The sequence below is a fragment of the Leucoraja erinacea genome, chromosome 23 (assembly GCF_028641065.1).
Source record: "Leucoraja erinacea ecotype New England chromosome 23, Leri_hhj_1, whole genome shotgun sequence".
NCBI lineage: Eukaryota > Metazoa > Chordata > Chondrichthyes > Rajiformes > Rajidae > Leucoraja > Leucoraja erinaceus.
In genome coordinates, this window is record NC_073399.1 from 11708968 (window position 1) to 11781056 (window position 72089).

Below are 72089 nucleotides of genomic sequence, written 5' to 3' on the forward strand. Positions count from 1 at the left end.
ATGGATATTGATAGTTTTCATAAAGTACTAATACAATCATTATGGGAATGTATCAGTACCTAATCAGTGAACGTGTCAGCACTTAATGAATACACAAAATATGTGTGAAATATACATATTACACTAAACCCAATAATTTAAATAATTTTGCAAATTCTACATCTTTTGGCGAATTTCAAATTATTATGCCAAAACCCTTTCAAACGGTTATGCCCAAACTCTTTACTATTAACCATTTTTGTTCTTTGTAAACATCGTATACCTGTTTTTTTCTCTTCTTCTTATAAACTGCAAATTAACTCACCATTCTGTTAATTTTAATATGTCATAACTTGGATCTTTATCCCGGTGCATCTGAATCTGTTTGTAGAAATATGTTCTCACAGCCCTTAGGAATTGCTTCTAGGTCTTTTATGCTGATAAAACTTATGGCCGTATTGCTGTACAAAAAGTTGTGCTAAGAAGATTGAAACAATGACACAAAATGAATCCATCAAATAAGCAGATTATAGGTTGAAATCTACATTACTTTCACATTTGGGATTGAAGTCCTGCAACAAACTCACCTTGACGAGTTTTTCCTTGTTGTTTTTAAAACCAGGCCTGTCCAAAGGGCTTAATAAAGATGTGACGTACAATTGTTAAGTGCCTTTCTAAACTGATCATGACCACGGTGTCTATTATTTTATTTTCAAGTTGAGCAATAAAAAACTGCAATAAGCTTTAACAATATCACAAGCTTTAAAAATTTATATTGCCAATTGTTAGAGGAAGCATTTAGTATATTTTACAAATCATGTAAAAATTGGTATCACAATTAAAAGCTTTTAATGGTTACATATAACAGAATCAAACAAACAATTTCACTGACCAAGATACCGAAATATCACACAAAAATTGGGCATTCAGCTGATGAGGATGAAGTTTTCTTTAGGACGAGAAACAGTGTACAATTAAAAAGTACAGGAGGGAGATCTCTTTGTTATTACATAAAATTTGATTTCTTCGATCTGGTTTGTCTGTGCTAAACTACAAGTATGAATGGCAAAGATCGAAAACCTTACTCCAACAATTTATCCTCACAACTTAAAATCAATTGAATAAGTACAAAAAGAAAATTTATACATTAAGTATATACAGCTCTGATAAATAGACTAATACTGCTTAGTCATCTCTTTTTTCCGTAATTGTTCGCCAGTGCATTGAATAATGAAAATCAACAAGAAAAAGTAGAACATATATTAACAAAAAGCTTTAATTAAAAAATTAAGTCAAAATGTACTGTCTGATGGACAGATGATTCTTTTTGCACAATTCTTTCAGTTATAATATAACTGGTTTCATTCCTGGAATATCTTCATTTTCCAATTCGCATGTCACCACATATCTTGCTCCATCAGTTTGGACTGTTTGCACACCCTCGTTTTGCCGACACCTTGATTCTTTGCCCAACACCTAGTAAACTTTTCATTGGCAGATGAAACGCAGAGACTCTGGCTTTACCAACTTTCCATGATGAATGTTTTCCATAGCTTTCTACATATCGATTTCTCGAGCTGACATGGATTTTCAGTCATACCAGTCCTTTGAATACGGCTGATAGAATCATAGGCCCCTTCCAAAAAAAATGTTATATCAAGAGCCCCTTGATAAGAAATATAAAGCTTTGAGGAGGTAAAGTAGCGGCCCTGGACTCCACAAACAGACCAGCTGTGCAGAGGAATATTGAGAGATTTTGGAGTAAAAACTATATCCTCATTAGTTGAGGAACAGGCAACAAAAGAGCCTTCTAGCTTTCAGCACTTTGCTCCAGCACAAGCACATATCCAGCCCTAGAAAGCACTGTGGTTATTGATACTCGAAAATTGACCTCCTCAGGTCATATGGTCATTAGAAAGATAATTGAATCAAGTTGCAAAAAAATGCTGTCATCCTAATGCTTCTTAGTTGAGGATACTTTCTTCTTTCTCGCCGCTAGCATTTCATAGAAAGGGTCTCTGCTGATTGCTGCCCTACAAGTTAAATAAAGAGTTCAATATTTTAAACAAGACACCATAATACATTGAATATAAATGTAGCATCTAAAACTTAATTAAATCCCCTTGCTTAATCCTTCAACACCCGCATCCATTGTTGGTTTAAATTGTCATTATCTCTTTTTGTTAGACACTAATCAGCACTTCCATCAATTTGGATGTTGTAAGAAAAGGTACAGCAGAGCAAGGAAATGTAGCTACCAGGAAATGTAGCATTGACTTTCAGAAAATTCTTGACATGATCAATTGTGAGTGAGTGAAACACTTAAGTAAGTGGAAACATTTGCTTCGTGAAGCAATTGGATATTATTCAAAGGAGCTCTTGTGAAAACATGATAGCAACCTGCATCTTGGGACATGCTGCAAATGCAATTCACAAGATGTTAACTGCTCCTCATGAAAATCAATGTGCGCAATATTGTACTCTCATTACAGAATCTGGATGATCTTTCCAATGTTTAATCAAAAGGAAGTTTATATTGATTCTGTAGATAGGAAGTTTGGAACTGGTAGAAATTTAACCTCCATAGCATAACTGCATGGCTCATGGTCACCTCTTGGAATGTCACAGACCTCAGTTAGTAAAGTCTTTGAAAACCTATATCTGTAGATGCATGGCTCATGTGGAGTTCCAGGAACCATCTTGTCTCCAGGAGCAGGATCTTTGGAAATGGCATTTGCCCCATGGAGCCCTGTCCTAACTTGCAATTCAGTGTTCTTAAAATTATATGATTCCATTTAACCCAAAGCTTTATGTAGGAAGGAACTGCAGATGCTTGTTTAAACCGAAGAGAGACACAAAATGCTGGAGTAACTCAGTGCAACAGGCAGCATCTCTGGATAGATGGAGTGGGTGACATTTTGCGTTGACCCTTCTTCAATCAATCTGTTGTACACTCAGCTTTTGAACCAATGTCAGCAGGAATAGCCCTGTAAATTGTGGCTTATTTAAGATTGCACTGCATTTTGCTCCTTGCTTTTCTGTCACCCAGTTAAATGGCAGTTGTTTTCTGGAGCTTTGGGCTCACATGTCCGCTGGAAGAGACAGAAACAGGTATTGTGCAATGCACAAAATCATTACTTGTCTGCCTCTGGGAAGGCATCTGACACACTAAAGTGGATTGTCATGGGTAGTATTTAGCTGCCAGCTAAAATAATCAACTCTGTTGGAACTTATTTTAAACTCATTAGAAAGATCATCCGATTCTGAAATAGACTCATAGAGCATGGCAACAGGCCCTTTGGCCCAACTTGCACACGCTGACCAACATACCCCATCTAAACTAGTCCCACGTGCCTGCTTTTGGCCCATATCTCTCTAAACCTACCCTATCCATGCACCTGCTTAAATGTCTCTTGAACATTGTGATAGTATCTGTGATGGTGGATGAAGGTATGACTTGGTGCACATTGATGTAAGTGAGGAGCAATTGATATCACTGAATTAAAGAGCATTGTCAATTCCAGTTTCAGGCTACTGTACCTCTAATTCTTCAAGCCTAATATTTTGAAAAAATACTCATAGTGTCAATGGTGAATAATTATTTACTCACTTTATACTTTTTATCCATTCATCTTTCTCCTCTAGGGTTGGTGCAGATATCCTGTAAACTGTATGACTTCCTTCTACCACTCGTCCATCAGCCTCCGTCTTGCAAGCCTTAATAAACTGGTCTTTATTATCTGGAATGTAAAGCTCAAAGCAATTCTGAAATTTAAAGAAAAAGAATTGTAAATCCTTTCTTAAAAATGAGTGAACTAACAAATTTGCTGTTAAGGTTGTATTGTTGTATTATATTGGATGGAGATATCAACTGGGAGAAGCTATTTTGTGGGGAATTCTGGATTCTCCCTTTCCAAGGCTGCATCTAAAAAAATCCAGTTCTTAAAGTCGTGGTGAAAAGTTATTTAAAGACAGTTTCTTCCTTACAAAGCTTGTCACATCTCTCTTAAATTTCAGATCCTTCTAATATTTTACTCTGCTGCATACTGACAAATCACAAAATGCTTTGCAGGAATGACTAAACCAACATAAAAATCTGTTGAATTAAATCATATTAGAAGGAAATAGAGAAAGATCTTTTGAAAAGTTACAGAATTTCTCAAGTTCAAGTGAGTTTATTGTCTTGTGTCCCTGTATAGGACAATGAAATTCTTGCTTTGCTTCAGCACACAGAACATTGTAGGCATTTACTACAAAACAGATAAGTGTGTCCATATACCATAATAATGGGATATTTCTGATTAACTTACTGGCTTTTTTGAGTCTTCTACTTCTCGGATGCTGAGGTTTTCAAGGGGAATGATTCCTCTGGGTTCTTTGTCCTGCAAAAGTACCATTCTTTTAAGCCAAAATTCACAAATAATAATTTCCGTATATAGGATCTGTATAGTCTAAATGGGATCAGTAACAAAGCAATAAAAATAGAAAATATCAAGGAACCCATGTTGGGCTTGAGGGGTGTGGGTGTAAATCTGGGTTTAGCTTTACGCATCTCTTCCACACATTACTACATTTTCGTCATTTTGCACTCACATTGAAGGAACAACTTACTGCCTAAACTACTATTAATCAGTACTTTGGTGAATACCAATAGACATTTAAAAAGTTGTGTTATTTATTATCCATATTTGGACTTCAACATTGAATGCAGTTGCTTTGTACTTCAATTGCTCATTGACATTTGGGGGCAATTCAAAACTTTACATCTCTTATACTGGATGGCCCTTCGATAGTTAATGTTTGTACTGACATCAACCAAAACCTCATTTAACCATACAAACCAATGACCCAAATATTTTTCCTTTTAAGAAAAGCAGAACATAATTTATGATAAATGGTAAGTAGGTTGGCCCCCTTCGGTCAGGACTGACCATAGGTCTTCCTAGTTGTTGGCTGCTTACTCCAAACCTCGGCTAGAGCAGCATCGCTTGAGGCTGAAGAGACCAATGCGGGAGTGACAGTCTCTGTCACAAAGGTCACATTAAAGGTTCACAGTAAAGGATAAAACACAAAAGTTCACAGTAAAGGATAATTAGCATTCTGAAAACTTAACAGCCCTAACTTACCGTGGTGTATTCAAAGTAGTACAAGCAGTTGTCAGTCAGAATAAACCAACGTCGCTTCCACGTTTTCACTCTTCCACCTGTAGTTTGACAAATGTGTGTTTGACAGGAAGAAAATAAAGAGAAAACACAAAAGGTTCACAAGTATTTCATTAAGCCTGAGGCATAGCAGAGCCTTGCGATTGTGCCAGTCTCCATGAAATGTAGGCAGCATAATCATTTGTCCAGTCACAAAATTATCCATGCAATTTGGGCAATATTCCTCATTTTAAAAAAAAAGAATTTATGTGCCACAGGGCTAAGAATTTGAGTTTCGTATCAGCTGATCAAATAATAATATTGTGGAGGACTTGGAGAACAACACAAAACAAGGTGATGCTTGGCGATAGTAGCATAGAATAAGGTAACATGTTTTATACACATATACAACACCACATGCCACTGATAGGATGCACATCATACTGAACGTCAAGGCTTCTTCTACAATACTGCTATCAGGGTGAAGTGAATTTTATCTGCATAAGGAAGAGGCAAGGCATGGAATTATGAGCTCTTAGAATGGATTGCAGGATCGAAACATGATTAGTGAAAATTAAAAAAATGATGATTGCAGAGCACATCAAAGTGAGAGATCAGGTTTCACCTTAAAATTACTCAAGAGAAAAAAATATTTGTTTTATTGACTGTATTGCACAATCAAATTAGCTCAAAGATGCTTTAGTGTCCGGTGAACAAAGAATTAATTGCTTTACAAATTACACTGTTTTATGTAATAATTGACCTAATTCTAAATATTTGTCTATTTTTCTGTTTGAATATCACTAGCAAGTTATAAAATTGGAGTTGACTTTTTTAAAGATCAAATATATAAAAGGAAAATTAAAATACGGAAGAGAGGAAGCTATTTCATTATGCACAATATTGGGAATTAACACTAGCTTAATCCTATTCACACTCGCTGACATATAGGTTTAGTGCATGATAAGGGAATATAATATCTATAATGGTAATCTGTTGTATTTACTAGAGCAGGATAACTTGGAAGGGGTTGTCTTGCAACAGTACATATACGAAATAAGTTCAGAGTCAGAATAATAATTTAAAAAATGAGCTGTTTTTAAAACATCTGAAATTGCACGAGATCATCCAATTGGCCTTGATGCGAATATAACACAAATAAAGCAGCTTTAAGTGGATATCAAGATGATTTAGATGATTTCCAGCAAGGAACATTACAGTAAAACATATTGAACACACTTTGTTCCAGTAACATTCTGAAAGAAAGCCATTAAAGATTGAGAAATTAACAAAAGTAAATTCAACAGGATCCATTGATTAATAAGTGATTTAAGAAAAAATCAAGTATTCATTAAAACAATGCTAATTGGATTTGGGTGATTTTTAAAAAAATATGCATTTTATAAAGGACTAGACCAAAATCAACACTGCACAACAAAATGAACTGTATTCCCACTGGGTCATGGGATTAACCGGAATTGTTGCAACTCTTAAATGGAACAAATCATCTCTTGAAATAATTAATGGGGCATGAATGTCAGAAGTCCAGTAGGTCTCCAGAACAAAACCCTTTTTTTGCAGTTCAACAAAGGCTATTGGTCTATTAATATAAAAGCATGCAGAGCAGTTAGATGTTTAAAAAATGTTTATCAGAGCTTGCCTCTTGAATTGTTCAGAAATGAGATTCTTATATTTAAACCACTGCACAAAACCTGGTGACTAGCGCTACCACCTGGACAACTAGTTGAATAACAGAGAAACAACAAACTTATCAGATAGACACAAAAAGCTGGAGTAATTCAGTGGGATAGGCAGCATCGCTGGAGAGATGGAATGGGTGACGTTTCGGGTCAAGACCCTTCTTCAGACAGGTTACTGATAAGGGAAATGAGAGAATAGACGGTGATATGGAGAGATAAAGAACAATGAATGAAAGATATGCAAAAAAGTTAACGATGATAACGGAAACAGGCCATTGTAAGCTGTTTGTCGGGTGAAAATGAGACTTGGGTGGGGGAGGGATAGAGAGAGAGGGAATGCCAGGGCTACCTGAAGTGAGATAAATCAATATTCATACCACTGGGCTGTAAGTTGCCCAAGCAAAATATGAGATGCTGTTCCTCCAATTTGCATTTAGCCTCACTCTGACAATGGTGGAGACCGAGGACAGAAAGGTTTGTGTACGAATGGGAAGGAGAATGAAAGTGTCCAGCAACCGGGAGATCAGGTTGGTTCACGTGTGCTGAGCGAAGGTGTTTCTCGAAATGATCGCCTAGTCTGCGTTTGGTCTCGCCGATGTACAAGAGCCCACATCTTGAACAACGGATACATTAGATGAGGTTGGAGGAGGTGCAAGTGAACTCTGCCTAACCTGAAAAGACTCAGGGTCCCTGGACAGAGTCAAGGGAGGGGGTATCACGACAGGTTCTTCTGAAGTTGCAGAGGAAGGTACCTGGGGAGGGGGTGGTTTGGGTGGGAAGAGACGAGTTAACCAGGGAGATGCAAGTGGACCTCTGCCTCCCCTGGAAAGACTGTTTGGGTCCTTAGATGGAGTCAAGGGGGTGAAGGTAAAAGGACAGGTGTTGCATTTCCTGCGGTTGCAGGGGAAAGCACCCAGGGAGGGGGTGGTTTGGGTGGGAAGGGACGAGTTGACCAGGGAGTTTCAAAGGGAACGGTCTCTTCGGAAAGCAGAAAGGTGTGGAGTGGGAAGATGTGGCCAATAGTGGGATCCCATTGGAGGTGGCGAAAATGTCGGAGAATTATATGCTGTTTGCGATGGTTGATGGGGTGGAAGGTGAGGACAAGGGGGACTCTGTCCTTGTTTCGAATAGGGGGAGGGGGAGTAAGGGCGGAGCTGCAGGATATCGAGGAGACCCTAGTGAGAGCCTCATCTATAATGGAAGAGGGAAACCCTCCTTCCTTAAAGAATGAGGACATCTCCGATGCCCTGGTATGGAACACCTCATCCTGGGCGCAGATGCGGCGTAGACGCAGTAATTGGGAGTAGGGGATAGTCTTTACAGGAAGCAGGGTGGGAAGAAGTGTCGTCAAGATAGCTATGGAACTGCCATCACAATCGTGCACTGTGTACAAACTATCACAGTGTAGATCTTGTCTGATGTCCTACATAACGATTATTCATTTAGAATTAGGTCAGTTATATAAGACAGTGAACGGAAATTAAATAGCTAATCACAAATGGGGACGGTTGAGCCACTTCCTCATTCCTGACTAAAGTATGTCATTAGTTGAGGCCTGAAAATCATAGAAGATAGTGCAAAGGAGGACAAAAACATCATATAGTACATTTTTTTAATGTCAGAATTTTAGATTTACTTTAGTTAATATTGCAATGTTTTACACAACATGGTAACTGTGTTTTCAAGTATCAACATTTAACTTCCTTTTAAGTTTTAATTTCTAAGAAAGTGGGTAGCTACATTTTCTATTATCTCCTTTTGTAAATGTTTTTGTAAAAACATGTCTCTTTGCCTCTGTCACTGAAAGAACAGAATGCATTGCTGCTTACAAATAACCATCAAGTGTGCTTTCAGCCAGACTCTAGAAGGCCTGATGTAGACAGCCCATCTGTAGAATGGGAGCAGGCAGACTACAGTGTAAAACTGGGAACTTGAATTCCACAGCAGCACATGTTCATGCTCCAATTGAAAATTTAAAAAGCATTATTTAAAAAAAATCTACATCAATTGTCTGTGTCACTGCTATTACAAAAAAATCTCTTCCAATAAGATTTAGATAATAGACAATAGGTGCAGGAGCAGGCCATTTGTCCCTTTGCGCTAGCACCCCCATTTAATGTGATCATGGCTGATATTATTCTTTATTTTAAATGTCAGTGACTAGGTCTAATTCTGCAGTTAGAAAACACTGAAAAGTCAAGAATACTGCCAGAATTTAAAAACTAAAACTGTTGAAAGACCATTGGAAGAAAATTATTTATCTTCACCTTGATATTCCAGATATCGCATAGTGCCCCCGACATATTAATCAAGGTTATAAAAAAAAATCAAATCAAATATTACAGAATTATCAATTAATTTTAGTAACTAATGGTAGTCCATATCTCACACCACATTATTCAAATATTATTCTGTGGTTTTACATGAGGGAACATGTGGAATCTGTACATTTACTAACCAAGAGTGTTAAGTAGTTCTATTGAATATTTGTAAGACTATTAAATAGTAAATAAAATTAAAAGGGAATGGAAAAAAATATTTTAAATTTAATATATGTTATGCTATCTGCTAATGGCAGTGGCTGCTACCTGTATAAATGTTATAGAATTGAATGTAACACATCCATGGACGAAAGTTATCAGCTTTATGAAATGGAACTGCAGTTGAAGAAAATTGTAATTGTTAGCATGCCACAGTAGGAATCAGAAGCACAAGTCTGGTTTCTAGGCCAATTGACAGCCACATCCATTGCACAGTAGATCATTCAAGAAAGGTAAATTCATTAATAGTGTCACTAGAGTGGCCTAAGACTTGGATCATGAATTCCTATGGTAGAAATTACAATATTTTTTATTAACTATTAAAGAAAGTTATTGCAAATGATTTTTTAAAATCCAAAATTAGAACTATTTTGATCAAAAATCATATATTTTTACATTTGGAAATAATTACTGTCAAATCTGATGAAATGTAAACTATATCTGAATGTGCTTTATTTTTCAAACCTTGCAAGTTTAATTAAACTTAGTCAATTTGTATCGGTGCATGTACTTTTTAATTAAATGCAATATTTATGCAAACATTCATTATTGATGTTTATCAGTGACTGGGGAAAAACTAAAAGCGAGAAATGAACTGAATTGTCTTCATGAGGTCTTCTTCTGCACAATTAAAATAGTGCAATTAAATTCAAAATAACATCAAATTAAAATCCATCTGTAATTCTGCACTCTCAAATACAATTTAAATTATCTTGCTCCATTCACAGAATCATTCAGCATGAGGAGACTACTTAGTTCATCTGTCTGTGCCTGTTTTTCGTAAGTGCTAGGTAATTAGTCCCATTATTCTGCTGTTACCACAATTAAATCTTTGCTGCCTTGGGGTGTGGAGGGAGGGGAAGGAGGAGTGTGAAACATGGACTAATTGCCCTATCTATTGGCTAAGGTGATGATAGATTTTCTCTTTGACCTGCTGCAATCCTTTTGGTGAAGGCATTTCAGCAATGGTATTATGGATGGATTTTCAGGATATTAACCTTGTGACACTGAAACTATGACAATACATGCCCAACAGGATGATCGATGGCTCAGATTATGAAGATGTGATGATATTAACTACCTAAACATATCTAACGATTGAAATCATGGATTAATGAGCAGTTCTGAAGATATGAAACAGACGAGTTTTGGCAAGTTAATATACAAATAATTAAAAAAATTAAATCACCCACAGCTAACGATTGAATAAATTTTGAATGCATGTGAAAGAATATTTCTTCAAAGTAGCTTACAGGAAATTAAATTAATCTGTTGAAATTTCTACATCATGTTCATCATCCTTTCAAATGTAAATGCAACACGCATAATCTCACATATGACTTTATTAAAAATCTTTTGTTAAATTCCAAGAGTCAAGCTTGAGCGTTTAATCACACTTGCATGATGTCTCATTTACCTTCACCACAACATGCTCTGGATTTTCCACTTATGAAACACTTCTTTTAACCTCCAGAACACAGTATAGGATATGAAAATCAGTAGGACACTGCAAAAGCAACTGTCCCTGTAGGACGAAGGCCACAGATTGATCACCATAAAAGCAAAATAGCAGTACAGTGGAAACCGTTAAGTGCATAATGCTTCTACAAACTTTTGTTACCCTATCAATTTGCCACTAATAGGTTTGATTTACTAACCGAATAAGGTAGGAATACTTTAATAAATAAATATTACCTTAATATTAAATTTTAGATTAAAAAGTATGTACTGCATCATTATTTTGGAGATTCCACATTGAATTCAATTAGTATATGCATTTCGGCTTTATTAAGCTTATATTTACATTTATGCATTTAAGAGTGGTCCACTGAAATGCTACCTTAAGTTCACACGTAGCAAAGAGCTAACAAACACCCGCTAATGAAAGCAGCACACCTCTACCACCAGCTGTCATAGACAAAGACCAGCAGCAACCTTGGCACAATTAGCTACATGGCAGTGTGGTACATACCTCCTGTGTGTATAAGGAAAGAGAGCCAGTCATGTAACAACCAAACGGGAAGGAAAGAAAATTAAAAAGGAAAACAAAATTAATTTTAGAAATTAACCCTTTGAGTACTAGAATTGCAGAAGTGACTTGATAAACCGACTTTGCTTTAAAATGAGAAAATTATATACAATTTCTTTTGCTCTATTTTGAATTTTAACTGGAATATTCTGAACACCCATATTTATTCTAATAATATCTTTGCAAAGTTTCAAAATCATTTACTATTTCCTTTTTTTTAATTCTCCAAAGGCAACTTGACAATTCCAAATTTGCTATTTTGCACATTGAATCAAAAACAAACTTGGAAATGTATGAAACCCAATGTTGGAGAATCCATTTAAAATGTTTAATAAAATCCTTGAAGGGCCAAACTGTAAGATATCAACAGATTATCTTGCTAGTTATGGATACATTTCACACTATTAAACCCTGGATATCTCTTAATTTAGGCTGTTTTCCCTCAGAAGAAAAATTCCAAATCATCTTTTAGCTTTGTAGTATATTTAATTAATGAGATTTATTTCCTACTTTTTCCATAGTTGCCTGCTCTTCTTCATGGTGAATCTAAATCTAAATTAACTGTTTACCTTTTTGGAACTTCCAATGGCCAGAACATTCAATGAATCGCAAAGAGATATCAGGCATATGGCAGTTAGAAGTACAATGAACCAGTAAGAAAGTGGCCAACACATCCCATACAAATGGGTTCCTTTGATCCACACCGTTGAGAAATTAAAGTTACCCGTGGTGATAGCTTTCACTATTAAACACAACTTTTACTCAAGATTAGAAAAAAGTCTCTGTACAGATATTTATTTGAGGTTGAATCCATGCTATTAGCAGGGTAAGATAAAGTTCGAAGAGTACATTGATCGCCAGTTTTGAATAATGAATTCTTCAGCAATGTAACTTTATCAGATAACAAAGGCGAATGTAAAAAGAAACATAAATTTTATCATTTTCATTTTCTTTGGAGATGTCAGTTATTTAACAGTTTCTAATATAGTTAATTCATTAATAAATGTCAGATTACTGAGTCACAACTGTATTCTGAGGTGCTATTCCAACGTTTAATGCTCTGTCTGAAATAAATTATCTTACCAGTTGATATGATACAAACTGGATTGCTCAAAGGGTTAAAATTAATAAACAGAATTTTCAACATAGGTAAGCAAAAATGAAATTATTCAAATCTAATTATCAAAATTATAACAAAATATTTTGTATTTAAAATGAGGCTGAAACATTGAAATTGACTTAGATTTTGAGAAAGTCTGCACAAAAACCTTTACTTTACCCTTAGTTATGGGAATTAACCCGCACCAATAATGTCATGTTGTTGTATATCAATATACTTGCAATACCATTTAACTGTTTCATTTAGTGACAACCACAAAAGTCAAAATGTTACTGTTGTTTCTAGCACCAATGTTAAACAATACACTTAATTGTAGAATTGATCTCTCACTTAATCAATGAATTGTACTACACCAAGGTACAGACTCAACACTATTGATAAATCTCATCCCTCCTGCCTGCATTTGATCCATATCCCTGTAAATCTCTCCTATTCATGTACCTGTCCAAAGCGTTAGAAGGTGGATATCTGTTCCTGATAGGCCTGGCTAATTTTATGTGCATCGAGTAAAAGGATGCAACTGTGCAAAATGGATAATATTTTGCATCTATATTGATCTGCACCCACCCACAAATAATCCCAAGCCAGAGGTGAGGCAGAATTTGACATGCAGCAGTTTTCTCTGATCTTCTCTGTTCTTCATAAGGTCATAAATGATAGGAGCAGAATTAGGCTATTCGGCCATCAAGTCTTCTCCGCCATTCAATCATGGCTGATCTATCTCTCCTTCCTAACCCCATTCTCCTGCTTTCTCCCTATAACCATTGACAAAGTGATAACCCAATGCAAGTCAATTATTACTGGAAATGATCATTACATTTATGAACAATTCAATCCTGTCAGCACCCAAAAAGATTGTTATCACTTCAGGACAGTCATGTTGAAAATGTGGATAGACATAAAATGTTGGAGTAACTCAGCGGGACAGCAGTATCTCTGGAGAGAAGGAATGGGTGTCGTTTCAGGTTGAGACCCTTCTTCTGACTCAAGAAGGTCTGAAGAATGGTCTCGACCCGAATTGATCCTCGGTGTAAACAAGCATCCGCAGTTCCTTCCAACACGTATTGAAAATATTGTTCTTTTCAACAACTTTGTAAAAGGGCAAATATGAATTATAGTTTTTAATTAAATATTCAGATTTGGCTTTCTGAATCTCTCGATAAGTCCTGTGGAAATGCTGCCCCTGGATCCTCATTCACCAATGACACAAAGACTGAAATATCTACAGTACCCTTCATAACTTGTGAATATCCAAAAACAATTTACAGATAAAAACATTTTTTTTTACAGTCATTGGTGTAACATTGGAAATGTGGAAAACAATTGGCACACAGAAATAATCAGTTTATTTGAGGAAGGGATATATATTTGCCAGGACACTGGGGCAAATCCTTGTTGTTCCTCAAAATACTGCAGTCTCAATTATGTCCAACCTTACTGAGTAGCCTTAGTTTAATATTTCATTCACATTTTTAAAAATCACACTTCGAACAGCGAGGCATTTCCTTGATACAAGATGTGCTCAACTTTCTGTGTCTGAAATTTAAAGATTGAACTCGGGGACTACCAGCTGAACTACAACTTTCACCTTGCTTGGTATTCCAAGGGCTATTAATTAATTTTAAATAATATAAATACAGTTGTTATCATTTACTGTTGATTTAAGATTCAGACCATGTGCTCTGTTAATTTATCACATTGCATAATTTTAAATTGAGAACTTAAGAAACTTTAATTATCGTGTTATTTTATCATTTTAAATATGGAAATCAAATATCTAAGGTACAAAATCTTTCAATCTAAAGTACTACTAACTATATTATTTTATACAAAGTTATATTTCAAGGCTTCACAAATGTTAATCATAAAATATTTCCAGAACAACAATTTTTTGGCCACAAAAGTAATAGAAATTGATAAACATATTTCCTAGTTTATATCTGATCTTTGCTTTTTAATTTTGTACTGCTTACGTGCAGCAATTATTAGTCATGAAGAATTCTGCACTCCGCCTATATTTGAGCTTAAATTTCAGTTTCATGGATAACATATTGTTTTTCTGGTGGAGACCATTATTTTACATTTAAGCTTGGACCAATGATTAGTGGTAACCAATGACTGGAAGCAAGTATTCCACAGGTCAATCTTCATCTTTCCTTAATCAACGATATTCAATGTCCACGACACTTAGTAAATTTTAATTTTTCCATGGAATTGGTCATATGGATTTTCAATTTTCATCTGGAAATACAGATCGGATTCAAATGGAGGTACCAGAAGTTAATAGCTCAGGTATTCACCCACTATGTAATTCAGGCCAGTCTCTGAAGACCTATTTTATGAATTTCAATTGAAATTCCTATTTGCAGACAAGAAAAAAAAAATAATAAATAGTTAAAATTACACCATAAATCTATGGTGTGCAGGCACACAAGAATGATTATTATGTATTAAAATAGCTCTCAGGAGTATTGAACATTAATGACTTCAATTTATAGAACCCAGATGTTAGAGCTTTAATTTACATAGCTAGATCTAATCACTAATTCAAATCATGCATTTCTTTAAACCTAGGGGGGAGAAATTTACATCAGGGTGCTTGCACTAAACACACAGGAAAGTAATTGTTTTGTATTGTGTCATGCTTCTGAATTTAATGGGACTACATTTCAAAGACAGAACAGCACACAAAAGAACTACTATATTATATGTTTAAAGTAAGCAACAGGAATGGTTTCTCATGAGAGTAAACACTCCCACAATCAGAATAACCCATTTTAGTTCCAAACCAAAACTGCAGAAGTTATTCAAATTAGTTATGGGTAGAAGACCTATTCATAGCTGAATAGAAACTTACAATAATTGAAATTAATTACCAAAGGTGATATTAACCAATCATGCATGTGTTTGTGCTGCATGTGTCTGTGTATTATTGTGACAATCAGTAACCCATATTTATTTAATTAATGTCATTGTAAAATCAGAGTTCAGAGGAATGTTATACAAATACAACCACCAATAGTTTGCTGAACTCTGCATCATTTTTTAAATAAGGAATTAATAATAAAAGAATGCCATTCAATGGGAAGGAAAAATGGCATTTTCAAGCCCTCAATTAATTACATTTATGATCAAAAAGTGTGACTGTATTTTAATGAAGGCAACTTTCTTTGAAAACATTTATCTTGACAAACCTGTGGTTAAATAATTGATTATTGAGAAATTATAGTTGAATAATTAAATCATTTTTTCAATATGATCAACAAAAGTTTCAACAGTTTTGGTGATATTTGCAGCGCAGGATGTATTTGATTAGAAATGAGGTTAAGCAGCAATGGACATTTTAATGGAGGAAGAATAAAGCAGAGAAAAATGGTTTGTAATGAATGTCAAATCTCCTCCTAAGAATGAAGGGTAATTAGTAGTGTTCACTAAATTTCAAAACAAAATTAATCACGGGTTATAATGGTTGAAGCCCTAGACATCCAACTTCCAAAATCAGAAGCAATATAATTGGTTTCTTAGAATTTGTTAACTAAATGGACAAATCAATAACATGAATTTGACCTGAAATTCTTACTAATCAACCGCCAGTGGCATTGTGGAAAGTTAAGGCTGATTATATCTTGGAAGGATTAAGGTAAATACATACCATTTAAGCGCATATCATTCTCATTTTAAAGCTGTGCATTGTCATTTTACACAATATACTTTCATTTTGTTTATAGGTAAATGTTAATAAATGCAATATTTTTGAAGATGCAAATAAATCACAAAGGTATATTTTAGGACAATCACATTTGTATAGTCTTCATGACAAACAATATTTCAGCTGGTTATAGTAAACCCTTTGTTAACACAGGAAATCAAATGAGATAATTTAATCAAAAGTAAATTGACATCTGGTCAAAACCCGTTATCTTGAAGAAAATTTGATTTCTAATGCCAGTAGCATAACTGAGCTGCTGCACTACTTCCAAAATTCTTAGCGATCAATTTCACCATTTGTTACATACGTAGCATTATGATATTTTGGAAACTGGGATAGAAATTCTATGAAAGTATATCAAGGAATATTCCTAGAATTGCTTTCTTGATAGACCAAATGCTTGTTCAATGTATTTCTAACATAACAAACATGATTCATCTTTAGCCTGTTTAAAAATAGAAAAAATGTAAATTGTTACCTGCTTACATTACTAATTTTTTTAGCTGAAATAGGCTGAGATAATCAAATGTCAATCACCCTAACAATTAACTACCTTTATAATTGCAAAACTATATATATAACAGTTTATAATGTTTTTCTATACTTAAATCATGCTAACATTCACTATTCTTACTTGCTTTTACAATTTGAAGTTCTTAAAGAAGGATTATCTGTAATTTACCTTCTTAAAGCTGCTGTCACAAAATACTCCAACATCTTATAACATTGCAAAGATTATTAGTGAAAATAATCATGATTCCCAGAACTGGAGAGCTTCTAAAACTAAACTATGTTAACTGACCTAATTTAAGAAGCCAGCCTTCTCGATCTGGATTGAAGAACGTGTGGGTCAGGTCATTGCCATCATCTTCTGGAATTTTGAATGGTTCGTTCTTAATACTTTCGTAGAGATTCTGTTAACAAATGTCAAAATTGTTTATATTTCATTAGAAATTATAACAGGGTTAAAATATTACAGTACAATGTGTAATGCTGTGAATATTTACTCCAGCCACATTGAATGAGAATTTTTGATTTGAGTGCCATAATAGCTGACAAATTTATTTACTGGAGGTGAGTTTTGTGCACCTGGATGCTGCAAGTCTTAATTCATTAGGTGGGAAAAGTAACTCTCATCTCATGAACTGACAAGACCAGCTAAATTAGGGATTTTAAATCCTTATGTCTGAAGATGTTACAAAAGAGAATTAAAATTAAATGAACTGTGGAAAAAGGAGAAGAAATGAGCAACAGCCATGTAAAATATTCTTATTTTCACATAAGAGTTTTATTTATTTTTTTAATAATATTTTTATTAGAAGTAGACATATTATAAATTATAGTTACATATTATAGTAAAAAACCTTTTCATATACATCAGTTTACATTATTAACATTTTCAATTGTCGATTACTTCTGCTTCTAGTGTTTTTTTTATATAGAAAAAGAGAGAGAGAATAAAGAGATACAAATATCAAAAAAACAAAAAAGGTGGAATGGATTATTAATAATACGTCATTGGAGATAGGTTTGTAGATTATAGAGTATAACTTTTCATCTAATCCTGAGTTCAAGTTTCAGTTGGGTTTTCGTGCTGGGCCAATCTATCCCTTCAGATAATTAATGAATGGAGCCCATATTTTATCAAAAAGTTCTTGTTTGTCCATTAAGACAAGTCTAATTCTTTCTAGATATAGGGTGTCCGACATTTCCACAATCCACATTTTAATTGTGGGGGTTGTAGGGCCTTTCCAAAATTTTAATATTAATTTTTTCCCAGTTATTATACTGTAGTCGAGGAAATTTCTTTGGCTTGTTGTGAGTGTTAAACTGTGTTCTGATATTCCAAGTATTATTAATTTTGAGTTTGGATCCAGTTTGGTATTAATAACTTCTGAAATTATTTCAAAAATATCAGCACAGAAATGTTTAATTTTTATACAATTTGCAAACGTATGTGTTAAATTAGCCTCTAGATGTAGACATTTATCACAAAAAGAAAGATTTGTGGGAAGATTCTATTTAGTTTTATTTTAGAGTAGTGTAATCTATGTAAGACTTTAAATTGTATTAAAGCACATTTAACACATAAGAGTTTTAGAGGTTAAATTTTGAACTAATACAATAAAGCTCGTCCTTATTATTGTAATACTTTTCACTGTGTAATGAGAAATTTGAAACAAACAAAGCTCGTATTCTTCTGGGCCTATTCAAGGAATATGTGATATTTATGAAGCCATAGTGGCAACTAATTACCAGTTTCAAAATATGCACATATTACTCACAACTGCCCATTACACAAAATGCAGGTATAACTGTGATACTGACTCGTAATAGTTCTTCAGGCAAGTCACCACCGTCGTTTATTCCTCTGTTCATCAGAATAAACCTTTCCACGCTGGGCTTATCCTTTACATTTGGATTGTGTAGGCTGGTATTCAGCATAATAATCGCAAAAGATAAAACATAGCATGTATCTGCAAAGGAAACCAGACTACAGGTTTGTACATTAATACAATTTATTATAGTGCCTTCATTAGAAAAATACTTAAAGAGGTAAAATGTGAAATGAACAGAACTAAATAATGATAGTAAAATCTAAAGCATATGTCTCTTAAATCATATAAAGTCTCTTTGGGGTTGAATTGAATCATATAAAGTTCAAATGTAATTTGGGGCAAAATTTGAAAATTGAATTTCATTAAAATGGCAAAACAAAAACAAATGCTATTTTTGAATGAAGCATAACATATTTTGATGTTTGCCCCAAAAATTGACTTTGCAAAATCAAATTAGTTTAAACTGACATTAGATCTTGATTGAAGAGACAGAAAATAGGTTGCAAAACAAAAAATTAAAAAAATATTTTTCTGAACCAGAAGAAATACTCCAACAATGACAATACCGCTGACTTTTCGCCTGTGTGCCTTCCAGGTAACCCTCAGCAAAAATTGACTGCCCCTTTCCTATTATTTTTTCAAATTATCAAATTAAGTTAATAAAACGACATCGACATTCAGATCTTGATTCTGATTTTAAAGACATAAGGTGAAAATAAGCAAAAGCCAGCATGAGCATGCATCTTTCACAAAGAATTAACAACAAGATTTCTATAAATATGTAACATATTTTAGAATACAAAAAGATGTAACATTTATATAGTTATGTCTGTGGAAAGTTCTCCAAAGCTAAAAGAAATTCTGTTCATTTAAAATAATTTCGGTCATACTAAATAAGGTTTATATATCCAGCTCAGGGGGAACGTATTCAACTTATTTTATGCATATAGCATTAATTATATGTAATTATACAATCCATCAATGCATTTTTTCTCTCATGATGTATTCAATTTTCTAATTGTTCGATTAAGAGCATGTTAAGTTATTAAACAGAACATAAGCAAGCGTGTCACCTATTACTCCATCAACATGATTCTCTCTTGAATTCTGTTCAAAGTAGTGATAAAGTTCTACTGCTGCCAATCCTTGATGAGTAACACCATTTCATATATTACAGAACTAGGCCATTCAGCCCATAAAGATAGTGCTGGCTCGCAAAACAATCCTTTCCTTTACTAATTTTTCCTAAAACTTCTTCTCCAGTAATGCAATTCCCACCTGATTCTATTACTTACCCTCACACTAAGGGCAATTTAAAAAGACCAATTAATCAACTCAATGGAAATGGAAAGAAATTGGACCATAAGGCAAAAACATGTGGTCATAAGGGAAACGTGCATGCTCGACCCACACATAGCACCAGAGGTCAGATCAAAGACACACAAAAAGCTGGAGTAACAGTGTGTCGAGCATCATCTCTGGAGAAAAGGAATAGGTGACGTTTCGGGTGGAGACCCTTTTCAGATTCCTTTTTCAAAGATGCTGAAAGTTACTCCAGTTTTTTGTGTCTGCCAAAAGGTAAATTTCAGTTGACACAAGAAGTTCCAAGAGAGATGCATCTTTGACAAAGAATCAAAGGATAACAACAGGAACGGATTTACTGATTTTGGATGATCAGCCATGATCAAATTGAATGGCGGTTTCGAAGTGCCAAATGGCCTACACATATATTCTATGTTTCTATGAGTGGCTGGAGCTATGAAAAGCAACTCAATTCAGCTGTATCACTGTGTCAGTTCCACAGCCTCATGAAATTTCTCATTTCTCCCATACAAAGCTACACACTGTATTTTGAGTTTCCAATTAAGAAATTTTCTTTCAGAAATTTCCTTTGAAAATAGGAGGCAGATACGAGTACAGGTGTGTTTCAAGCAAGCATGTTTTAGGCATTAAAAAATTTAACCTTAAATGCAGCATTATCTGCTCAGTTCACATAAACTGGTACTGTTCTCTAACAGGATTATACGATTGACTTATTCAACAGCTTTAACTAGTAAAGCATGAGGTGTTACTTTCCACACAATGGAATCTCCAACTTCACGCAGAGATTGAATGGCTAGTTCATGAAATAAAATTTGTATTTCTACTAAAATATATTCATTTAATGTAGCTTGAAACCGATGAATGTTTATTTCGCATGTCCCAATGAAATCCAGGACATTCTGCTTCCATACTGAAAGAGCTAGAATGATGCATTCCTGAAGGATTAACTAAATCTGTTGATACTGGGTTGGTGCTCCACTCTCTTTCGTAATGCATTTTGCTCTACCGCAAACTACAACATTATCTACAATCATATGATTATGTAAAAACAAACTAGTAATGCTTCTTTCTGATACTGCGGTGAATCTATTAGAACATCAGTTTAATAGAACACACTAATACAATATTTTTTTGGCTAAAAATAGCCATTTTGCACAATGATAGTTTGGTTTCACCACACCCAACAGTACAGTAACAGGTAGTTAACATGCACATGGTTACATTGAATTTTGCACAATAACCTTTGACACACATTGATTACAGGCAGCAATCAACCGAGTTGTTAATTTTTTACAAAGCTATTCGGAGGCGTATAATATGCCATAAAGTCATGTAACACGCAGTTCAAATATACTTTGAGATTGATTTAAAACTTGCGTAAATGGATCAGTAGGGAGACAATAAGTTAATTTCCATCTCCAATAATCTTATAATCAGCCCATTGCCACTTCACAAGCAGCAGGCCACTGGTGATAAGCGAGTTAGTTTCAATTTATTTGTGAGGGTCGAGGTAAAGGCAAACACTGCTGGGCTGCCTAAATGCTAACTTAAATTTTCTGATATTTTGACTATTCATTCTTACCGCAAAGCCTGCACCAGATTTAAGTCTGTGAATTCATGAAGCTCCACAAATGCATGGAGAACCTTGAGATTGAATTCATCTCTGCAAAAGATCAGAAAGTAAACAAGATATCATGAGTGTTGCATCGATTTGTTAATTCATAAGTCACTTGGAATAAAGTACAACATAAACTAGCCCTTCAGCCTATCATGCTTGTGCTGTTTCCCTGAGGAGTTGACTAATTCCCTAATCGACCAGATGGCTAAAATCGCTCATCCCTGGAACACATTCCAAGACATTCAGATCCTAGGTGATCAGAATTAGAAGTAACACCACACTTCTAGCGTAACCAGTGGTTTATACAATTGCAGCACAACTTCCCGGCATTTGTATGCTATTCACCCATTTATGAATCCCAGAATCTTATTTCTTTACTAAGCACTTCCTCAATTTATCCTGCGACTTTCAAGGATTTATGTCCATTAACAACACAATTCCATGTTCCTGCATACTACTCATAGACTGACAGCACTTCTAATGGCTACCATCATTCTCTCTGATCAAGTACATCACTTCACATTTCTCTGTATTAAATTTTGATTGCCATTCATCTGTCTGCTGTACCAGCGAATGTCAACTCAAAAAAAGACACATAGTACTGGAGTAACTCAACAGGTCAGGCAGCGACTCTGGAGAACATGGATGGATTGTGGTGCCGGGGGTGTCGAGGTGAATAAAGCTGGAAGAGAGGGGCAGGTCAAAGCCTTTGATAGGTAGATAGTTGGGCAAAGGACAGAAATGAAAAGACAAAAAGTGTGAGAATGTACACAAAAATGCTGGAGAAACTCAGCGGGTGTAGCAGCATCTATGGAGCGAAGGAAAAATGCTTTGGGCCGAAACCCCCCCCCCATCAGTCTGAAGAAGGGTTTCGGCCCGAAACGTTGCCTATTTCCTTTGCTCCATAGATGCTGCTGCACCCGCTGAGTTTCTCCAGCATTTTTGTGTCTCTTCGATTTTCCAGCCTCTGCAGTTCCTTCTTAAACAAAGTGTGAGAATGTAGTGGCTTCACAATACACAATTCTTCTCACCTAAAAAAAACTCACCCCCCACCTTCTATAGGGGAGCACACTATCAGGCAAAATTCTGACCAAGATAGCGACAGCTGGTTTGTATGTGACCCAATCCTACTTTCAATTAAAATGGGATCTTTACGTCAGCTGTTTAGACTGTGCTGGAAAGTAAGCAATTACAGTATTACAGTGTAGGTTGACCAGGTTAATTCCCGGAATGGCGGGACTGACATATATTGAAAGAATTGGTCGACTGGGCTTGTATTCGCTGGAAATTAGAATGATGAGAGTGATTCTTCGAGGATTGGATAGGGTAGATGCAGGAAAAAAGTTTCCCGATGTTGGAGTCCAGAACCAGGGGTCATAGTTTAAGAATATGGGGTAGGCCATTTAGGACTAACATGAGGAAAAATGTTTTCACCCAGAGTTGTGAATCTGGGGAATTCTCTGCCACAGAAGGCAAAGGAGGCCAATTCATTGGATGTTTTCAAGAGAGGGTTAGATTTAGCTCTTAGGGCTAAGGGAATCAAGGGATATGGGGGAAAAAGCCAGAACGGGGTACTGATTTTGGTTGATCTGCCATGATCATATTGAACGGTGGTGCTGGCTCGAAGGGCCAAATGGAATACTCCTATTTTCTATGTTTCTATTAACCTCTGCAGCATTCCATACCTAAATAAATTAGCTCCGTACTTAACACATGGGCAAAGGTCGGCATTAAGCCAAAATATTAGACGAGTATTGGTATTTTATCGTCACGGACCCAAGTACAATGAAAGGTTTTTGTTTGCACGTTATCAAATTAAATCAGATATACTATACACGATTATAATCAAGCCATACACAAATACAACAGGTAAAGCAAAGAAAAAAGAGTGCAGAATGTAGTTTTACAGCATTGGATCATAACATTGCGTCCGTAATGAAGCTGGGTTGGCGGATTGTCTTATCCTATGGGAGATCTTTCAATAGTCTGATAACAGAGGGGAAGTTCCCGAGTCCGGTGATATGTGCTTTTAAAGCTTTTGTATCCGAGACAGCGTGAAGTGTGCAGATCAAGAGTCAAGAGTGTTTTGCCATATGTCCCGAAATAGAATAATGAAATTCTTACTTGCAGCAGCACAACAGATACGTAAACATAATACTCTATAAACATCATAATAAACAACAACAACAATTCAGTATATATTTAAAAAAAACAATAATAGTGCAAAGACAAAATCAATCCACCCCCAGTCTATGTAGTTTGAGCTTATTTGGTGGTTGTAGTGTTTGATAGCTTGATGGTTGTTGTGAAGAAGCTGCTCCTGAACCTGGACATTACAGTTTTCGGGCTTCTATACCTTCTTCCTGATGGCAGGAGTGAAATGAGAGTATGATGCTTGCTGCCTTTATGAGGCATCAACTTCTGTAGTCCCCTTCAATGCTGGGGAAATCAGTACCCTTAATGAAGTCAAAAGTGAAAAGTGCGGTCTGTGTGATGGACTCGGCTGCATCTGCAACTCCCTGCAATTTCTCTGTCTTGGGCAGAGCTTTTGCTAACCCAAGTTGATGCATCTCGATAAGATGCTTTCTAAGGTGCATTTAAGAAGTTGGTCAGAGTTGTTGGAGACATGCTGGATTTCTTTTGTCTTCTGAGGAAGTAGAGGCATTGGTGAACTTTTCTGGCTGTAGCTTCAATGTGAATTGGCCTGGTCAGATTGTTTTTTGATATTTATGCCTTGGAACTGGAAACCCTCGACCCCTTTGGCACCATTAATGCTGATTGGAACAAGTATTTCTCAAGGCTTCCAGATCAATAACTAGCTCTTTCATCTTGCTGACATTGAGGGAGAGGTTGTTGTCTTGACATCATATTACTTAGCTCTCAACCTCCTTCCCGTACCCTGCCTTATCATTGTTCGAGATCCCACCACTACAATGGAGTCATCTGCAAACTTGAACAGAATGTGGCCGCAAGGTCGTGAGTGTATAAGGAGTATAGTAAGGGGCTGAGAACCATCCTTCTGGGGCATGATGATGAGAATTTTGTTTTGTCACCAATTCTCAAGAGTCTCATAATATAAAATCTGAGATTGATTTTGCAGTAGATTATGAAAGCAGAAAATAGAGTAATATTCCATGGTTTACATTCAGTTTGAAGTGGAAGATTGTGCTGTCACAAAATAGGTGGTTCAAAATTAATAAACATATTACCTCTCTCCAAGATAATCCCCAATTGCAGTCTTGTTTAGTCCCTCTCCTTTATACAAAAACTGTGCGATATCCTCTTGAGTATTCTTTAATAGCTCATTTTCAATCAGGAATTGAATCCCCTGTAACAGAGAACACAGTTAAAATTCACTTGATGACATTATAAAACAATATTAGAGCATTTATTTTAACCTATCCCATTACCATGGTTACTGGAGAATACAGTCCAGTAGAGAAACATGAGGACGGAATGCTTTTGAAAGCAAATGTGCAGATGTGATGCAATTAAGAGATAAAGATTAAAACAATCTTAAAGACAGAACATTTTTGATTTAGATTTAAAATGTTTAACAAACACCATCTATCTGATAGAGTGTATAGGCTATCAATAATTTTGCTTCTAATTTTATTATTTTTATCTTTATCATTTGTTCAATAAACATGCAATGGAAGAATTCAGTGTGTATGTCTTATCCCTAAAGTGTTTTTTAATCTGTTCTTACAGTGCCCTCCATAATGTTTGGGACAAAGACCCATCATTTATTTATTTGCCTCTGTACTCCGCCATTTGAGGTTTGTAATAGAAAAAAAATCACATGTAGTTAAAGTGCACATTGTCAGATTTTAATATAGGCCATTTTTACACATTTTGGTTTCACCGTGTAGAAATTACAGCAGTATTTATACATAGTCTCCCCATTTCAGGGCACCATAATGTTTGGGACACAACAATGTCATGTAAATGAAAGTAGTCATGCTTAGTATTTTGTTGCATATCCTTTGCATGCAATGACTGCTTGAAGTCTGTGATTCATGGACATCACCAGTTGCTGGGTGTCATCTATGTTGATGCTCTGCCAGGCCTGTATTGCAGCTATCTTTAGCTTATGCTTATTTTGGGGCCTTCAGTGTTCTCTTCAGCATGTAAAAGGCATGCTCAATTGCGTTCAAATTGGGTGATTGTCTTGGCCACTCAAGAATTGACCATTTTTTAGCTGTGAAAACTCCCTTGTTGCTTTTGCAATATGTTTGGGATCATTGTTTTGCTGTAGAATGAACCGCCAGCCAATGAGTTTTGAGGCATTTGTTTGAACTTGAGCAGATAGGATGTGTCTATACACTTCAGAATTCATTATGCTGCTACCATCAGCAGTTGTATCATCAATGAAGATAAGTGAGCCAGTACCTTCAGCAGCCATACATGCCCAGGCCATAACACCCCCACCACCGTGTTTCACAGATGAGGTGGTATGCTTTGGATCTTGGGCAGTTCCTTCGCTCCTTCATATTTTGCTCTTGCCATCACTCTGATCTAAGTTAATCTACATCTCTTCTGTCCACAAGACCTTTTTTTCCAGAACTGTGGTTGCTCATTTAAGTACTATTTATGGGGCTAACCAGTGGTTTGCATCTTGCAGTGTAGCCTCTGTATTTCTGTTCATGAAGTCTTCTGCGGACAGTGGTCATTGACAAATCCACACCTGACTCCTGAAGAGTGTTTCTGATCTGTCGGACAGGTGTTTGGGGATTTTTCTTTATTATAGAGGGAATGCTTCCGTCATCAGCTGTGGAGGTCTTCCTTGGCCTGCCAGTCCCTTTGCGATTAGTAAGTTCACCAATGCTCTCTTTCTTCTTAATGATGTTCCAAAGTTGATTTTGGTAAGCCTAAGGTTTGGCTGATCTCTAACAGTTTTATTCTTGTTTCGCAGTCTCATAATGGCATCTTTGACTTCCATTGACACAACTTTGGTCCTCATGTTGATAAACAGCAATGAAAGTTTCCAAAGGTGATGGAAAGACTGGAGGAAATACTAGGGGCTGAATAAAGGGGCTGAAAAATACATGCATAAAGGAGGCAATTAAACACACCTGAGCAATTACAAACGCCTGTGAAGCCATGTGTCCCAAACATTATGGTGCCCTGAAATGGGGGGGGGGGGGGATATATATAAACACAGCTGTAATTTCTACATGGTGAAACCAAAATGTATAAAAATACCGTTTAATAAAATCAATCTGACAATGTGCACTTTAACCATATGTGATTTTTTTCTATTACAAATCTCAAATTGTGGAGTACAGAGGCAAATAAATAAATGATGGGTCTTTGTTCCAAACATTATGGAGGGCACTGTATGATGATCGAAAGATCAGAATGAAGAATAATGTTATAACTGCAATGAAAGGGTTTTGTAATCGCGGCGCTGTAATGGCAACGGCCCCTGCAGTCCCTCTGTCCTTTTTTTTGTCCCGTTCAATGTGTAGTTTGCTGTGGTTTTTATATTGTTTTTAACTGTGCATATGTGAGGGGCGGGGTGGGGGGGGGGGGGGACTTTTAAATCTCTTCCCTGCACGGGAGACCCGACCTTTTCCCTGTCGGGTCTCCGTTGACGTTGGGGCCTAGAACCATGGAGCCGGAACAACCTGGGGGGTCCAGTCGCGGGGCCTGCGGACTTACCATCATGGGGCAGGCCAGCCTCGGAGTGTGGGGAGCTGTGGTGGCACGCTGCTGCGGCCGGACTTCGGAGCTTCGGAGGCTCCACCTGCAGGCCTGTGGACGGTGACATCGGGAGCTCGCGGGTCCCTGGTGGGAGACCGCTTTCCGGAGCACCCGCGGCGGCAGCTTCTCCCGCCCAAGTTGCGGGGCTGACATCGCCCAGTGCGGCTTTAACGGCCACGGGACTTACCATCGCCCCCCGGGGGCGTTAACATCGGGGGAGGATGGAGAGCAGGGGAGAGACAAGACTTTGCCTTCCATCACAGTGAGGAGGAGATTCACTGTGATGGATGTCTGTATGAATTGAGTTTGGTTGTGTGTCTTGTGAAATTGTTTCTTTTTGTTGTATGGCTGCAGAAACCAAAGTTCCTAACAGAAAAATAAAGTTCATTGAATTGAATTGAATTGAATTCAGGTTAATTATGTGATTCTATGGGGAATGGTGTGCAATCACAAGTTTTATAAGGTGTTTATAACATTACTGCACCAATGTTAATGAGAGATTGTTTAAAAAAACATATCCAGTGTAAACTAAAGAGAAAGGTTGTTACAAAGAGAAACTCTGTTTCACACCCCAGAGATGCTGCCTGATGCGCTGAGCGTCTCCAGTTTGGTTCATTTTTATTTCATATCTTTTTTTAAAATCAAAAAGTTTATTTATCTATGAATATCATAAAATAAATGCAAGGTCATTTTTTAATTATATTCAGAGAAATAACAATTTTGCATAACTATAAACAATGCAATACAACAGTGCTCAATTGTTAACGTCAATAATTTGCAAATATCCTGGAAGGGAATGAAGGCAATTACTATAATTAAACTTTCTTTCATCATAGGAATCCTGCCTGTGTGCAGATTGGCTGGTCTCCAACAAATCTCAAATGAGCTTTTATAATGAGTCTCTCTTGATAAATGAGGATAATAAACCAAAATATAACTAAGCTTTTCATCGAGTTGTAGAGATACTTTACTGATCACGCAGCCTTATTACTGCAAATGCACGGAGTAAAATAATGATTATTCTTAATTTAATAGAATGATATTTCATTATTTTCCTCTCTCATTGTTGCCGTTCTCTAACCAAAAACGTAAGCTTCAGGTCTGTTCCCTTTAATCATAATTTTCAGCCATAAAAGAAACGATAAAGTGCTAAATGGATTGCAGCAATTTCTCAAATTTGGCATGTATTTAGACATAGCTTACGTCAATGTTAGTAAAGCAACTATTGTGAAGCAATTTTAAATGTTTATTAATACTGCTGAGGTGGGTAAACAAAGACTGTAAAGAAGAAAAAATAAAATGTGTGAAGTGCAACATTTCTCACCACTTCCAAGATCTAAAACTTGTTTTTTTTACTGCACACATAAATTGCACAACACATACATATAAAAACAGACTAGTATCATTAAATCTGAGGATTTATATACTTCCTAAACACTGTGCATGTATGGACAACAGAGTTAAGTAACTTAAATAACATGACGTGTTGAAGAATTAGATGCTGTCAATATTTTCACTAGAGATCAAAGTAACAAAAATATCAGCAGTTGTTTTCTGCTTGCATAAGGTACAAAATCACATTACCATTTTTCTGGAGATACTGATGAAAATATAAATGTAATCACACAATTCAATTTGGGACTCTTTTAATCGTTGAGTAATGTGATTCAATTGGCAATCCTAGTTCCTAGTTTTCAATCAAACTAAAATTGCCAGCAATTGGTGCAATTGCCCAAAAGTCCAATTAATGATCCAAAAAGATGGCATAAATAAGACCATACAGTACTACAGACTTCTTTGAAACTGTAATATATTTCACTAAGGAGCAAATATTTAACTTGAAAGATGGACTGTCACGTTGTACTTTAGAGACCATAGATGTGCACTGCTGGAGGAACTCAGCTTGTTAGGCAGTGTGGAGACAAAGGAACGAATGGCTGACATTTCATGTCAAGACCCTGCACCATAAATGTGCAACCTGGAAACACGAGGTGTGCATTCTTCTTCAGGTAAAATACGTTAATTTTTCTCACTTCTCTTCCATCGAAGCCTGTTTGTGTCTGCACCTCTTTCATAAATGTGAGTTACTATTGTTATTATTGATCCTATGGCTTTTTATCTGTTTGCTGCACCAGTATTTATTTGGTGACATTACATTCACCTATCAGTCTAGAAGAACATCAGCTCAACACTATAAAATGATTGTAGAGGACAATTAATACCATTTAACAGGAAAATCAAAAGTTGCTTATCCTTTTCCCTGTCCCTGTACCCAAAAAGGCAAGGATTACTTGTCTTAATGACTACAGGCCCGTCACACTGACCTCTGTATTCATGAAGACACTAGAAAGGCTGAAAAATATCACAAACTCCCTGCTGGACCCTCTGCAGTTTGCATACCGGGCCAATAGATCTGTGGATGACAACGTCAACCTGGGCCTGCAGTTCATCCTACAGCACCTGGACCACCAGGGGACCTATGCGAGGATCCTGTTTGTTGATTTTAGCTCTGCATTCAACACCATTGTGCCAGAGCTACTCCACTCCAAACTTTCCGAGTTGACTGTGCCTGACCCCCTGTCGGTGGATCACCAGCTTCTTGACAGACAGGAAGCAGCATATGAGGCTGGGAAAGCACATCTCGGACGCGCAAACACTCAGCATAGGAGCACCGCAAGGCTGCGTACTCTCTCCTCTCCTCTACTCTACTCTACACCAACGACTGCACCTCTGTCAAGCTTTTCAAGTTTGCGGATGACACAACCCTGATTGGACTGATCCAGCATGGGGAGGAATCTGCCTACTGACAGGAAGTGTCACAGCTGGCGTCCTGGTGCCGTCGCAACAACCTAGAGCTCAATGCTCTTAAGACAGTGGAATTGATTGAAGAGTGTAGGAGAGCTCCCCCTCCCCTCACCCCACTCACCATCAACAACACCACAGTCACATCTGTGGAGTCTTTTAAGTTCCTGGGAACCATCATCTCCAAGGACCTTAAGTAGGGGGCTACCATCGACTCCACAGTCAAAAAGGCACAACAGGGGATGTACTTCCTACGGCAGCTGAGAAAGCACAATCTGCCACAGGCAATGATGGTCCAATTCTACATGGCCATCGTAGAGTCTGTTCTCACCTTCTCCATCATTGGCCCGGTCAGCCACCAAACACGACACCTGGAGGCTGCAGCGAATCGTCCGATCGGCAGAGAAGGTTATTGGCTGCAACCTTCCCTCCATTGATGAACAACACCATTGTACACTGCAAGGGCCAGGAAGCGAGCGGGCAAGATCATCTCTGACCCCTCTCACCCTGGCCACAAACTCTTTGAATCACTTCCCTCTGGAAGGCGACTTCGGACTGTCAAAGCTGCCACAGCCAGACATAAAAACAGTTTTTATCCACGACTAGTTGCTCTACTCAACAGCCAAAAATGTACAGCCTGCCTTTGATCTGGTATTCTGTTGGTTCACATGCTTGATCAATGGTGTTTTATCATTAATGTTTTATTATTATTAATGTTCAGTGTTATCCGAGTCATTCGTAACTGTCACTGTATGTCATGTTGTTACTTGTGGGCGAAGCACCAATGCAAATTCTTTGTTTGTGAATACTTAGCCAATAAACCTACTTACTTACTTTTCCTAATTTAGAAAAGAATGTGAGCAGGATACAAATCTCTATCCCTTCCTTATATCAACCTATTTTCTTTTATTATGGATGCTGGTTTGCAAAAAAACCCATCAAGTGCTGGAGTAACTCAACAGGGTCAGCCAGCATCAGGTCTGAAGAAAGACCCCAGTCTGAAATGTCACCTATCCATGTTCTCCAGAGTTGCTGGCTGACCTGTTGAGTTACTCCAGCACCTTGTCCCTTATTTTTTGATACCCATGAATTGTAACTTTAAACATTTATTGCCATCTGAAAGATGGCTTTTTAACAACGTTGCTCTAATTGTTTGAATATCTTGCTTAAATTGTGAATTTACAGCGGTTTTTGAAACATTTACTAATTTCCAGCAAATCTGTACCACTCACCTTCAACTGATTAAGTGAGAACAATGGGGCAATTTACATGTTTGCTGAGATTAGCACCCTTGATGGGTTGAAATACGTTATCACATTTACTACTCCCTGACACTCATGCCTGAATTAAGGCCGAATGTTGTCCCACAGAAGAGGAAGATATCAGAATGCCTCCCTTGTACCTCAACCTCTCCCTTCAATCATCACTGAATTAACCCAATAGTTGTTGCGTTGATAGTTAATATATGAGGGCAGTATATCAGCCATACCCAGCAATAAAAATACTGGCTCAAAACATTGAAAATACAGAAACAATAAGATTTCTCACCTTCTTGGGATCCATATTGAATTTCTTCCGACCCATTGCCATTTGTTTATTCCGCTGCATATTTTTTCTGGAAAATAAATTAAAATCAAATGTTAATTGCAAAGTACAGTCATCAATGACTATTTATCTACAAGTATACTAAACATGACAACAACAAAATACTGGAAGACTCTGCACTCCCCCAATTCTGACATCCTGAGCCACCATAAATTTAATTGCTTCACCAGGGGCTATGGAGTGCACCATCTATAAAGGACATTGCACCCACTTGCCCAGGCTACTCCATTGACACTTCCCAAACACACAACTTCTACCACCAAGAATAATGACAGCAGGTGCACGGGATCAAGTGGTGCAAATTATGTATTGTGCATTGAGGCAGCCTTAGTGACGTTACATTATGTGGTTGGAAGCTTTTCTTGGCATCATTCAGGTTGCAAATTATTGGGTTCAGCCACAGGCAACCCCCAAGGAGAGGAACTGAATTACCGATAGTCTATGAAATTTGCACTCGGTTACCAACAGTAAAAGTGTTCTCATGCTATAAGAGATGAGGCTACATAGCTCAGAATGTACCTGCACCAGAAGGACTGCAGTGGATTAAGAACATAGCTTAGCACTATCTTTTCAGGGGCAGTTAGGGCAATACTGGCTAGGAAATAGGGAAATGCTGGCTTTTACAGGGACACCCAGAAAAACAATTGAAAGTAAAGTAATGTTGATTGTCACTTTGGTGGTTATGAGAGAATATGTTTAGAATAGAGGGATAACTATTCAATATATATTCTCTCACCACCACCAATGTACTGTTGCGGCAACATATACCACCAATAGACAACATTGCTGCAATTCACCAAGGCTTCTTCAAGACCTCCCCTCTTATCCACCACATTAACCATCCAAAATCACATGGTGAGCAAGTGTATGTGGTCACTGTCGTGAAAGGTTGTTCAAGAAAGTGGCTCATCGCCACAATTATGGATGGACATTGCCCAGATCTCAGATATCAGACGAGCGGCTGTTCCAGTAAATGCAAGATCCATAGCAGTGGAATTCCCCGACTCACCTATTTTCTCTTCTTTATGTCACTCCTTAAAACTAACCTTCTGACCTAGCTTACAGTCAACCGCCTGAATGTCTTATGTATTCAGTGCGATTGCTGATACTCCGATAATGTACCTGGACACATTTTAGCACACTACAGGCTTCAGAACCCGTGGGAACGCATCTCTTGCACCTGATCCCACTTCTTCTCCCCCCACCATTTCGCTGACCTTCGACACTTGCCTGCGTCAAAGGGTTTTGAACAGATTTGTATTATTTTCAGAGACTTTTCAAACCTACACAAATAGATTTCCTTTTAATTTAAAAATGAAAATGTAAATTTAAGTAAAAATAGATTAAACACCTGACTGGCATCTACCCTGTAAATTGTTTTTGATTTTGTTGCCATTTTACAGTGTAATGTCAAATTGCAAGACAATTTTAAATAAATGTTAATTGTGTTAGCAGGTAGTGCTTTGAGACCCTCCATCACACAGATAAGCAACGTGATTTACATAATATATTCTAAGTAGTAAGATATCCAAAAGCATTTCGCAGGAATGTTATCAAACATTATTAATCATTGATCCACGTAAATATTAGGACATGCACCCATTCATTTGGAGAGATTGGAAAGAAAGGGTGAGAGGTCCAGGCAGGGAGCTCTAGACCTTGACAGCTGAAGGTTTAATACTGGAATGATGAGAGTTAGGGAATTAGAGAGATCAAGGGTTTGTGGAGCAGGAGGTGGTTAGAATTAGAATAGGGCGAGTAAGAGGGTTTTTTTTAAATAGATGCAAATTTTAAAACTATTACTGTGCCTGAGCCAGTGGGCACAGGAATGATCGATGGAAATTGGGTAATTTGGGATTGCTCTGTGATGAAACTGGTAAAGCTGCTGCCTCACAGCTCCAAAGGCCCAGGTTCAATTCTAACCTTTGGTGTTGTAATTAGGATCTAAAGAGGGGTCACAATCCAAAACATCTCCCATCCACGTTCTCCGGAGTTACCTCCTAAACGGTCAGTTAGTCCAGCACTTTGTGTCTTTTTTTTGGTGTTGTGTGGTTTTGCTGGGTGTTCTGGTTTCCTCCTACATTCCAAAGATGTGCAGGTTTTAAATGAGCACTATATATGCCCTCTATTATGTAGACAAGGAATGGAATCTGAAGTGAGTTAATAAGAAAGTGGGAAAGACAGGTGACAGGAAAAAGTATTGGGAGAATAAAATTTCATTGTGAACTGTATAGACGATGGATTGAAATTGACTTCTATGGCATCAGAAAATATGATGTTATGAAATTCTGGATCTCAAGTTCACAGAAGCTACAATCTGGAACGCCAGCCAGGTAAACACTCAACAGTTGCATATAAACACATGTTGAACCCTTGTCAAAGACCGTTTCTGTTCTCATGAACATATTAAACATATTAACATATTAAAGTCCTAGAGAGGATCGTGCACAGGCAATTGATGGCCTTTTTGGAGGAACATGACGTTTTGGAGGTTTTCCAGTCCGGTTTTAAGTCCCGGCACAGCACAGAATCGGCCCTTTTGAGGGTTTTTAATGATATTTTTTTGGCTACTGATCAAGGTGACTGTGTTGTCCTCGTGCTTTTAGATTTGTCAGCTGCCTTTGACACAGTGGATCATGAAATTTTGATCTCCCGTTTGGAGCAGTGGGTGGGTATCAGGGGCATAGCACTGGAGTGGTTCAGGTCGTACTTGGCTGATCGAACTTTTTGTGTCAGCCTTGGGGACTCTGTATCCTCCTCTGCTCCTCTCTCGTGTGGGGTCCCACAGGGCTCAGTTCTTGGCCCTCTCCTCTTTTCACTCTATTTGCTCCCACTCGGTTCCATCCTTAGGAAGCACGGGATTTCATTCCACTTTTATGCTGATGACAGTCAGCTTTATGTGCCTCTGGGAAAGGGGGGTGTACACTCTGTCGGGCTCCTGCTTGAGTGTCTCAGTGACATAAAGGCCTGGATGTCACTGAACTTTTTAAAATTTAATGATGACAAGACAGAGGTAATGATCTTTGGTGGCACCTCTGGGCCCCCCCCCCCCCTGTTGATCTAGGCTCTTTGTCTGCATATCTCAAACCTAACATCACGAACCTGGGGATTAAATTTGACTGTCAGGTGAGGGCTGTTGTTAAATCTGGTTTTTTCCATCTGAGGCAGCTGGCAAAAATAAAGCCGATTTTGTCAAGGCAGCACTTTGAGACGGTAATCCATGCCTTTGTTACCACCCGGCTGGATTACTGCAATGCACTGTATCTGGGGGTTAGTCGGTCCTCCATCGCCCGTCTCCAGATGGTACAGAATGCAGCTGTTCGTCTCTTGACTGGCACACGAAAGCATGATCATGTTTCACACCTTTTGGCCTCTCCACTGGCTGCCTATTCAGTATAGGATTCGTTTTAAAATTCTTTTATTTACTTTTAAATCCCTAAGTGGTCTTGCCCCGTCCTACCTATCTGAGCTTCTTCACCCTTATTCGCCCTCCCGCTCAGGTCAGATGATCAGCTGCTCCTGATTGAGCCAAAGACTAAGCGGAAGCTCAGAGGGGACCGTGCCTTTGCTGTGTCGGCTCCGAGATTGCGGAATGAATTGCCTCTGCACGTTAAACAGGCCCCTTCTGTAGCTGTTTTTAAGTCACTCCTGAAGACATATCTATTCTCCATGGCCTTTGTAGACCAGTGAGGTGTTGAATTGTTTATTAACTTTATTTGCTTGGTTTTGCTGCGTTGTTCGTACTCGTGTTTTATGTTTTTTAATTTATTGTTTGGATTTTTTTGTATGTAATTTATGCGCCTCGTGTTAGTTGTATGTTCTGTTGTTCTGCCTGTTTTATGATGTCTTGCTTGTTTTCTTTTTTCTGTACAGCACTTTGGTCAGCTTTGGTTGTTTTTAAGGTGCTTAACAAGTAAAGTTATTATTAAAGTTATTATTAATCTTTTTGAATTATGGAAAACAAAACATATTTCAAACTACATTTTAAAATGAATAATATTCTATATTTGCAGATGTACTAATCTAGCTCAGGGCTATCGATACTTTTCACATCACTAGATTACTCAAAAAGAGAAAGGTGTGAGCAATGAAGAGGAATGCTGCCTCCTTTTTTTAAACGGACGCATCCACCCCGTGGTTGGACAGCAAGATGTGCATGTTAACAATTACCTGAATCCTACTGCCCAGATTCTTGCCTCCATATTGTCCCAAAACTCCTACCAGCAGATACACACTCATATATCCAATTGTCCTCTCACTCTCAGAGTTGGACAGAGAGATAACAAGACCTCAATGGCAAGGAAACTTCACTGTGGCCCAGAACATCCTGGTGGCCTTTCACAGCTTGATGATTTCAAAGGCCTTTCATTTTTTGTTAAATAGTTATAATGTTCAAAGACATCATCTTTTGATTATATGGGATATATTCACAATATCAAAACCAGCTTCTGATGTTCAGAAAGAGCTTACGGCTTGGGAACTAGAAATTCGTAAATATATCACACAAGACTGGGTGCATAAATCTTTCTGGATGATGTATTTACGACCGGGAAGAACGTCTTAATGACAATGTTCATCATGAATAACATCAAAGTAGATGGTTGACGCTCGAACTCTGAACCAGTGAAAGCTTTCAACACATTCCAAAAACTCCACACTGATATTGAAACTGCACAGCTTGTAATAACATAATTTGTTCCGACAGTTCAAATAAATAATTTTTTACACCAACACTGATCTTGTGCTCCAGACACAAGCCACCAGTGGAAACCAGCCAAACAGAAGTGAAGGAGATGCACTCTGCCGTGATTAATGTAATTAACTATTGAATCATTGTGATATGGTATAATAATGACAAAAAATGTATATACAAACCGAATCCAATCTCTCTTGCGACAGAAAAATAAATCCATTATCTGCATTTGTTGAGGAGATTTTAAATATTGTTTTGTAACTACACTTCTGGTGCAATGTGGAGAGTGAGATAGGTTGAACTAATTTTACGGATTAGGATTTGACATTGTGCATTTGCCTGGTTGGGTGTGGCCACGAGGAGCATTAATGGAAGTTCCCGGGGCAAGGAGAGGTGGGGGTTACTGAAGACACAAGTCGTCACTGTTTCTTTAAATGAATGCAGTCACACAATCCTTTTATGTTACAGTCATAGAGCCATAGAGCTTGAAAACAAGCCCTTCCATCAAATTTGCTCACGCCAACTGACTTGCCCCACTAATCCCACCAGCCTGCATTTGGCCCATATCCCTCCAAAGCTTTCTTATCCATGTACCTGTCCAAATGTTTCTTAAATGTTGTGAAAGTACCTGTCTCAACTACCACATCTGGCAGCCTGTTCCATATACCTACCACCCTCTGTGTAAAAAAACTGCCCTTCAGGTTTCTATTAAATATTTCTCTAATCCTCTCAGGATCTTACACATCTCTACAATATGACCTCTCATCCTCCTGCGATCAAAGGAATAAAGTCCTAGTCTGCTAACTTCCCCTATAATTCAGCCTCCAAGTCTTCATTAATCCTCTCTGCACACTTTCCAACTTAACCTCATTTTTCCTATAAAAGGGTGACCAGAACAATGCACATCAAAAATAAAATAATTCCTAGTTTTGTCAAAGGTGTAGATACTTCTCACATATACTTCAACTTTTCCAGAGGCTGTTCGGAACAAGCAATAGGCCAGGCAACAAGTTGTCACTGGGCCAATAAGGCACAGACAGAAGGAACTCAATTTATAAACTGGCAATGAAGCAGCTCAAGTTGGTGAGTGGGAAGCACAGCAAAGTGAAGATAGTCTGCTTTGGCACACAGGATGTTTTAGTGGAGGCAGCAGCAGTGTCACTGGCGGGAGGCAATAACCAAGCTGATAAGAGTGTGCAGGAAACTGGAGCAGAGCAGGAGGAAGATGTGACACCTCAAACAAGTTGCCATGGTAAACCTGCCAAATATTAACACATCCCATTAACATAGTTTTGCCAGGCAATTATCCAATGCTTGGACTTCACATAACCTTACAGCTCTTTCACTGCTGACATACATGTCTATGTGGTTCAAATTGGATTTGCGACTCACAAATGAAAACCTTGGTACAGCTTTAAAGAGCTTCACAGAGAAAATGGTTGGTGGGAGTTCCAAGATATCTCTGATGATTCTTTATGGAGGGACATGGATCAATTGCAGACAGATGAGATTAGATTAATTTGGCATCATGTTTGGCATGTTCATTGTTCACTGAAGGGGCTATTCCTGTGCTGTACTGTTCTATGATCAAGATTCTTCATGTTCAGATCTTGTCATGTCATATAAACTACTGAGACCAAATGATTTTCAATGTTGCTGTTTCAGTTCAAATTTCAGAATTATTATTTGGGATTCATTGAATACACATTGCTATGAGTACCACTTGACTACTAAATCTATCATACAACTTGATCACAAAGATCTGTACACGAAACCCAAGACATAAGATTACAATGTAATCTATCATAGATGTTGTAATATAATTTTGTGAAGAATTGTATTACCAGTTTACTACAGTGTATTGGTGACACAAGAGGCTGCAGATGTTCGGAATCTTGAGCAAATAACAAACCACTGGAGGAACTCAGCAGGTCAAGCAGCATTTGATGAAGTATTGGACAGGTTGCCTGACCCGCTCAGTTCCTCCAAAATTTTGGTTTTTATTGCAGTATACTTAAAAAATAATCAATTATATTTTATCATGGACATAATAATCTGATGATGCAGCGTTCACTGCTTTTTGGATTAGTCAGGAGAACATGGTGGCCATTCGCTATCATCTTCTCAATGGCTGATTAGAGCTTGGGGAAACTATTATTCAAATTATTACATGCATAAATATAAGGATTAATTTAAACAAATCAAAACCTGCCTTCGGGAATTGCTGTTTATTTTTTACAAACATAAATTACAATTCTTGAAGCATGATCATTTATTCAGAAGATCAACAGTCTTCTCCAGACATCACCATGTGTATTCAGCCACAAGAGTGAATCTTGGTCTAATATTCACAGGTCCCTCTCTCTAAAATGTTTCTATCATGTACTAGTGTAGGGATCAGATGCAATTTTAAATTGCTGTGCGAGGATCTGCAGTTTACAGTACTTTGTGGGCAACTAATGTAGTCACCACTGTATTCCCTGTATTAAGGGGAGGCCATTTAAGACTGAGATGAGAAAAAACTTTTTCACCCAGAGAGTTGTGAATTTGTGGAATTCCCTGCCACAGAGGGCAGTGAAGGCCAAATCACTGGATGGATTTAAGAGAGAATTAGATAGAGCTCTAGGGGCTAGTGGAATCAAGGGATATGGGGAAAAGGCAGGCACGGGTTATTGATTGGGGACGATCAGCCATGATCGCAATGAATGGCGGTGCTGGCTAAAAGGGCCGAATGGCCTCCTCCTGCACCTATTTTCTATGTTTCTATGTTTCCCTGACTGACCGCAGACTGCCTTTGAAACATATCTGTCTTCTCTTTGGAGAATTTACACAGGAAATATTATACTCAATTATTATATGTCATCAAATTATCATCTGAAGGAATAAAGTCTAATGCACTACCTCTGAAACTAAGGTAAATACAGTATTTATTGTATGGGTGAGTATTTGATTATACAACTTCTTAATAATCTTGGTGGATTACTTGTTGGTTCAGTATTGCAATGACTTACAAAGTGTCTTATTCTCTTTAGCGTCCTGGATGTTTGAAAGGTCAAACCGTTTAGCAGGTCAAAATTTATATCAGATGGAATTGGAATGCACCAATTTCTGCAATGTAACACTCCACACCTAACAACGGGGTTTCCTCCAATCTGCTGCCACTCTGCTGCAGTAACTACCATTAAAATATGTACATTAATGAACAGGAAGAGATAAGATGGCCCAACAAGTCTGCCTCACGCAATGACAATTAGAAGTTCATGACTAACTACTTCCTCATACACATTCCCCTGCATAAATGGTATTACAACATTTCCAGTAAAGTTATGCATTGTAGTGGCAGTAGTTTTAAGGAACTTGCTGGCCAACAATACTTGCATCTTAAATTATCAATATGAGGTAATGTAGGTTGAACCATAATTCAGGATATTATGCAGTAATGAGCACAGAACAAAGGGAAAATAGAAATGAGTTCTTACCTCTCTTCTGTTGAACCAAGGTTTTCAAGCTCATTCGTAACCTCTGCTATCTCATCCTTCAACCGCTATAAAAGGACAAGATCCAATAAATAACACCACCAAACACATGGAATGTAATTACTTTCAAACAAATCATTTATTAACAAAATATATAAACTGAAGAATCGGGGGACTATATTCCCTCAAGTCATTGTCTGTAAATGTACTTCAATAAATATATGTAAAAGTACTTTCAATTTTATTAGAAAAACCTAACAGAGAAATCTTCCCTTAGATGCGTGGGCAGACATGTTAACTGTGTTGAAAGAAACTGTTATGACAGCTAAAATGCAACCTTCGTACGAAACTCAATATGGCTTAAAATCTCTAAATAATGAAATGACCTTGTAATAAAAATTAGAAAATGCTGGAAACTTGCAGCAGGTTTGGCAGCACTTTGGAAGGAGAAACAAAAGTCTATATTTCAGATCAAAAAACCTTCATGGCTTGCGGTTAGTTCATCCCTCGCGAAGATAAGCAATTATATATTGGTGGTCTCCTATGATTATGTTAGGCAGAATTAATCACTCTAATCATCAGGACAGCAATACTGACACCACGTTCAGATAACTTCTGAAGAAAGAAGTTAATACTATGGAGCAAAGGTTTTTTGACATAATGTGTAGACTTCACCAGAGTGAAAATTTGACACAGCGAAGGGAAAAATACACCCTTAAAATGTATTTCTGCTGAGGGGAGAGGTTGGTCATTCTCAAAATAATAAAAATATTTAAAATACATTCAAAATCATGACATGTTCTGAGAAAAAAGCTAAAACGTTGTAAAACAATTATTTTTTGACCAGTAAGATCGATGGTTCTAGCAAATGAGATAGCTGTTATGCAACCCGTCTAAAATTTCCATAAACTAATTTGACAGAAAAGAAAATCAAAATACGTGTATCCAAAATCCCTTATATTTCACAGCTCCCATTTAATTTGACTCAATATGTAGTCAGATCCACCACCAGCCACCTATCCAATAATAGTGTAGATACATTAATCTGTTGCTTTTGCTGAGTTTGTAATGATCCGTGCCTTCCTCAAACAAACACATGATCGTCCATAATCCTCACCATCAATCCCCTTCAACACGTTCAGTTACAACCAGGAAAATAGCATTCACTATTGGTCTCTGGAGACTCCTTCTGACCCATCAGCCCCGTCCTATGAAATAGCATACGGAAGTATGGATATAGTTGCCTTTTGAGCACTCAACATGCAAAAGGCATATATTGAAAACTTTATTGATGATTTGTGATACTTTTTTGAAAGTTTTAATACCATGGCCTTTGACAATATTAGATTTAGTAGCATTAACATTTTAGTAATCATAATTTATGATGTTTTGCTATATATTTATTACTGTCTTTGCCGTCTCAAAAATGTAGAATTTACATTTTCCTTGATCTCCATTCCCTTTGTTCTGTTTTCACACCTCATCTATGTATCTCCCTCTCCCCTGACATCAGTCTGAAGTAGGGTCTTGATCGGAAATATCACCCTTTCCTTCTCTCCAGAGTTACTGCCTGTCCTGCTGAGTTACTCTAGTATTTTGTCTATCTTCGGTTTAAACAAGCATCTGTAGTTCCTTCCTTACACAATTCAAAGCTTGATATATTTTATACATCCCATTTTTATGAGGAGATCTCTAATACAGCACCTGATTATATCTCAGAAGTATTTCCAAGCCCCCACATTTAGCATCCTTCTTGAAAATGTAATGACTTTCATTAGTACTGCATTATCAATTCATTATACTTGCTAAGGGAAGAATGAACTTGCTTGTGGGTTGTGCCTTTCAAGATCTTTGGATGTCCTATAATATTTAATAGTCAAACAATTTAAAAACATTCTAATGCAAAGGATCACAGCAACTAATTTTGAACGATTAAGATCTCACCAAAACGGGTGGGTGAGATAATGGACAGGTATTTGTTAAGTGATGTTAATTGAGAGATAAATGCAAAGCTCCTCTGTTCCTCGTCAAACAACGGCATGGGATCATTCAGATCATTTATATTATCTCTGAGGTAATAATACATGGAGCTTTGGTTTAACAGCTAATTTGAATGATGGCAACACAGATATTACAACACTTATTACTGGAAATACCTGCTAAGAAAAAAAACTTATGGAAACCATTGGTATCATCATATTGCACAATTTAATAGTATATTCCTTAGTCCTCATTAGTGTCTTGTCATTCCTCTGGAGAGAAAGCATTGCTCCATATCCCTTTTCTAATTCTATTTTCTTTACTCATTTGGAAACTACAAGTGCTGTTTCAGGCTTCTACATGACATCCTTTCTTGACCTAATTCTATGTCTGCTTCAATTTTCTGCCCTAAAAACTACCAACAGAGAGATCTCGGCAGACTGGCTTCAGATCCCTAAGGCTTTTCAAACCTTGTTTAAAAGAGGTTGCTGCAAATTTAGTCAAAGAACGACCTGTTAATCTCATTGTCCCGATCTTTGATTTATAGTTTAAAAAATGATTGAACTGTACCCAATTATAACACTCTGCACAGCAATCTTGCGTGCACATCTTACAATCCAATGAACATGTTTAGATTCCATTGCTTACAGGTGACTCCCACGTAAAGGACAGGTTACATTCCTTGAAAGCCTTCCAAATCGTAATTTTCGGTAATGCAAAACACTATTTCCCATTGAAACCCATGTTATAATGGAGATGTATTCCTACAGCATGTTTTTCTCCTAACAGAAATGATAGTACCCCAACTGTTGGTTCACAGTGGGAGGGCACTTGTCAGAGTCTTTGTCGGTTTCCAAACCTTAAGGGCCCAAGCAGCTGCATTGGAGACACAAAAGACTACAGATGCTGTATACAGACCAAACACAAATTGAAGGTTGGACGATGGTAAAACGGACAAGGAAAGAGGGAATAAAAAAGGGCAGATCAGATAAGTGGGGGTAGGGGAGGTTGGAGATAGGTGGCAGTCACTTATGACTCCATTATCAACTTTCAGTATTCAGTTTGAATGGAGCCAAACTTTTAAATTATTATCAAATTCAGTGAGATAATTTAATTTTATGGCTCACAACAAATTGCAGTAAATTTGGAAACCTCTCGAAAAAATCTGGATATCAAAATAGACCTACCACGTGAAAGAAAATCACATTATATGTGCATGAGTCAAGAAATTAGAGCTCAAAACCTAAAATGGATAACATATTTTATCTATTTTCATACATCTTTTGTCCATTTGGATACTGAAATGGTTTCATCGTCGGACACAGAGGGTGATGGTAGAAGGTTATTTATCAGACTGGAGACCTGTGACTAGTGGTAACCCTCAATCCGCTGCTGAACACAACGGATTGGGATGAAAATATACAAGGCATGATTAGTAGAAATGCTGATTAATACACAAAAGGACACAAAGTGCTGCAGTAACTCAGCAGGTCAGGCAGTATCTCTGGAGAGCATGGATAAGTGATGTTTCAGGTTGAGGCCATTCTTCAGAGAAATCACCATCATGAATAGTAAGTTTGCAGATGATACTAAAATAGGTGGTAAACATAGATAGTGAAGATGGTTATCAAGAATTACAATGGGATCTTGCCGGGTAACAGCGCCAAGGAGTGACAAATGAAGTTTAATTCATATAAATGTAAGATGCTGTACTTTTGGCAGTCAAACCAAGGCAGGACTTGCACAGAGAACTATAGGACCCCGGGGAGTGTTGTAGAGCAGAGGGATCAAACCGTACTGGCACTTAGTTCCCTGAAAGTGGTGTTACAGGTAGACAAGATGGTGATAAAGGCTTTTGGCCCATTGACCTTCATCAGTCAGTGAATTGAGTGTGGAAGTTAGGATGCAATGATACAGTTGTACAAAGCGTGGCGAAGCCGCACTTGGAATATATGATTTGTGAATTCATAAAGATGAAATTCTATAATCCAAATGACCATAACGAAGGATCATTTATATTGTTATTTTATCCTTCTGAAGTGTACATCTGGACCCACACCTCACTTAATTCAAATCTCTCGCATTACTTTTCGGAAATAGGCAATGTTTCGGGCCGAAACCCTTTGTCAGACTGAAGGCCGAAACCCTTCTTCACCTCTATAAGTTCAGTCTGAAGAAGGGTTTCGGCCCAAAACGTTGCCTATTTCCTTTGCTCCATAGATGCTGCCTCTCCCACTGAGTTTCTCCAGCATTTTTGTCCAACTTAAACTCACTGATGTTCGGCTAATCTCTCATTCTAATTTCTTACGCTTCCCTTTTCAAATTTAATCTTCTTTCTTAACATGGACAATGTATTACAATACATAAGCCACTAGACCCATGTAGTTAATTATTATTTACAATGTGTCATAGAACCATTTAGCCCAACTCATCTGCGCTAACCAAGATATCCTACTACACCATTTGCCTGTGTGTTGGTCCATATCCCTCCAAGCCTTTCCGATTCAAATGTCTTTTAAATGTTGGAATAGTATCTGCATCAACCATTTCCTCTGGCAGCTGTTCCATATATGTAACCACACCTTGTGAGAAAACTACATCTGAGGTTCTAGTTAAATCGTTCCCTTCTCTCCTTAATCTTATGACCTTGAGTTCTTGATTCCACACACCTTGAAAAAAGGCTGTGTCTATTCACTACATCTTTGCCTCTCATGATTTTATACACCTCTATAAATTAATCCTTATCTCCCACATTCCAAAGAATAATGTCCCAATGCAGATCAAATATTATTTGGTCAGAGATCAACAGCAGCATTATGCATTTCAACACATTACTATTAGCATACATTTATTCTTATACACTTCTGTGTATTTGTTAGCTACATAGTAAGATGGAAAGGGAAATCCATGATCACATTATTCAGATTATCATAAATATTTCACTTCCTTGCTTACTGCTTGTTGGTTATACACTAAATTGTGATCTGTCACCCATTTGGCACAGAAGACTTCATCAAGATTTCATCAACACTTCATCAAGACTTCAAAGACAATGCACAGAGAAAGAACGCTGTCACAAAGGCCAGCATCACCATTATGTTCAGCAAGATGTTTATCATCAGCTCAACTCCCATGGAATTCAGCAAGCTCAATACTGACCAGTTTCAGTGCGCCGCTGGTTTTGTGACATCCACATGCTATGGGTGGACAATCTGCCTTGTATCATTGTGCAAGTCAATCCTCTCAGTCAATTATGACATAAACGTCTCACTCACAATGAAAACCTAGATGACAGAGTAGATACACGGTGTCTGATAAATTCATGCTAGCATTCTAAAGAGCCTGCCACACTTATGCAATTTTTTTGGTGACTGTCACAGTCGTAGCAGGCCGTCAAAAAAACGGCGATTGGACCCCCCCCACGACAATGTCTACGACAAGCTACGACAACCTACCACCTAGTCGATGTCAAGCTACCGACAACCAGCGACCCATTAGGATGTCCAAATACGACCACACCCACAACAACCTACGACCACACAGGCAACAACCAAAGTCAACCTACGTCCACCCACAACAAGCTACGACAGGCAACGACCCTGTCGGCGACAACTGAAGACATCTGAAGACAATTCAGTCGCCGGTACCTGTCGCCGATTGCCATAAGTTGATGTAGGTAGTCGTCAATGGAATTCACCAAAGTCAGCACCCAGCGACAACCAACAACTGGCGACAACCTGCCTCATCTTGGCGACAGCACCTACGACAGGAGAAGACAAGCTACGACAAGCCCACTGTCGCTGAAAAGTTTTGAACATTTCAAAATCCAGCGGCGCCAGAAAAACGTTACGACTCTTTAGGCGACTTGAGGAGACTACTCACGACCATACAGGCGACACCCTGGCAACAGCCTAATCGCCTGTAGTCGCCGAAAAAAATCGCCTAAGTGGGACAGTAGCTTAAGTCTTGGTGAAAGCAATGAATCAGTGAATGGTGATTATATAATCAAAATTCTCTAACTCTACCTGCTTGTGTACAGAAAACCATTGCCTTACATTTAACTTGTTATGTGCAATCTTTAGTTTAGAGATACAGCATGGAAAGAGATCATTCGACCAACCAAGTCCATGCCAACCATCGATCTGTTTACACTAGTTCTATGTTATCCTACTTTCGCATCCATTACACATTAGGGCCATTTTTAATCGCCAATTAACGTACTAATATGAAAAAATATACATGAAAATATACAGCTGGAGTAACTCAGTGGATCAGAGCGCATCACTGGAGAAAATGAATAGGTGCAGTTTCGGGTCGAGACCCTTCTTCAGACTATGATGCTCAGCCGAGTCACCTGTGTTACATTATCCAATTTATTATAAGTGCATACTATTTTAAGGTGTTGGGTCTATGACGAATGTTTTGAAACACTAAAATTGGATAAGGAAATTCATTACGACTTTAAAAGATTGTCTTTTATGGTGCTAGTTAAATATTTTCTCGTACAATTGCACAATGGCCAGTCTCAACCTAATCACCCATGAGTCTGAAGGGTCTTGATCCAAAACGTCACAGATTCCTTTTCTCCAGAGATGCTGTCTGACCCGCTGAGTACTCCAGCTTTTTGTGTTTATCTTCGATTTAAACCAGCAACAGCAGTTCCTTCCCACAACATACTAATCTGCACGTTGTTGGGATGTGGGAGGGCACGGAAGCGCCCAGAGGAAGCCCATGCAGTCACAGGGAGAACGTACAAATCCCACACAGATAGCACTCGAGGTCAGAATTGAACCTGGGTCTCAAACACTGTGAGGCAGTAGCTGTACCAGCTGTGCCATTGTGCAATTGTACTATAAAATATTTAATCAGCACCATAAAAGACAATCTTTTAAAGTCATAATGGATTTCCATTTCCACTTCTAGTGTTCCAAAGGACAACATTTATTATAGATCCAACACCTTAAAATAGTATGCACATGAAATATTTGATAATGTAACACAGGTGACTCGGCTGATTATTAACATGTGATTGAATAAAATACAAAATTCTGGATGACTGGAATACCAATGATCAAGCTTATGTTGACTTAAAGATCAGATTCAAAAGGTACCTACCATTCAAGGAAATTCCTAATTCTAAATTAGTGCTTTATTAAATGACTTAAACATGTTGGATCACTGTAGCTTAACAAGTATCCTCACTGCTTCCTGAAATGCAACTTGCTAAATTCAAAATTATGGTTTTAAGGTTTTTCAGGTTGTTATTTTGTTGCCTATTGATTCACAACAATGTCACAGGCACCCTCTGTTTCTATAAAATATTGTGTGACTTCATATCCTTTCTAATAAAAATGATTACTGAACTGAAAGCAATGTTTCGAAACATTCCCACAGTAATGAGTGAAAACAGGACAAAAGGAGGCGACATGACAAGATCAACACTGCACATCACACAGGATATTCTCACAGATTTTGCTGAAGCAGTGTCTTTAGTGAACAACTGACAAAGTTGAGAAATCTGTGCTGAAACAACTTTTTTATAATTGCAGTTCAGTATAAATTGTTCACATGAATTCCATATTTGCTGATTTCATTTTTATTTGGTGACGTGCTCCTATTGATTCTAATTTGAAAATTAAATTGGCATCCTTTCTATCTGTCAGGGAACAGATTCACTGTAAGGGAACTACAACTGATCAACAGGATGAATTCCATACAAACATGTAAATGTGGATTGTTCCTTCAGACAAGAGTTGGCCTTGGAGAAAATAAAGAATGAATTAAGCATCGTGTATTTGGTAAAGTACAAACATCAAGATGATATACCAGAGACATAGGAGACTATAGATGCTGAAATCTTGAGCGAAACATCAAGTAATGGAAGAACACAGCAGATCAATCAGCATATGTGGAGGGAATTGATAGATGATGTTTCGGATTGGGACCTTTCTTTAGACGGATCAAAATGAAAATGAAATAACAATATCCTTCAGTTTTAACACCCTGTTGCATGGACCATAAACTATTGCAAATGATGAGATTGAGCATTCTGCTTTCATCACCACAAGTTCAATCTGTTTACAGTTGGGGAATGAATCATGATTGTAGCATCAATTTACAGGTCTGCACACAGGTGAGATTTATTGGGGAAGATTCCCACAGGTCAACAATGATCCAGCAAGCTTATGAAACAGCACACTGTCAACAAGTGCCATGACTAAAATTTATTATTCACCTTTCAGATCATAGTTTTCTATTGCTAGTTACAAGCTATGGTGCCATGAAGACATAAATGGAGTGATCTGGAACTTTGCACATGTCTGCTCACCTTAAATTTAAGAACAGAAAAAAAAAGTTGAAGAGGAGAATAAAGACAGAAGGGAGATTCTGTATTAAGAGCGTAAGTGAAAAAAGGCAGAATCATAAGTTAACATTTAAGTAACTTCGAGAAACAATGCTGCCTGTAGGGGCACAAGCTCATGGTTTAACTTACCCCTGTCTAGCTCACTAAGGTCGAATTACTTGTCAGCCACCTTTTATTATATCTTTATCGCAGTCATTACCAGCTCTAAATGGTTGCAATGAATTGGATTCAGGAATCCATCTTGAGACACCAGCAATAAACTTGAGCTACTGTTTTAACCAAGTCATCCTCAGCGCTTCAATGCAATGGTCCAAATTCTTATGTGAACTGAGCTTGCAAGAAAAATTAGATTTCTCCCACATAATTGGCATTAATGACATAAATATCATCATCTCATGACATACACTATCAAGGGTTTTGGCATGATGATAACTGAAGTTAATGTAATATAAATCTTCCAGATATCTACAGTGAATCTGAACTCAAGCACAACGCTCCATCACAAATTGTGGGTGTATTGGCCAGGTGAATTAGTTTCATAGATTAATAAAGGCATCCACTGTGAGTGTACTGTTACTTCTCTTGCAATTATAGCATAGCACAATAACAGGGCCTTCGGCCCACAATATCTGCACCGAACATGATGCCAAGACCATCACTTACCTACCTGCACATAACCCATATCTTTCCATTCCCTGCCCATCCATATGCCTATCCAAAAGTATTTTAAATGCCATGAATACATCTGCTGCATCCACCAACCTCGGCAATCACCATTCTAATGCCAATATTTTTTTATTCCTCTCTCATCAGTACAGTCAAGGCTTCTTCTACACACATAACCAAAAATAATGGCCATCAGTGGTAATCAATTTCAATGATTTCTTATTCCACATCTGCTGGTGGCTGTTATTTTATCTAAAAAACCTGAGAGTGAAACCAATTACAAAGCATAAAGACAAGCACATTTTTGGGGGATCTGATAGTAGAAAATGCATTGGATAAGAAACTAATTGTAACAACTCTCTTTTCTTAACAAACAACCACGTTTCTTAAGGATTAATAACAGTTGTTGAAATTGCTTAATGATTTCCTACAAAAATAAAGGAGAACTCAAAGCCTGAATCACTGGAGAGGGAATACAAATGTATAATTGGACAGGATAATTGCAGCATTATGTTTTTATTTACTGTCTCCTGTTTTATATGTTACCTTCAAACACTGTCATTCTTACCTCCCCACAACAAAGCTGAATGAAATTTCACATTCTAACGATTATTAGTGATTCACATTAGTTAAACTACACGTGTTAAGGGCCAGTCCCACTTACGCGACTTTTCAGTAAACTGTCTGCGACCTTCAAGCTCGGGGGCGACAGACAGAGACAGAGACAGAGACAGACAGATAGACAGACACACAGAAACACAAAAACACACACACACAAGTTTGAACAGTTACTGAGCTGCCACATTGAATGCAGTCTACGTGTACTGTTGTAAGCCAAGGCTTGACAGTCATGGTTATAGATTCAGACAGCAAAGAAACAGGCCATCAGCCCATACCAATGTTTTTACCCATGAACATGAATTACAGTAGGGCTGTAGTCTTCAATGCTTTGTCTATTCAAGAGTCTTCTAAATGCCTCTTAAATGTAATGATTGTAACTGACTCCACCACCTTTGCAATTTCTTCCTAGTTTCCCCCAGGTGCTCCAAATTACTCCCACAGATATACAGGTTGATGGGTTAATAGGCTGCTGTAAATTGCCCATGAAGTGTAGGTTAGGGGTAGAATCTGGGGGAGTTTTAAGGAATATTAAACACAATTCATGTGAATGGGTGTTTGGATAGCAAGAAAAAAGGCAGTGCAGTGGTAAAACTGGCAGAGGCACTGCCCCATAACGCCAGAGACAAAGGTTCGATCGTGACTTCAGGTGTTGTCTGTGTGGAGTTTGCATGTTTTCCCTGTGACTGCGTAGGTTTTCTCCAGGTGCTCCGGTTCCCTCCCATATCCCAATGACGTGCAGGTTTGTAGGTTAATTGGCCTCTGTAAAATGCCCTTGGTGTGTTGGGAGTGAATGCAAAAGTGTGATAAGATAGAACGAGTGAACAGGCCTGTTTTCATACTGTATCTATTAATCCATTCAAACCTCCTCTGGCAGCGAGTTCCAGATATCAACCATTCGCTGTGTATAAATCTTCTCCCTTCAAATCCTGTCACTCCATCCTCTTGTTTTTGAGACCCCATACATGGGAAAAAAAATCTGACAATCTACCCTATCCATACATCTTATAATTGTATATCTCTCCATCCGATTATATCCTCACCCTCCTTCATTCCAGGAAAATCAAGCCTATTCAGTCTCCATATAACTAAAGATCTCCAATCCAGACAGCCATCTTGTTAATCTCCTCTGTACTCTCTCCTATATAGTGGTGATCAGAACGGCACATGATTTTCCAAGTGTACAACACAACATCCCAACATTTATATTCAATGTCCCAACCTATGAAGACTGACGTCATATGCCTTCTTCACCTCGCTATCAACCTGTGTAGCCTCTTTCAAGGAACTAACTATGAACTCAAACCATAAGTCCTTCTGTTCATTAACATTCCTTACCTCCTAGTTATTTACTGTATACACCCTACCCTATCTGACTTCCTAAACTATATCAGTTTACACTTATCAGGACTTTATTCCATCTACCAATTCTCTGCCCAACTTTCCAACTGATTAATGTCCTGCTGTAGCTTTAGACATCCCTCCTTACTATTCACAATACCATCAACTTTCATATCATTCCCAAACCTACTCATCATCCTCCTACATTCACACAAAAGTTGTCACTGTGCATCACAAACAACAACAAGGGAATCAACACTAATCCCTCTGATACTTCACAAATCACAGACATCCAATCAGAAAAGCATTCTGCCACCTTTGCCTCCTTCCATCCAATTAGCCAGTTCAGCTTGGATTCTATCAGCCTTAACCTATTGGACAAGCCTACAAGCAGGATCTTGTCAAATGCCTCAAAGTCCATGGTGGGTGATCACTGGACAGTATACTGGACTGTTCCAGGAACGCAGAGGCACTGTATAAGGGACAGATGCGTCTGATTTCTGAGGAGCTCTGTTCTTTAAAGTCTGCAGTAAGATATTGCAGTTGTTCTACCAATGTAATACCAATCTGGCCAGTGCCATCTTCTTCGCTGTAGTGTGCTGGGGGAGCAGGGCGAAGACAGCAGACAAGCTCATCAGGAAGACTGGCACCGTCCTGGGGGTGGAGTTGGATTCATTGGAGGTGGTCTTGGAGGGGAGGATGCTCCTCAAACTGCAGAGTATCTTGGACAATACAGCTCACCCCCTCCATAACACACTGGTCAAGCTAAGGAGCACATTCAGCAACAGACTGGTTCCACCAAGATGCAGCACAGAACGCCACAGGAGATCCTTTTTCCCTGTGACCATCAAACCGTACAACTCCTCCCCCTTCTGTCATGGGGTAGACCGACTCTCCCTCTATCCCTCCCCTCCCCAATCTTTGCACACCCAAAATCCTGGACTTTCCATTCGTCGCTTTAATTTCATGTTTCATGTATCTTGTTGTTTTATGTCTTGGCAGACCAATTTCCCTCCTGGGATAAATAAATTTAAATTGTTTCATATTGTATACTTGAACAAGACAAACACCTACAAAAGAATCTCACCAACTACAACACTAGAGTTTATAGAATTGGACTGGGTAAAGGGAATAAAAATAAACTTGCAAAATATAATACCATTCACAATGGAACAAAGCATGTTAACGACAATTAAGAAGTGTGGATAGAGTTGAAAAGGAATGCTAAGCCCACATCAAATGTTGGTTCTGTGTATATGATTTGTAATTCTGTAATGTTGGTTGAGGAGAAACGAAAATCAGCCAGAACTCTTCTGCTCTATTTCAAATAATGACATGGGATCCTACTGAAAGGGAACATTAGGTCTCAGATTAATATTGTATGCACTGAGTACGAGCTGCTTTTAATCTCATTGTACATGTATAGTGACAATAAATGGCATATCTATCTATCTATCTAATATTGTATCTAGAAGACGGCAACTGTGACAATGCAGCAATCCTTGGTACTGCATCATCTTCAATTGTTGGCTCAAGTGTCTGAAGTATGGATTAGGCATTTAACTTGAGAAGTGAAGAATGAAGACCTGAGCAACATGCCAAAAAAGGCAAGTAGGGCAGAGTAATTTTTTAGTAATAGCTGCCAAAATTGTCTTCTGTAGTTTCACATTACTGAAAATTTGAATACATTCAAGGCACATGTTGCTCTACTGGAAAGGTTTTTCAAGAAAATCTAAGATTCATTCCCACAAGTAACAGACGAACCTAGTAACCATTTCATAGAAAATCAATAACATTTTTGGTTGTTGCTAAACCTAGTAGGTAACTAAAGATCATTTAAAGCTAAATAACAGTACCTTTGTTTCACTCCTTAGAAACATAGAAACATTGAAAATAGGTGCAGGAGGAGGCCATTCAGCCCTTCGAGCCAGCACCGCCATTCATTGTGATCATGGCTGATCATCCCCAATCAATAACCCTTGCCTGCCTTCTCCCCATATCCCTTGATTCCAATAGCCCCTAGCGCTCTATCTAACTCTCTCTTAAATCCATCCAGTGATTTGGCCTCCACTGCCCTCTGTGGCATGGAATTCCACAAATTCACAACTCTCTGGGTGAAAACATTTTTTCTCACCTTAGTCTTAAATGGGCTCCCCTTTATTCTAAGACTGTGGCCCCTGGTTCTGGACTCGCCCAACATTGGCAACATTTTTCCTGCATCTAGCTTGTCCAGTCCTTTTATAACTTTATTTATTTCTATAAGATACCCCCTCATCCTTCTAAACTTCAGTGAATACAAGCCTAGTCTGTAAGTGGCTCTGATTTTGGCAATATCAGCCCTGATTTTAGTGACATTATCAGCTGTTAGTTGTTTTGCATAAACACAAGTCAAGACTTAACAAAGCAGTTTTTTTTCCTCCCTTTGATATTCAGCTAACACTTACCATCAAAATTCTAAAATGCTGTTAATCTGGACCAGTTACTTATCTGTACAGACCCTTCTGCTAGATACAAGACACAGTACATTGACAAAAACAAATGTATGTAACTGGCTTAGAAAAACGGTGCACTCTATCAAGGGCAGAAGTGTTAAAATATAAATATATTTTAATATTGTGCCTTGGAAGTTCTGTCTATTGCAGTGTAGCATGGTGAGGGCTAGAGATTGAAGTGGGATAGTGAATAAGGTGTCGGCTGGAATTGCAGGGAAGGAAGAAACACGGGAAATGAGGATCAGGAGACGATAACAAATATGAAAGTGGCAATGGTGGTTCGTGTGAAAGGTGAGCAGGGAGGCTAATAAAGAAGTGTTGTAGCTGTGATCAAAGGGAAAGCAGTAGCTGAAAATGATTTTTAGATGCGAGTTGGGAGGAACACGACTGCATTACTAGTGCCAAATTCGATCTTGAAGAAGCCCCGACCCGAAACGTCACCTATCCATGTTCTACAGAGATGCTGCCTGACTTGCTGAGCTATTCCAGCACTTTCTATACATTTAGATAAACCAGCATCTGCAGTTCCTTGTTTCTACCCCAAATTTGAGCTTTGTTTTTTAAAATTTGCATGTTACTTCAGGCTTAATATGCAGCCCGTTTCCACATATGTACCTAGTCTTGCTGGGTATAGGCATTTGCTGCCTTAATGCAGACCATTCCTACAATGGGGATCTCAGTCAGATCCCTGATACACATTTGCATTGAGCTTCAGACATGGACACTGCAACTTTTAGCATTCCTCAATTTGAGAGACAGAGCACACACCACATTTTTGGCCAACTTTATTGGAGGCTTGGGAAACCATTTGTCACTAAGCATTATGTGCCGAGATTCCTAAGAATACATTCCTTGTTATAATTGGCAATGAAAATGAGGTAGACATGGTACCAAGTGGACCTCCAGCACGTTATAGAAATGTTACTTCTTCAAGCGATAAGATACTCTATGATGCATTCACATAGTGGTCAAGAGTTGATTGTATCAAACTTAAATGATCACATTATTATATTACTGATTACAATGAAGATTGTGACAATTCATGGACGATGACCAAATGTCCTTGTTGCTGTAGATCACAGGCACGAAGGTGAATAATAAAACTTTCAGAACAGGAGCATAATGATGACAAACCACCAATAATATGATAACTTCTCAATAAGCTGTAGCATGTCCATTTATATTATCATCAACCATACACTCTCACTCTTTTGGTAGTTATCTTTTGGTAGCATTATTTTGGTAGTTATGGTTATGGTCGTTTTGGTAGTTAATCATAAAACTTAACTTCAGTATTGTTTAAGCAATCAGCATACAATATGGAACTTGAATTAAATCAAATAAGATATATTTTGAGTTGTACAGCAGAATCAGTTCATGGTCAATCTAGCCACAAAAGCATACTAAACAAACAAGAATCATTTTTTTGTTTTATCTTCAAACCCAATTAATGAAATGTGACCGTAAAGGCCAAAGTAAAGCAACTTACTCAAATAAAGATTAAAACTTTTAGAAATTACACTTCACACTAGGTAATGTTCTTTACTTTTTATAAAGATGGATACTGTGGTTTCAGAAAATTAATTGCACCTTCTTAGTAATTGGATCAAAGCTAAAAAGGTGCTAATAAAAAGTAATCAAACTTTGAGAACTTGGGTATTCGGACTTTTAAATCTATTGCAACCTTGTAAAAATTAGTCACCCGGTACAATCAGCGGCATACCTGAATGTCAACCAAGAGCTCCTGCTTGCGTAGTCGGATATTTTCTAGTTCTATCACTTCTTCTGGAGTCAGGTCCGCCGGCACTGAAAATAAAGACATGAGTACAGTGAGCCGGCAGGATCACAAATGCAAGCACAAATGCTGGCTGGCAGACCTCAGCTGTTCTGACCTTCAATGTCACCTGACCCATGTTTAAACTAGTCAAAAGCTGCTTCACATGCTTCATGCCTTCTACTTCTCCCTCCCCAATCTGTTACTTAATTATTGAAAGCTGCCTGAAGCATGTAGCAGAGCAGAATAATACCAGATATTTCTCATCCTTTGGTTAATGTATGCATGTTCATTATATTAAACACGTAATATGCCATTTCCAATTTTCAAGTTAACGTGTACAATGTAGATATAAAGATTCCACATTTCTACTAGATATCAAGTATATATGAGATAACATTTCAAATTTCTATGTCGCATTCGATACAGCATTAACAGGCACTTTAAGTTATGTGGGACACCATATGAAATTATAATAGTTACATGTGGGCTTTACTAAATTTGCATTGATGTAAAAGGATAAACAAAAATGCTAATCTAGTTTCCGAAAGTTTAAGCTGCATTATCAATATCAATTTAAGATAAATATAGGCTATAAAGATTAATGCCAAGATCTTCTGGATTTTCCTTTTCATGTATCACATAAAAACAAGTTCACAGTATCTTTTAAGTGAAGTAAATATTTTGGACACAGTACTGTAGCACTCAATAACAGAACACATTCCAGGTAAACTTTTCACTGGCAACCAAGTGTAATTTACTCAATGACCATCACACTCACCAACCAACACTAGGACTCGCATCAAGATTCAATGAAGTCTTTCACTTCTGCAAAAGATCACTCAGAGAACTGGATAATGGATCCCTCACAGATATGATAAGACACAATGGGCAGAAATCCTGGGGAGGGGGCTGGGGGGATGCATGTTTTGAGAAGTGGGGGACAATCCCCCCCATGTTTCGTAATCTGGATTTTGAAATTCGGTGAAAAAACTATTAAAATCTCCGCTTTCTGCGAGACAGTGGGGATGTCACTGTTAAGCGTTTGTTAAATGTCTCTATTAACACGATGATGTGTCACCAATTGTGTTTTGACCTTCCAAAGCTGTCTGATGCGGGTACAATTACCATTTGAACTAATTGGATGTATTGGTGGATGGGAAAGATTTAAACGGGTATCAGATTTAAACGGGTCATGGCATTAAGGAATTCAGTCGAACGGGTTTCCTGGCTGGCTTGCAGGCAAGTCCCTCAATCACGTTATTTAGTATGTTTTTCCCATCTCTCTCTCTCTCTCTCTCCCCCCCTTCCAAGGCTGGTTCTTCAGTTTGCCTTTATTTGCTTCAGTTTTATTTGCGGGTATCAGACGCTTTCTAAGAGCTGAATTGGCCCGATCGCAGGGCCTTTCAACACCCGGCGCGGCTTAAAATCAAACTCCTGCATCGAGGCAATGGAGGCTCCCGATGTTGAAGCCGTCGCAGTGTGTGTGTGTGTGTGTGTGTGTGTGTGTGTGTGTGTGTGTGTGTGTGTGTGTGTGTGTGTGTGTGTGTGTGTGTGTGTGTGTGCGCTCATGCTCTCCGCTGTCAAGAAATTGTGGTGTCGTGTCCCCCCCCCCCCCCCCCCCCCCATGTTTTGATAACGATTTCCGCTTCTGCTGGAATAACTCAGCGGGAAAAGCAGCATCTCTACAGAGACGGAATGGGTGGTTTTTCGGATCGAGACCCTTCTTCAGTATGTCATCCATTCCGTCTCTTCAGAGATGCTGCCTGAAACGCTGAGTTACATCAGCATTCGGTGTAAACCAGCATCTTCAGTTCCTTCCTACACATATGATAAAGCACTGCATGATGTAGATAGCTCAAAAAATAGTGAAGAAAGCTAGATCTTTAATGCCATCAGTGAACTACTTAGACAAAACTATTGAGGTATTTTGCCTGAACAAGCATTGTGAAATGTTAAACTATTTATGCCTCAGAACACTTTCCTCAACACTCAGCGACAATTCTGTTTCATATTTATACCATAACTCCAGCTTTCCAGGAGCTGAGAAACAACCTGCTGCTTGCTTAGTCTATACACCGTCACTTCCACAATTGACAGGCAGGAACCCTACCTATTGTTGCACCCCAATATTCCAGAAATATTCACTGAGGCACCCTTGAAGACCAGCCTCAACATGAATGTGATTTTCTGTTTCACAGAAGAATGCAGTTCAGTTTAAATATATATATTTTCTGCATCCTTAGGTCTTCCAAAATATTTTGAGCTGTTGTAATGTGCGTGGGTTTTCATAAAGTCCTTCATTTGTACAAGTCTCACAAAAATGCATTATGTATTGTGCTGTTGCCACAAAATATTCCTTCCATTTACAGCAATCCACATGTTTCAATAATGCACAAGGCAATGCACCCTCTGTAAACTCCCACAAACAGCCAAATAAAGAAGTTGGTTGATGGAAAATTATTATATTGTTACATTTCTACACAGGATAATTTTGTAATACTTTTCATGTATATGCCATAAAGACATGCAGGGGACTTATCTGCTTTGTTTGGATATCCTTATGCCTGGTTTTATTCTCAGGGGTCTGCAGCTAGATTAGATTAGATAACTAGGACCTAAAAACATTAGAGAAATACTTAAAGCAAAATTACTTAAATATTTAAAAATCACAACGTCAATCTATCAAGAGCTTTGAAGCACACTATAACTCTCAGTCATGCATATAACTATTAACATAAGCTCAAAACTAAAAATAAAATAGGTCATGTTGCTGGTAGTGCAGCCCAAGGCAAAAAAATGCCAGAGTACTTTTGACAGTATCGCACAATATTGTGTGTGCAAGCTCTGTTAGTATCGGTAAAATTACATGCAGCTTTTTCCAGAAATATTTTCATTTGAATCTGTTCTGTTAGTGTTTCAATAGCTGAATATTTAAAAGTCTTAAGACCTACAAGTGCCAAGGGTTTCATTTCAATTTTGAAGTTCCCTTGTTCTGAATGCTTCTCAGGAACAACCAGGAATTACCAACATGTAAAAAGTTGTATTTCCAAAATGAACAAAATAACAAAACAATAGCATAATGTATACAAACCAAAAGTGACAACTTATCTACTCATTTAAACTCACTTCAAATTGTCTCCAGTTCTTGTCAATGGTAGACTGAACTTCGAAATGCTGTGAACATTTCATCTATCTTCAGTTTCAGTGAAAATACTAAACATCGCAAGCAAACATCAAGCAGAAGAGGTGCCACCCAAATCTTGCAATGCAAAGGAAGGAAATACTTAAACCGTGCAGTAAACTATTCAGAGAGAAACAGAGTACTGAATGGGAAAAGTAGTAACCCCCTGCTTCTGAAGGCTGTCATCTAGAGGAAGAATTATTTTGTAGGTTCCAAATGAGTCACAAACATGGCATGCTACTTAAGAATGTGTTTGGAATGTTCACAACCAAACAGAAATTATTAATTCCCATGTGCCCCTTTTCAAACACCAGCACAGGATGTCATGGGCCGAGGGTTATGGATCTTCCCTTCAAACAGCCAACATATGAGGAATGATACATAGAAACATAGAAACATAGAAATTAGGTGCAGGAGTAGGCCATTCGGCCCTTCGAGCCTGCACCGCCATTCAATATGATCATGGCTGATCATCCAACTCAGTATCCCGTACCTGCCTTCTCTCCATACCCCCTGATCCCCTTAGCCACAAGGGCCACATCTAACTCCCTCTTAAATATAGCCAATGAACTGGTCTCAACTACCCTCTGTGGCAGAGAGTTCCAGAGATTCACCACTCTCTGTGTGAAAAAAGTTACCCTCATCTCGGTTTTAAAGGATTCCCCCTTTATCCTTAAGCTGTGACCCTTGTCCTGGACTTCCCTAACATCGGGAACAATCTTCCTGCATCTAGCCTGTCCAACCCCTTAAGAATTTTGTAAGTTTCTATAAGATCCCCTCTCAATCTTCTAAATTCTAGAGAGTATAAACCAAGTCTATCCAGTCTTTCTTCATAAGACAGTCCTGACATCCCAGGAATCAGTCTGGTGAACCGTCTCTGCACTCCCTCTATGGCAATAATGTCCTTCCTCAGATTTGGAGACCAAAACTGTACGCAATACTCCAGGTGTGGTCTCACCAAGACCCTGTACAACTGCAGTAGAACCTCTCTGCTCCTATACTCAAATCCTTTTGCAATGATTTGCAATACATTGTATTGCAATGTTTTGCAATACAAACTTCCCCCTGTCTCTAAACAAAAACAAAAAATCCTGAGTCAGGGAACAACTATTATAATTATTATAAGCACTAGCATTTTCAATATCAATGTGATCTCTTGCACATTTTAAATATTTTGTGTCTGTCATAATAATAATAATACATTTTATTTATGGGCACCTTTCAAGAGTCTCAAGGACACCTTACAAAATTTAGCAAATAGAGTAAAAACATGTAAGTGGAATGAAATAAATAGTAAAGACATCACCAGTACACAAATTAAAGACAGAATTCAATCCAAAGACAAAAATCAAAAACACAATATGAAGAGAGAGCAGCGGCAGCTAAAGCGCGCCAGCGTACACTCTCCCTTCCGGCAGCCATCTTGGACACAGAATAAAATAATCATTTACACACAAAAAAACATCCCCCCATAGTGGTTATCACTGTGGGGGAAGGCACAATGTCCAGTCCCCATCCCCAGTTCTCCCATAGTCAGGCCTATTGAGGCCTCCACAGTTGCCTCTACGGAGGCCCGATGTTCCTGGCCGTTCTCGCCGGGTGGTGTTGCTCCGGCATCGGGAGAGTCCTCACAGCGGCTGGGACGGCTGGAACGGCCGATTCCCTACCGGAGTCCGTGGCATTCCGAAGCCGACAGGGCTGCGTCGGTTGGTGCTCCGAGGCTCCCGATGTTAACGTCGGCGCCGCCGCCCGCGGCTGGCCGCTCCACAGTCCTGCAGCTCGATGGTGTTGATCACGGTAGTCTCAGCATACTGGAGCTACAGCGCGGCGACCCAGGCAAGGCATCGCCCGCGATAGCGCTCCAGCGCTGTGCCGCCACCGAAGTTGAAGGTGCTGGGCGGTCCCCGCCAGGAAAAACGCCGCTCCACTCCCGCTGGTAGGCCGCAAGGACGGGTCGACGGTGCAGCCCGGTGAAAAAGCTGCCTCACCAACCCGGTAGGGACCTAGAAAATAGTTTCCCCCTCCCCGCCCACATAAAAAAGTCAAATTCCACAACAAACATAGGACAAAATTCACTAAAAACTAATTAAAAAAAAGTGAATTGAACGGACAGCTGCTGGTTAGCAGCCGTTCCCCAGGATGGCTCTTCCTCCTATAGATCATGCAGCATGGAAATGTGCCCTTCAGCCCAGCTCATCTACGCTGACTGAGATGCCCAACAAAATTAGTCTAATTTGCCCACATTTGACCCATACCCCTCTTACCCTTTCTTATACATGTACCTAACCAAATGATATGAAATCGTGTTATTGTACCTGCTTCAACCACTTCCTCTGGCAGCTCATATCACCCTTGATGTGAAATAGTTGGCCCTCAGATTCTGAATAAATCTTTTCTCTCTTAAGGCTATAATACTCAAAGAATTAGGAATCTTGTTTGGTCTTCAGGCCATTCAGTCCTTTACACGAGAGCCATTCTCCCAAAAGTTATCCTGTTTCCTACATTTCGCCATACTGTTCAACTGGAATGATGGACTCATGAAGTCACTGAGGCCCAGCATGCCCATGACAAGCATCAAGTCCCCATCTACTTATCCCATTTACCAACAAGCAACCTGTAGTCTTCCATGCATTGGCAATTCAAGTGCTTGTCTCGAGACTTCTCAAATGTTATGAGAGTCTCTGAGTCTAACATCCATCCTCTCAGTGCCTTCTGAACTTCAAACATCCTTTGGATGAAAAAAATAATTCTTGTATCCCCTCTAAACCTTTTACTCCTTACCTTAAACATGCCACCTTGTTATAGAAAATTCAGCTCTTGGCAAATGTTTATTACCACCCATCACAATTTTGTACATCATTCTTTCTATATTTTAAAATATTTATCCCCTTCCTTTTAAATAGCTTTTGGAAATCCCAGTGTGGTCTTTGGAATGATAGAACGGTGTGAGAAATCCAGGAATTTAGCCTGGCATCGAGAGTTACCACCCACAGACCCTATCTGCGGCTGTCAGATATTGGGACTTCAGTCACTCTCAGACGCTGTGAATGCACAAATTGAAACTTACTGAGGGATGGAAAGCATCACTATGCTCTGTCACTGGACTGCACGAGGATCTCAACAACAGAGTAGCCCACTGCTAGGATTCCCAAACATTACGCTGGTGCGAATAGCTACCCTGATCCTATGTAGGTGTGAAAGACCAGACTCCATACATTTCAATAGGATTGAGGGCCTGCAGATTAGCAGGCAAACTGGAATGTATGAAGTGAATGATACTTTATTGTCACAAGTTGATAAATAAAGTTTATCCAGTTATTGACAAACTGGAAGTCAGGTGATTTTTGAATTATCTTACTTTTGTGTAATCTTTTTTTTATTATTTCTCATTTTAAATAATTTTAAGAAATTTTGATTTCAATTTCAGTAGTTATAACTCTGATCCTTTGCCCCACCATTCATTCTTTTATAGGAATTTTAACTGTATGCTCTTGATAAACAATTTCAATCGTTTTTCGCACTTTCTACCATATATCCCATGATTTTGAACATTTGAATTGGGTCACCTCTTAACCTTTGTCATAGGTAATGGTAATTAAACAAGTGTGCATCTCTTTCTGCATCCTCTCCATAGTCTTGCCAACCTTCTTCAATTATAGCACAAACAGGGCCTAATCAGCTCTAAATCAGATAAACTACTTTGCAATGATCCTTATCATATGGACCATCTCATAGCAATTCCCATAACAAATTACTTTCAAAACACACTGATTTTCCATGCAGGTAAACTCAACAGCTATTCACAGCAGGTGCTATGACCTATGAACGGCCAGGAGGTGAATATTGATTTAATTTGTTTTTTTATGCATTACTTGCTGAGAGAAAAATATTTCCAGGACATGAGAAAAATACTTGCTTTCTTCAAATAGTGCCTAGGGTCTTTAAAGCATATATGAGCCAAAGCGGCAGGCAGGACTTTAATCCACATAAAAAGGGACATTTCCGACAATAAAACAGTCCCATAAAGGTGTGGGAGCGTAATATACCATCACTCTAGATTATGAGCTCAAAAGGTAATTGAACAACAGTTCAGATGGTAGCCAATACTACTAGATGGGTCATACTAAAATACAACAGTTATCCTTGGCAAGTTTGGCAGCTGTAACACAGGTTCTTCTTTTACGTTGCATCCATAATTGTGAGTCCTAACTGGAAAGGCTATTAATTTATTTTTAGAACCCAACGATTATGGATTGCTGGAATCTGCAAAATTATTTTTAGCTTCTCGAGGCACATACTGGCTGAGGTTGTGTCCTTAGAATCCCACATTAATAGTCTAGTCTTCCCACTGCCTGCAATATGATACCATGATGGTTTATCTCTCATGTCAGCTATGCACATTCTGAGCAGAGCAAGTTTATGTAATATTCATCTTTCAAAATGCACTCTTCACATCGTGCAACAGCAACATTGCGAAGAATATCATTTAGTGACCTCTTGGCATATGTATTGCCATTGCAAAATTCAAAATAAATTTAAAGCATTTTATTTTTGCTCAACATAAAACAGAAACATCATAGCCTGGTGCAGCACATGGGATAGGAAATTGTTTTCTAAATCAGATTGCAAAGAGGAAATAGGACATGCCAAAACTGTGAAAACATTTTAGATATACAGTGCTCAGAAACAGTCACAGATTTGGAATTTTAAATACACTGTTGTTACACTGATAGGGTCTATGGCAAATTAGGACAGAGATACAGCAGATACAAGCCCTTCAGCCCACGGAGTCCACACTGACCATCAAGCAACAAAGTATTCAACAATGGCTTTACAGATCAGAACACATTAACTAACTTTGTAATATGTATATGGCTACATTTCAAATCACGTCCCAATATTATTGATATCTGTCTGCCATATCAAAACTAAACTGTACAGTCCAAACCTCATTCTGTAATTACATTCCACCATTAAATGCAAAATTTGCTGACCTTGAACTGGTCAAACTGGTTTAAAATTGACCTTTTAGCATTGATTGGTTAAAGAAAGGGAGTTTAACTTAATTCCTAAATAATGACAGACTGGCCTCCACCCCCGGATGAATCAAACAGTAAACTTCTGTTGGATCAAACAGTGAACCTCTCTTTCTTCAGCGATGGAATTACACAGAGGTTGTAGTTCTGTACTAAGAACTGGATACATCGCCAGGTTTGCACACAATGCAGAGATCAGCAGTGGCCTGGGAATGCCTGGAAGGATTGTGCTTTATCTGGATTCAAGCTCACAACTAATTCAAAAGTTGTGAATAATACATAAAAAGGTAAAGGCATATCCTACTACAAATGGACAACCAAAGCTTAAAAGGGCAGCAAAATTCCCCATCAAGTCACTGAAAAATTCAAATGTTGTCTTGAACCATATGTTCCACAAATATCTTAAAAAGTTCCTTCTGTACTGTCATAAGGACTATACATTTCAGTTTCAGTTTAGTTCAATGTTACAGTGAAAAGTTTTTGTTGCGTGCTATCCGGTCAGCAGAAAGACAATACATGATTACAACTGAGCCATTTACAATGTACAGATACATGATAAGGGAATAACGTTTAATGCAAAGTCCGATCAAGGAAAGTCCGAGGGTCACCTAAGAGGTAGATAGTAGTTCAGCGCTGCTCTTTGGGTGTGGTAGGATGATTCAGTTGCCGGATAACAGCTGGGAAGAAACTGTTCCTGAATCTGGAGGTGTGCGTTTTCACATTTCTATACTTTTGCCTGATGGGTGAGAGGAGAAGAGGGAGTGGCCAGGGTGTGACAAATTCTAGATTGTGCCGAGGCAGCATGAAGTACAAATGGAGTCAATAGAAGGGAGGTTGATTTGTGTGAAGGTCTGGGCTGCATCCACAATTTGTTGCAATTTCTTGTGGTTTGGATGGAGCTGTTCCCAAACCAAGCTGTGAAGCATCCTGATAAAATGTTTTCTATGGTGCTTCTGTAGAAGTTGGTGAGTGTAAGGGACTTGCCAAATTTCCTAAGCCTTCTAGGAAGTTGGTGTTCTTGGTCATTGGTTCAATATGGGTAGTCCAGGAGAGAATGGTGGTGATATTGACTCCAGGGAAATTGAAGTTTTCAACCATATCCACTTCGTAACCGTCTATGCAAACTGGGGTATGTGTACCGCTTTGCTACCTGAAATCGATCACTATAATTTGCAAGAATGGGTAAGTGCAGATTTGAAATGAGACAGAGAGGAAGATACATGTTCATCATAGATTTCAGCATCCAGCAACCCACTGAAGACCAATATGGTATTGTGTTAATCATCTCAGTGGCACTTCCCAACTGGAAATATCTTGTTGGTCAGATGAAAGGTCGTGAACCTGAAGTGTTAATTCTGTTTCTCTCTTCATTGCCTGACCCACCGAGTTTTTCGAGCATGTTTTGGTTTCATTTCAGATTTCCTGAAGCTTTTCTATTTTGCTTTAGGGAAATTGGAATGAATATTCAATGTAAATATTTATTCTGAAAACACGACTCTCATGGCATGTCCACTGGAATGCAATAATACGTATTGATTGTTTGGGAAGGGGTCTTCATCTACTTGCCAAAACTTATAGGAGTCGCAGAATCTAACAGAAAAAATACAGCTCTTCCACCCAAACCAAAAACGCCTGTGCACCAACATACATTGTGTCCTGTCACTGAGCAAATTTTCATCAATGTCCCTTCCCACTCTTCATTGAATCACGAGGATTAAGCGAGGCTGTTATTGCAACCCTGTTCTGATCAACAGAGCTGTTATAGAGATGGCCAACAGCTTAAAGTTCATAGGCATCCATATCACCAGCTACTTAACCTGGTCACTTCACACTGATGGTGCAATCAAGAAAGTTCATCAGCATAGTTATTTTCTTCAGCATTAGAGAGGACTTGGCATGTCCAACCTTTTCGTCAAACATCTACAAATGCACAAGTGAAAGTCCACTGAAAGGGTACATCTCAACCTGGTGCGGTGGCGAATAAACTTGACTTGACTTGACTGCTCTGCTATAGACTGCCCAGCCTGTCACAGGCTCCTTACTTTCTTCCTTTCATTCAGTCCATGGTGGCATTAGGAAGGTTAGAAGCATTGTCAAGGATGCCAGTTGTCTTGGCCGTTCACTTTTCTGTCTTCTACCTTGTGGAAGAAAATACAGGAGCTTGATAGGTCGGACATCTAGAACTGAAGAACAGCTTTTTCCCTACTGCTACCAGACTCCTGACCCGATCATTTCTTTCACACCCTCTTCACAGAGCTGCTGCGACATATTCTTAACTACCTATTTTGGTTATTCCATTACTGCACTTTAATACTTTTTGCATTACTTTATTGCTCTACAAACAATATTTGCACCATTTGCAGTTGTGCATTTGTTGTAATTACCATTGTCATGTATATTGAGTACTCTATGAGCTTTATGCGAGCAAGGAATTTCATTGCATCCTGGTCTATATGACAATAAGGCAATTTCAGTTTAGAGTTAGAGGTTAGAGATACATCATGGAAACAGGCCCATCAAGTCCACGCCAACTATCGATCACCTGTTCACATTCATTCTGTTATCCCACTTTCTCATCCACTCCTGACAAATTGGGGGCATTTTTTACACATTTTACTGAGGCCAATTAACCTACAAACCTGCAGGTCTTTGAGATGTGGGAGGAAACCAGAGCACCCAGAGGAAACCAACGTGGTCACAAATAAAACGTGCACCCGAGGTCAGGATTGAACCCAATCCTCGGTTGCATTTATGCAGCAGCTCTACTATCTGCGCTTCTGTACCGTCCTGGATTTGGATTAGGAATGTCTTTCTTAGACAAAACCCTCAATGGGTGTCCCTTGCGCGGTGTCCAATCAGCTAATGGAGCCGTTTTCTTTGTCGGTCTTGACTAATCACTTGTTCACCTCCAACAAATCTTCCTTTAATCTCTGTTGCTCCAAGAAAAACAAACCCAGTTTCCCCAAGGTAACCTTGCAGCTGAAATCCCTCATCCTCAGAATCATTCTGGTAAATCTCCTCAGTGCCCTCTCAAGTTTTTTCACTTTTTCAATATGTGGTGACCATTCATGAACACAAAACTCTGACTGTGATTTAACCAGAGTTTTACCATCATGGTTACAAGATTAGGGAACGACCATTTGGAACTGAGCTGAAGAGGAACTACTTCTCGCAAAAGGAGGTGAATCTCTGTAATTTTGTAGCCCAGGGAGCTGTGGAGGATAGATCATTAGGAGTAGAGAGATGAAAGATCAAGAAAGTAACAGAATGAGAAACTGGCATAAAACAAGAGGCGAGGTCTGGGTCTAATCCACTGAAATCATATTGAATACCAGGACAGTCTTGAAGGGCTCCTACTCCCATTATATATTGTCCTGTTGTTAATATAACAGCATAAAGACCACTGAAAACAAATGTCCCAAATTAAATTAATGTAAAAATGATTGTAATAAAATACAATTAAGAACTGACACTCATCAGGCCAGGCAGTATCTGAAGAAGGAGAAACAGAGTTTCAATACCCTTCATCAGAAAACAAATGTTTATCGCTTTTTAAAGCTGCCTGCGAATAAATAGCTATTTAATCCAGATCACTGCGAGTATCACAATTACTGCAAACAACAAGTCAGTATGAATGTCAACTGAGTTGCTGACTACTGTGCGTGTTTGGCAGTATTTCTGTAATAGTAAACAGAATTACTCATATTTTGCTGACATGAACAAGAATCACTTCCCTCTGGTTAGTCAATGGGAAAAAAAATCAGTGTTTTATCAAAATGTTCCCCATTTTACAAAAACCCAAACCAGAACTTGAATCCACTATGTAACATCCCTCAGTATACTGTAGAGAATATCATCATGATAGTTAATAAGTACAAATATATTGCCTTGCTGTTTAAGCAAAAGATTGTTTCAATTGTTTCATACAATCATATAAAAACCCTTCAGCAAAATGTATGGAGCTCATCGGAACATTTTTGAAAAATCCCCGGGAATTAAAATATTTGATATGAGCATGATGATACTTTTGGTATAATTAATCATAAAATGTGAATCGAAATAGTAAAGATCAAGATTTTGTTTACTCCTACCATCTCAATAATAACAATAAAGACAAATTATTTAACAGGACAACACAGAAACACGAGAAAGCAGAGCTTTTGTTGGTCAACAGGAAATAGAATTTATCGTGGAAGCAGAGCAAAACAATCAATAATTCAATCATTCTATTTATTTATTGTTGTGTAAAATCGTATACTCTACCTTCAGATCATTTTTGGAGCCAGGGATATGAAAGCTATTAACAGCTAAATCAATGAATACAATTGCTGCTGAAATGTATGTGTGGAGTCGTGTACAATTTGGGATTTGTGCTATATCATAGTGAGCTCTCTTAAATATGTAACAGTTAACCAAGCCTGTTGAAAATGGAGGATTTCCCTCAACATAGCCCGGAGCTCTTTATGTATTGTGTTCAAGGGGACTGTCCTGCCCAGTAATATGCAAAGTCTGACAGGTCAGAAGGTACTGACTGCAACTGTTGAGAAGCAGATGGTTTGATCCCAATAGACAAATGCTGAAACAGCATATATTACACCGGGGACCCTAATAGGGCACATTTTCAGAAAGAATGCAATTCTGTTATTAAACAATTGGCTTATTATACGCAGAAAATATTAATGCCATTAAGAGTAGGCGTCAGAATTCTTTGGTCCGCGTGTCCTAATTAACCCCTTGCTGTATTACAACCAAATTTCCATGCGGAACCACCCAACAATTGTTGAAAATAATTATTTTCAATTTCAATTTAGCACTTCTTCTCATCCAGCTCACTGGATGGCAAGAGCAAACACTATGGAATGACCATATTTACAGCATCTATAACAAAAGGCAAGGCTACTGTATACTTTAACCAAACTCGTATCTAAATAATTGTATTTAAATATCAGAAATGTGAAATTAGGACAAAATGAACAATTTCTGACCTTTAATTCAGTTGCATTAGTTATCTCTCTGCTCAACGCTACAAACAAAATGCAATAGAAGTATGTGAAGACAATGAACACTGAAAATGTAGGCAATAATTCGTGATATGAAGCATCATTTGGAAGAAAAAAATCAAGAACAGAAAATGCGAATGTAAAGGCATAAAATTTCAATTCTGTTTGTACAAAGATTGTAAATTAAACAAATATTATAAAGAAATGGCTAACAAAATCTAGGTGAGGTATTCATTTAACACAACTCAGAAACTGTACCTGGGTCCAGGACCCTGTCCTCGCTTCTATCCACTAGCCGACAGGCTTCAATATACACAGCAACATCATTAAAAACGGGTGGATTTCCAAGACAGCGGTGTACAGACAAATCCCAAGATTAAAATAGATCTTCAACAAAATATAACCATCGATATCATGCTCAACATGTTCAGCAAATAGCAGAGAATTTCATCAAATGTTTTTTGGCTAAATAAAATCTTCACCTTGGTTAAAAAGGCCTTTGTAATCTTAATGTTGTCCTTCTTCTGTCCACAGGCATATCCTTAGACTGTGTTGAGAAGACCAGTGGCTGCTGCCAGTAAACCATTTATCCATCAGCCAGAATTCTCAGATAGAAGAAAAAATGTGCTATCAACGTAAATACAAAAGGTTTCCAGCTAAGTCAGGCTTAAAAGGCTGAAATAGGTGCTGATGCCGCACTCTCACTATGTTTCCCCAGTGATGCAGCTGTGACACTGGTGAATGTGTGAAGCTCTCTTCTCTTTCTCTGTTGGATGCATGTGATTAGGCTCCACCCTTGCCTGTGCTAAACACAGCTCGACTGAAAATCAGCTCTCAATGCTGATCGGATTCTCCAAGGACACATTACACCACATGCATTTCTCTAGGTTTAAAGTTAACTCCTTAGGCTCTAATCCTTTCTACACTGCACCAGGAAATCTAAAAATAGAAAGCATTTCATAAATACTTGCATTATTTTGTACAAAGGGCCAAAGAGTAAAACAATCACCTACCATAACACATCAATTCAAAATTATTTACAGCATTTGCTATTTAACTGAGCAAGAGTGGACTACAATGGAGTCACAAGAAACGGCAAATGCTGGGATCTTGAGCAAAACACATCTGTGGAGGGAATCGACAGACGCCGTTTCGGGTCGGGACCTTTCTGGAACCATGGAGTCTTTGGCGATAAGTACAGTCCCCTTTCAGGAAAATATATTACACAAAATGTCAGGGTTATTTTTTCCACAGGACATTGTGCAAACCAATTACCAGAAAACAGTATCCAATTAGTTCCATATTAGAATTACATTTCAATTCTCACACAGAAAAGGAGTCCACTAAGCCTATTGCAGTTTATAACTTTGGTATCCATCCCCTTCCCAGGTAATTTCTACTGCAACTGCAGGAGATGTAACACCTCTCCCTAAACTTCCTCACTCACTTCCATCCAGAGAAGTATGCAACCCTTCCAGACAGAGGTTTACGTTTCAGTTTCAGTTTTGTTTATTGTCACATGTACCGAGGTACAGTGAAAAGCTTTTGTTGTGTGTTGCATGTTCACCTATTCAAACTTTGTCTACTGCATTCAGTGCTCTTGATGTGGCCTCATTTACATCGACACGACCAAGAGTAGACTATGCAAACGTTTCATCAAACACTTGCGCTCGTGTCCACTGAGAACTGTTGGATCTTTTGGTTGCGAACCAGTTTAATACCCCTTCCCATACTGACATTTCTGTCTTAAGCCTCCTCCATTGCCAGAGTGAGGCTCCTTGCAGCACCTCATATTCCACTTGGGTGGTTAACAACCTAACAGTGTAGGAAAGAACTGCAGGTGCTGGTTTAGACACAAAATGCTGGAGTAACTCAGCGGGATAGGCAGCATCTCTGGAGAGAAGGAATGGGTGACGTTTAGGGTCGAGGCCCCTCTTCAGAGGTCTAACAGTCTTACAACCTTATCTTACAACCTAACAGTATGAACATTGAATTTTCCAATTTAAAGTAATGCCCCCTCCCACACCTTCCCTCTCTTTCCAACACCCCACCCCTACCACAGTGTGTACACATTCCCCCAACATCTCCCAACCCTCCAAAGTCATGCTGCTCCTTTTTTCTCCTTCATGCACCCATTTCACATTTCCAAGATCCCCATTTCCCTTGTAATCTCCATTTCAACTCTCCCTGTCCCCTTCCACCCATATCTCCCCCTCTGGCTTCACATTTCACTTCTCCGCTTCTCTCCTTATCTGACACACTTTTGTCTTCTTTTCATCTCTAGCCTTTGTCACTTACTCCACTCATCTGCCAAACTCATCCCCCATTTAAGTAATCCTACAGTAACCCCTTTTATTTTATAATCCCTGCCTTCTCATCCAGTTCCCTCCAGATTCTACAACTGACCTATACACTAAGGATAATTTATAATGACCAATTAACCTACTAATCCTTTGGAATCCAGCAGAAAACCAGAACACATTGGGGGAACACATTGGGGAACCCATAGGGTCAGAGAGAGAATGTGCAGATTCCATATGGACAACATGCAAGGTCAGGATCCAACTGGGGTCTTTGATGCTGCAATGCAGCAGCACTTCCAGCTGCATCCCTGTACCACCTAAAGGTGTTCACAGCATCTATCTCGATTAACATTTGAAATATGCTGGGAGTCACAGTTTAAGACTCATTTAGGACTGAGATGGGGAAAAACTTTTTCACCCAGAGAGTTGTGAATCTGTGGAATTCTCTGCCACAGAAGGCAGTGGAGGCCAATTCACTGGATGTTTTCAAGAGAGTTAGATTTAGCTCTTAGGGCTAAAGGAATCAAGGTTATGGGGAAAAAGCAGGAATGAGATACTGATTTTAGATGATCAGACATGATCATATTGAATGGCGGTGCTGGCTCGAAGGGCCGAATGGCCTACTCCTGCACCTATCTTTCTGTTTCTTATGTTTCTTTCTAAATACAAAGGGATAGAAGACTACGATCAGTGCTGTACATGGGTGGCACAGAGGCGCAGTGGTAGAGTTGATGCCCCACAGCACCAGCGACACAGGTTTCATCCTGATTACTGTCTCTGCGGAGTTTGTACGTTCTTCCTGTGACAGCATGGGATTTCTCCAGGTGTTCCAATTTCCTCCCACATTCCAAAGACGAGCAAGTTTGTGGATTAAATGGCTTCTGTAAATGGTCCACAGTGTGTAGGATGGAACTAGGTTAGGGGTGATCACTGGTCGCCGTGGAAGCGATGGACAGAAGGGCCTGTTTTCACGCTGAATCCGTAAACTAAAGGCATAGATGCGTGCTTGATGACCAGTATGGATAGGAAGGGCTGAAAGGCCATTACTGTGCTATATGACTCGATGAACATTGGCAGCTGTGTTCATGCCTATAATTCCTGATCTTTTTATGGACAGCTTGTCTAGCATGCACAACCGAAAGCTGCACGGTGATAGTGTACACAACATTACCGAGACCCTATATTAACAGATTACTTTTCATTTCAAAAGGCAATCAATGCAGATGCATTGTTGGGAATATGACAGTGTTTAAATATACACAATACAATTAGTTTGCTAATGATATGTTGCTGGTACATTGATTAGGCATTTCAGATGGACAGTTAGGTTCCCACCAAAAATAGTCAGCAACCTAGCAATGCAATCGAGTTTGGAATACTTAAGGGCCTGTCCCACTTACGTGTCCTTGGCACGCAAATTACGCGACCCCGTGGTCGCATTGAGGCGCACAGTCATCGTGTGGTCGCGCGGGGCCGGTCCCACTGAGAAGCGCGTATGTAGTTGGTGCGCGACATGACGCGTGGCTCCGAAACGAACAAAATCTTCGTGCG

The 72089-nt window shown here is 38.5% G+C and overlaps 1 protein-coding gene across 1 annotated transcript; it reads right to left on the reverse strand.

Moving 5' to 3' along the window:
- Positions 1–735: 735 nt before the first annotated feature.
- On the reverse strand, positions 736–55047 carry cyth1b (cytohesin 1b). The gene is made up of 11 exons (XM_055653893.1): positions 54965–55047; positions 39784–39848; positions 31555–31621; positions 24708–24826; positions 21463–21543; positions 18547–18796; positions 17021–17132; positions 5106–5182; positions 4290–4361; positions 3590–3744; positions 736–2012 (listed from the first exon to the last, which is right to left on the reverse strand). Exons 3-11 carry the CDS (start codon positions 31612–31614, stop codon positions 1934–1936), a joined length of 1005 nt encoding a protein of 334 aa, XP_055509868.1. The 5' UTR covers positions 31615–31621; positions 39784–39848; positions 54965–55047; the 3' UTR covers positions 736–1933.
- Positions 55048–72089: the final 17042 nt, after the last annotated feature.

Excerpts from the sequence above, each read along its gene's own strand:
- cyth1b (XM_055653893.1), bottom strand. The coding sequence starts at position 31,614 with ATGCAGCGGAATAAACAAATGGCAATGGGTCGGAAGAAATTCAATATG. Across the intron at positions 3,745-4,289 it reads TAGAAGACTCAAAAAAGCCA|AATTGCTTTGAGCTTTACAT; the intron begins GTAAGTTAATCA and ends TTTAAATTTCAG. Across the intron at positions 2,013-3,589 it reads GAATGGATAAAAAGTATAAA|GGCAGCAATCAGCAGAGACC; the intron begins GTGAGTAAATAA and ends TTTAACTTGTAG.